The sequence below is a fragment of the Oncorhynchus gorbuscha genome, linkage group LG01, assembly GCF_021184085.1.
Source record: "Oncorhynchus gorbuscha isolate QuinsamMale2020 ecotype Even-year linkage group LG01, OgorEven_v1.0, whole genome shotgun sequence".
NCBI classification, from domain to species: Eukaryota; Metazoa; Chordata; class Actinopteri; order Salmoniformes; family Salmonidae; genus Oncorhynchus; species Oncorhynchus gorbuscha.
Genome location: NC_060173.1, coordinates 23,961,020 through 24,013,203, shown reverse-complemented (window position 1 = coordinate 24,013,203; position 52,184 = coordinate 23,961,020). Strand labels below are relative to the sequence as shown.

At 43.6% G+C, this 52,184-nt stretch overlaps 2 protein-coding genes and 1 pseudogene across 2 annotated transcripts in view; 1 reads left to right on the top strand and 2 right to left on the bottom strand.

Moving 5' to 3' along the window:
* LOC124035073 (ubiquitin-conjugating enzyme E2 N) overlaps positions 1-2,969 on the bottom strand; it is an 11,196-nt gene extending 8,227 nt beyond the window's left edge. The window contains exon 1 of the mRNA XM_046348491.1: positions 2,814-2,969. Coding sequence (XP_046204447.1) covers positions 2,814-2,843 — 30 coding nt within the window. The 5' untranslated portion in view covers positions 2,844-2,969. The remainder of the gene's footprint in view (positions 1-2,813) is intronic.
* A 7,555-nt stretch (positions 2,970-10,524) lies between these two features.
* On the top strand, positions 10,525-15,032 carry LOC124002013 (complement C1q tumor necrosis factor-related protein 4-like). The gene is made up of 2 exons (XM_046309262.1): positions 10,525-10,659; positions 13,099-15,032. The coding sequence occupies exons 1-2, from the start codon at positions 10,629-10,631 to the stop codon at positions 14,190-14,192; spliced, it is 1,125 nt and encodes a 374-aa protein (XP_046165218.1). The 5' UTR covers positions 10,525-10,628; the 3' UTR covers positions 14,193-15,032.
* Positions 15,033-25,967: 10,935 nt separating this feature from the next.
* LOC124035065 lies at positions 25,968-51,525 on the bottom strand (annotated as a pseudogene).
* Between the last annotated feature and the right edge of the window lie 659 nt (positions 51,526-52,184).

Genomic DNA, 52,184 nt, shown 5'->3' with positions numbered 1-52,184 from the left:
GGTGACACAGTCACATTTATTATTATTATTATTAAGCACCAATACAGAAGAGAACTGACTGAAACAGGGAATGACGACCTGTATTTGTCCCCCCCCCAAATGCTTATTTGGGTTTTCCATTACAAAACCAGGCTCCAAAAAATTGTTCTGTGGCGTGTCCTAAGGAATATGACCCAGGTGACAACTAGGGTTAACTTTCCCATCAACCACTGCAGCACCAAGAGTACGTCATCAGACTATAGGCTGACTAGCTCATCGTGGCAGCCAAGTGTCCCAGACTCAGGGCTGTGACCTGTAGAAACTCACACCCATCTCAATGTGATGGAGCAAAAGGAATCTGATACATCCTTATGGTATGCATGAGGCTGACTGGGTTACACACCTGAGCCAGAGAGGTGTACAACAAGGAGCCACTGAAGGAATACTGCAGGTGCAGCAATAACAATGGACTTTTACAGGTCTAGGCCTATTCCCCTTCACCTGCCTATATCTATTTTTCCAACAGCCTAAATGGAAGCCTAAAACACCAATACCAATCTTTAGAAATGTTAATTTAATGAATTTATACTTAATATAAGTGCATAATCCTAACAAGAACTCTTCAGACAATGAATAGCCTCTCTCTACGATGATGATGCTACAGGTCAGGCTGAATGACATCCCAGGTCAACAGAGCAATGCAGCTTAATAAATCAACTGTGTTACCCTAGATCTATACTACAGGCAGCTTTGACAGACAGACAACTGATAGGCAACTATCCCCCCCCCCCCCTCCTATCAGCAGCCACTGTTCCTGCTGCTGTTTTTTATTTCCCCAAATGCAACTCGGAGCGAGATTCCTGAAATGTTTCAGATAACCCATAGACAAAAACACACAGTCCAAACACAGACAAGTGAGTGGCTCCAGGACCAGTCGCACACTCATAGGGGCTCAGGGGGCCAAGCTCACTGGGAACAGTTCCCAGAACTTCTCCTTTTCCCACCACATCCAACCAATGTAACCATCATGTGTGTTCCCTCCCTCACTCACACACCCCCCGCCACCACTGCGCGATTGTCCTTCTCTCTGTTAGCACAACAGCACTGATTCAATGACAACTTGCAATGGCACAGGACATGAACTTGGGAAAGGGAAGAACAGCTCAACATTCCCTGTGTGGGGGGACATTGTTTTTGTGGGAGGGGATCAAGATTGAAATATTGAAAAGAACCGTAGGATATAGGCCAACTAGTAGCAACTTTTAGCCTGCAAATTTGACTAAGAAAGTCTGTTTCATGGCTACTTTGAAGAATCTGAAATATATTTTGATTAGTTTAACACCTTTTTGGTTACTACATGATTACATATGTGTTATTTCATAGTTTTGATGTCACTCATTATTCTACAATGTAGGAAATAGTAAAAAATAAAGAAAAACCCTGGAATGAGTAAGGTGTCCAAACTTTCGACTGGTACGGCAGGTAGCCTAGTGGTTAGAGCATTGGGTCAGTAATCGAAAGGTTGCTATATCGAATCCCCAAGCTAACAAGGTATAAATCTGTTGTTCTGCCCCCGAATAAGGCAGTTAACCCACTGTTCGTAGGCAGTCATTGTAAATAAGAACTTGTTCTTAACTGACTTGCCTAGTTAAATAAAGGTAAAATTTAAATAAATAAAACACTGTGTGTATGTATATATATTTCAAATAATTTACCAACATAAGATTTTTAGGCCATATCACCCAGCAATAGTGTAGATGGGTGACGGAAACAAAAATGTATTTAATCCATTTTAAATTCAGACTGTAACAACAAAATGTGCAATAAGTAATACTTTCTGAAGGCACTGTACTAGTATACTGGTGTATGTAGGCCTCATCACTTTCTTTAGCGTATTTTTATTTATGTTTTACCTTTATTTAACTAGGCAAGTCAGTTAAGAACAAATTATTATTTTCAATGACGGCCTAGGAACAGACAAAATACAAAATGTATGTCTGCATAGTCGATGTCTGAAATATAGTTATAATCCTTGTGTAGCTAGCTAAACAAAAACATTTGTTGAATCTTGGACTATTGCCCTGACTGCTATCAAATGGGTGTCATGACTACCTAGCTTTCTAATCAGAGAAATTGTTGACTGGTAAGTGGAATCGAACTATCCATTTCAATTAAGCTCAGTTAAACTGGAATCCTGCTTATGCCCTGGCACCCAAGTATGTACGCAGTTACCCGCGTCTCCTGCCCACTGCCTATAACTTCTTATGCTAGTTAGCTAACACAGGCCTTGCGGAAAATATCTGCCACAATGGTCATGTTTTTATTAGTAAATAGCCTGCTAAATTGACCCTTTAATAAAGGTTAAAGTACATTCTTTATTCATGGGCAATTTAGCCCAAAATAAACATTTTAGCCGTTTATATTGTGGCACAATTAAGAGAATAGGCTGTTTAATTGATTGTTTATTCCTTCCAACACATTTACGGTTAGCTAGCCTATTTGGAATAGGTGGCTGGCTAACGTTTTAGCTAGCTAGTTATAGTGATTGCTAACGCTTTTTTGTCTATATGCTACATTCACGGTGTATAGTGTATTGACGAATAAACAAACACCACATTTATCCGCCATTTTTAACAAGCGTGGACGTATTTAACCCACCCATAGATACTTATTCGGTTATGGAACAGGGACGAAACGGAAGTAGTTAACTTTGCAGCTAGTGCAAATGCAATCTAACTCATTTGCTAACAGTACAGAGCCTTTTCAGCATTAGCTCGTTTTATGAATCTGTCACACACAAAAACAATATTCAGTCAAAATCACTGAATAATTACCTTAATAATCCTGCGGGGCAGTCCTGCCATCTTGTCTTTATTTCGGGGTTTAGCTGTAACCACAGATAGAACAATGAGATAGATATATTACCGGATGTATACATGTGAAGCATCCGCTTGGCGTTTCCACTCACTTCCACATATGGCAGTGAGAGGAAGTCCAGTGGGAGAAGTTGAAGGAGATGGATTTTGGCCGATGAAACAATTGATCTCAATACAGTTTTCTGTTCTTAAAACTAAATTATGTTATGAACAGAGTGAACTACATTTAGTAGATTTTACTGTTTGCCAAAGTTGTTTTTAAATCGCGTTGAAGGACTGCAAAGGAAAATGTAGGTGTTGCACACGCGCACTTCACATAGTATACGTTCCCTAACGGAAACACGCAAACCTTTACGAGAACGCGCCAATATGATCTCACTAGCTTGTCCTTGGCTCTGCCCACCACCCAGCCTGTTCTGCCAAATATGACTCATTGTTCCGATTGGAAAGGCGGTGGTCTATCTTGGGTTAGCTATAAAAAATCTTTGCTGTAGCTCTCTTGCTTCTCTTCTTTCGTTTGCATTGACAGCGAAAGGCGCGCACACACATTCTTCTGGTGTTCTGCAGTTCTGCATCATGAGACCATCATTAAGATTATGGAAAATCTAGTTTTATTATGGTTAATGGGTATGATAAGTGACAGTGATTGATTGGACAGATCCCAATCTCATTCACATCCTTGTACTATATTTAGTACAATCAGAATGATTTTTCCCCCACAAAAGGGCTATATTACCGATTGTAAACACGTTTGTACACAACATTTGAGAGAAATACGCTTTTTGTGCGAATGGAACATTTCTGGGATCTTTTATTTCAGCTCATGAAACATGGGACCAACACTTTACATGTTGTGTTTATATATGTTTTCAATTTACTTACAAGTATCTAGACAAGCCACATTGAAATGTTAAGATTGTCATTATCTATTACACTTCCAGTGTCATAGTTGACAATGGAATATTTCAGAATTAAATTGTTTAAAAGCATAGTATTGTTATATGACCTATCCTAAGCCCCAATATGCCCAATACAGTGCATTCGGAAAGTATTCAGACCCCTTGACTTTTTCCACATTTTGTTACGTTAATGCCTTATTCTAAAATTGATTAAATAGTTGTTTCCCTCATCAATTTACACACAATACACCATAATGACAAAGCAATAACAGGTTTATAGAATTTTAGAAAATGTATTAAAAAATAAATAAAGCATTTACATAAATATTCAGATCCTTTACTTAGTACTTTGTTGAAGCACCTCTGGTAGTGATTACATCCTCAAGTCTACTTGGGTATGACACTACCCTGATTTTGGGGAGTTTCTCCAATTCTTCTCTGCAGATCCTCTCAAGCTCTGTCAGATTTGATTGGAAGCGTCGCTGCACGGCTATTTTCAGGTCTCTCCAGAGATGTTTGATCAGGTTCAAGTCCGGGCTCTGGCTGGGCCACTCAAGGTCATTCAGAGACTTGTCCCGAAGCCACTCCTGTGTTGTCTTGGCTGTGTACTTTGGGTCATTGTCCTGCTGCAGATGAACCTTTACTCCGGTCTGAGGTGTGTGTAGATTTATGAGGAAAATTGCTTATTTAACCCTCCTGTTGTGTTCCGGTCAAATTGGACCAATTTACAAGTTCTCTCTGAAAAATGTAGTTAATTAAATCCGATTGTAATAAGGTTCCATGCCTTTGTCCACACAGGGCATCTGAACACACAAAATACATTTTGATGATTTATTACATTTGGCGTGTTTTAACTTTTGTACACCTGTTGTGTTCCTGGTATACAGTGACTTGCGAAAGTATTCGGCCCCCTTGAACTTTGCGACCTTTTGCCACATTTCAGGCTTCAAACATAAAGATATAAAACTGTATTTTTTGTGAAGAATCAACAACAAGTGGGACACAATCATGAAGTGGAACGACATTTATTGGATATTTCAAACTTTTTTAACAAATCAAAAACTGAAAAATTGGGCGTGCAAAATACCTAACTAATCACACAGAATTACATATACACAGAATTAATCATACCTTGATTACAAATTACGTCATAAAGGAAAACGTCCCTAGCGGGCGGAACAGATATGACAGCTGCTTACACAAAAGAAAAGGGCTGGGTTTGAGTGAAAGAGCGGGAAGACTGAGGACCAAAGGAAGAAGCTGTGCTATCGTAAATACAGTATTTTATGCACTCTAAATTACCGCCCATTTGGAAAAGGAAAATGCAATAAATATTTACTCTGAGCTGCGCTTCGGTAGGTTGGTGGTAGATGGAAGGTCGTGTTGCCAAACCGAGTCCTTTGTCCTTTGAAGAATGTCTCTGGTGGTCAATTGGATACGTAGTAACGTGTGATAGACGGGATACTCTGTCTGTTCCTTCCTAATCCTAGTTTGCAGTTGCTGTTGCTAAGTCAAAGGCTAGGAGGTATCACTTCTGTAGTGAATAAGAGTTCAAAGTTCATACCATTCACAACCAAAGCTCACGCTGATGTTGGCTTCGTTCTGTAGTTATTATCTGAACCATTCTGACATCGGACCGTCGTCCTCACGTCCTCGGAACAGGAGGATGGCAAGGGCTTATATAGTGGAGGAAGAAAAGGGATGTGTTTCATAGTTTACAACCTGTCTCTTCACGTGGGCGGGCCACTGAGTCGGGCCTAATTCACTCATGAAAACCAGATTCTCACATTTTAGAAGCTAAAATCACATTTCATCCCATCACAAATAATTTCATATTCAAACATTTAAATTGAACAACAATTCCATGTGAATCCGATAACTCTGATGTGTAGACTTTACACTGTAGAGATTGTCATCTTATCATTGAAGAGAATGTCTCAGATGACAACCGAACTGACATCATATTCATTAAGTATGTTCAAGTATGTTCAATTGGTCGAATTACCAGAATATAGTTCATTTCCCCCCACCTTCTGATGTTCCCAGAATCTCTATGTTAACCAAGGGGTTTTCAAATGTAACATCAGTAGGGTAGAGAGAGGAAAAAGGGGGGAGAGGTATTTATGACTGTCATAAACCTACCCCCAGGCCAACGTCATGACAGTTGCCTCTGCGGCAGAGGATAAGTTCATTAGAGCTACCAGCCTCAGAAATTGCAGCCCAAATAAATGCTTCACAGAGTTCAAGTAACAGACACATCTCAACATCAACTGTTCAGAGGACACTGCGTGAATAAGGCCTTTGTGGACAAATTGCTGCAAAGAAACCACTACTAAAGGACACCAATAAGAAGAAGTGACTTGCTTGGGCCAAGAAACATAAGCAATGGACATTAGGCCAGTGTAAATCTGAAATTTGGTCTGATGAGTCCAAATTTGAGATTTCTGGTTCCAACCGCCATGTCTTTGTGAGACGCAGAGTAGGTGAACGGATTATCTCTGCATGTGTGGTTACCATGGTGAAGCATGGACGAGGAGGTGTGATGGTTTTAGGGTGCTTTGCTGGTGACATTGTCAGTGATTTATTTAGAATTCAAGGCACACTGAACCAGCATGGCTACCACAGCATTCTACAGCGATACACCATCTGTTTTGCGCTTGGTGGGACTATAATTTGTTTTTCAACAGGACAATGGCCCAACACCTCCAGGCTGTGTAAACGCTATTTGACTAAGAAGGAGAATGATGGTGTTGGATCAGATAACCTGGCCTCCACAATCACCCGACCTCAACCCAGTTGAGATGTTTTGGGATGAGTTGAACCGCAAAGGGAAGGAAAGCAGCCAACAAGTGCTCAGCATATGTGGGAACTCCTTCAAGACTGTTGGAAAAGCATGCCTCATGAAGCTGGTTGAGAGAATGTCAAGAGTGTGCAAAGGTGTCATCAAGGCAAAGGGTAGTTATTTTGAACAATATAAAATATATTTGAATTTGTTTGACACTTTTTTGGTTACTACATTATTTGCATATGTGTTATTTCATAGTTTTGTCTTCACTACTTTTCTACTGTCACGTTTACTCCACTTCCCCTCTCCCGCACTCAACGCCCCAGTTGTCTCATCATTACACACACCTGCCACCATCGTTATGCACACCTGCGCGTCATGACACTCACCTGGACTCCATCCCCTTCCTGATTACCTCTCCTATATCTGTCACTTTTTTCCCCATGCATTATTGTTTTTGGTTATGTGTTTCATGTCTATACCTTACTCGTGTTTGTTATATTGTTAAATGTTCCATTTATACGTAACACAGCCCAGTTAAGCTGCAATCCCGTTAACGGGATGATATGACAACAGCCAGTGAAAGTGCAGAAATCTCATAATTAAAATTCCTCAAACCCCCGATTTAGATGGGAAAAAGATCTGGGTATTGATCTTGATGAGGATCTATGGAGTGACCTATGCAGGGAGGGTGTTACATCCACATTGAAATCCAGATACAGACTGATCCAGTTTAATTTCCTCCATCAGCTCTATATCACCACATCTAGACTGCACAAGTTCAACCCAGATATCTCCTCCCTATGTTTTAGATGTGGCTCAGATGAAGGAACATTCCTCCATTCCACTTGGCAGTGTTCAAAACTACACGGTTTCTGGCAGGGGGTATGCGATACCATATCCTCAATTCACGGGGTTGCATTCCCTTTAGACCCGGAGGTCTGTCTACTGGGTAACTTTACTAACACCAATCTTAGGCAAAGCCATACTATAAAGCTAACAGAAATATTGCTTGCGATTGCCAAGAAATGTATTGCCTTGAAATGGAAATTGGATTCCTCCCTGTATCCCTTTGGAGAAAATCACTTACTGCTTGAGGAATTTGGCAACCTTTTATTGACTATATGGAGAATCTCCCCCCCACATCTCATTGATTGAATCTATATATAATCCTCACATAATGTTTCACACGTAATGTATAATATGTAGCCTACGGCAGGTGATCCAATGTCTCGTTATTATTATTTTTCTTATTGAATGTTTGTTTATATAATTATTATTATAATTATTTTTTGTTATGCTCGTCTGTTACTGTCACTTTTTCCTATCGTTGTCTAATATCTTTTCACTTTTGTTTTGAATGTTCTTAATTGGAAAATGCAAAAATAAAATATTAAAAAAAAAAAATTCCTCAAACATACATGTATCTTATACCGTTTTAAATGTAGTTTTGTTGTTAATCTCACCACAGTGTCCGATTTCAAATAGGCTTTACGGCGAAAGCAGCAGAAACGATTATGTTAGGTCACCACCAAGCCACAGAAAAACACAGTGTTCCCGAGCCAAAGAGAGGAGTCACAAAAAGCACAAAGAGATAAAAGGAATCACTAACCTTTGATGATCTTCATCAAATGACACTCATAGAACTTCATGTTACACAATACATATATGTTTTGTTTGATAAAGTTCATAAATTACATTCACTAGTTCCAAAATCATCCAGTGATTTTGCATAGCCACATCGATTCAACAGAAATACTCATCATAAATGTAGATGATAATACAAGTTATACACATGGAATTATAGATGTATCTGTCCTTAATGCAACCGCTGTGTCAGATTTCAAAATAACTTGACGGAAAAAGCAAACCATGTAATAATCTGAGACGGCGCTCACAACAATCAAGTCAAGATAGCCGCCATGTTGTAGTCAACATAAACCATAAATGACATGCTAAATAGTCCCTTACCTTTGATGATCTTCATCAGAATGCACTCCTAGGAATCCCAGGTCCACAATAAAAGCTTGATTTGTTCGATAATGTCCGTTATTTATGTCCAATTAGCTACTTTTGTTAGCGCGTTTGGTATACATATCTAAACGCTCGTTCTGGTCAGCATTACCTCGGACAAAAACTTCAAAAAGTTATATTACAGGTCGAAGAAACATTTCAAACTAAGTACAGAATCAATCATTGGAATGTTGTTATCATTAATCTTCAATAAAGTTACAACCGGAGTATTCCTTTGTGTCTTGAGGAGCCATGGAACGCAGGTCGCTATCGTGTGAAATGCGCGTGACCAAGAAATGGCTGACTGCCAGACACCTGATTCATTCTGCTGTCATTCAGTCCCACAACACAGTAGAAGCCTCGTTCAAATGTCTATAGAAGGTTGACATCTAGTGGAAGCCCTAGGAAGTGCAACCTCATTAATATCTCAAGGGGATTTCAATGGGAACTGTGTTGAATACATACCAACCTCAGATTTCTCACTTCTGGTTTCGATTTCTCCAAAGGTTTTTGCCTGCCATATGAGTTCTGTTATACTCAGAGACATCATTCAAACCGTTTTAGAAACGTCAGAGTGTTTTCTATCCAATACTAATAATAATATGCATATATTAGCAACTGAGACTGAGGAGCAGGTCGTTTACTTTATGTTTACTCCAAGCTACTCAATACTGCCCCCCAGCCATAAGAAGTTTAAATAAAGGTTCAATTAAATAAAACGTATTAAACTCACCAACTGCGCTTGCTTTCCGACTCCCAGCGTACACGTTACAGAATAACGCCTCACCAAAGGGAAGCAACAGGGATATTTTGTATTATTTTGGTTACGTCGGGTCCGATTGCCGCTGCCGAAGCAACCGGGGATGCCTCAGCTGGCTCATCAGGCTTCCATGCCTCAACTGGCTGGATAGGTTCTCAAACCTCGGTTGTCTCGGCAGACTCCCCATGCCTCAGCCGACTCGTCAGGCTACCATTCCTCAGCCGGCTCGTCAGGCTCCCATGCACTTGCTTTTTGACTCCCAACGTACACGTTACATCTACAATGTAGAAAATAGTACAAATAAAGAAAAACCATTGAATGAGTAGGTGTGTCCAAACTTTTGACTGGTACTGTATATTGGTCCAGACAATTATTAAGATCTGAGAAAGAGAGTAAGAGAGAAAGAGAGCTGTAAAATGACTGTCTCCATTGAATATGCTTATACTGCATATGCTATAGGTGTGTGTGGATTTCTTTAGATATTGTTTTCATGTGTATATATATTGGTCTGGACAATCTACATAGCAAACATTTTTAAGATCTGACAATTTGAACATATATTCACATGAAATTATAAAAAAACAGTAACCCAATGTGTCCAAAGACTAAATATAGTACAATATCAAAACAAAAACTCCCATGGTAGACAAGTGCTTTGGCCGATTGAAAACATTTGTCCATCAGTGAGCTCAGAGAACATGTGTGCCAACATAAATTATACATTTCCATTTTGGACATGAATGAGATAAAGTCATTGATGCTTGTTAAAACATCTGTGATTAATTTTGTTTCATGTTAGTCCTACTGTTGTTGTGAAATAGACATAGTAGGCTTTGGCTCCATCACACAGGCACCCTGTCCCTTTTGGATAAATTTCAAAGTCATTTCTTGCTGAGGGGCCAATTGAACGGACTATATGCTTTTATTTTTTATTTACAAAAGGTAGGCCTATGACCACTTTATTGTGCTCTACAATTTAAAACCAGCATCATGGCTGTTTTTAAGGATTATAAACTCAACACAATGTGGACTAGATGTTCTGGTCCCGTATGAGACTAAACAAACCAATGTATTTCCTTCCTTCAATGATAAACTACCAGACCAGGATGCAGGGGTCAGCAGTGTAAAATGGCACCCATGGAGCTCCACCTCTTGACTCATCCCAATGGACATATACCATTGCTCAATGGGTTGACGGTGAGGCTTGGGGGGTAGACATTAGCTAAGCAGCACTGTGGTAGGGACTTTGGGGAAAGGCTGACGAGAGAGAAGGTAACCAGCTGACTACAGACATACAGACGTGGCTGACTACAGACATGCACACTCTGTACCAGCACACGAGAACAGGTAGGACCCACACTTGTATTGTTTGTATTTCTCTGTCATTAGCCATCATGTCAATTACATAGACTGTATATATAAAGGTTCCAATACAGAAGTTGTGATTTTGTGAGATGGCTTGAGAGATGTAAGAGCTATGGGATTGTTGCTGCTATATTTCTGTAAGAATCATAACTAAATCTGACCTCATTAAAATAATTTGTAAGAGTTTACAGTTTGATTGAATTGTAATGATATTTGATTTCGACACTGATTTCTTTGTAATTGCCATATCTTAAAATATGTTCTGGGGCGAAATGTTTCCACATCACTAAATAGAAGAACAAAGTTTGTCTTTTGAATATTCTCTTGAAGTAAAAATAAATATCTATATTTTCAGTTCGAGTTTTGGCAGTTGATAAAAATGGCCTCGCTTGTCAACTGTTCTGTTCAACTTATTGAAACACACAGATTTCAGTGCCAATGTATATACTATATATACAAAAGTATGTGGACATCCCTTGAAATGAGTACATTTGACTATTTCAGCCACACCGGTTGCTGACAGGTGTATAAAATCGAGCATGCAGTCATGCAATCTCCATAGACAAACATTGGCAATAGAATGGCCTTACTGAAGAGCTCAGTGACTTTCAACGTGGCACCATCATAGGATGACAACTTTCCAACAAGTCAGTTTGTCAAATTTCTGCCCTCCCAGAGCTGCCCTGGGCAACTGTAAGTGCTGTTATTGTGGAAACGTGTTGAAGCAACAATGGTTCAGCCACGAAGTGGTAGGCCACACAACCTCACAGAATGGGACTGTCGAGTGCTGAAGCATGTAGGGCTGTTGCAACACTCACTACCGAGTTCCAAACTGCCTCTGGAAGCAACGTCAGCACAAGAACTGTTCGTTGGGGGCTTCATGAAATGGGTTTCCATGGCCGGGCAGCCGCACAGAAGCCTAAGATCACAATGCACAATGCTAACCATTGGCTGGAGTGGTGTAAAGCTCACTGCCATTGAACTCTGAAGCAGTCAAAAAGCGTTCTCTGGAGTGATGAATCCCACTTCACCATCTGGCAGTCCAACGGACAAATCTGGGTTTAGCGGATGCCAGGAGAATGCGACCTGCACCAATGCATAGTGCCAACTGTAAAGTTTGGTGAAGGAGGAATAATTGTCTGGGCTGTTTTTCATGATTCGGTCTTAGTTAGGCCCCTTAGGTCCAGTGAAGGGAATTCTTAACGCACACAATGACATTCTAGGTGATTTTGTGCTTCCGACTTTGTGGCAACAGTTCGGGGGAGGCCCGTTCCTGTTTCAGTATGCCAATGCCAGTGCACAAAGCAAGGTCCATACAGCCCTGACCTCAACCCCATAGAACACCTTTGTGATGAATTGGAATGCCGACTGCGAGCCAGGCCTAATCACCCAACATCAGTGCTAGACCTCACTAATGTTCTTGTGGCTGAATGGAAGCAAGTCCCCACAGCAATGTTCCAACATCTAGTGGAAAGCCTTCCCAGAAGAGGGGAGGCTGTTATAGCAGCAAAGAGGGGGCCAACTACATATAAATGCCCATGATTTTGGAATGAGATGTTCGACAAGCAGGTGACCACATACTTTTGGTAATGAATCTAATCAAGATTCAAAAATATATAAATGTATAACATAATGTTAAAATATTGAGGCTTGTTGTCCTGAAAACAACCTCATTCCCACATTTGACCCACAATATATCCTTCCCATGGTATCACTGTGATCTTTTGTCCGCCAATTGTCCACCATGTCAAAAGGCTTTATACAACAAAAAAATGGTCCCTAACCCACACTACCCTTGGTGCCCTGCCCCACGTTGTTCCCCATCCCAAATTTTCCATTGTCCAGACACACAGGAACAGATGAACCAGGGTCTAATCTAGTCCGTTTTCTCAGTGCACAGAGAGAACAGACAATACCAGCTGAATTAGAGGAGCTGTTGCTTCCACAGGGCATCTGATTTGATGAGCAGGATCTATCCTGACAGGGCTCAACCAGACTTCCTAACCCACTCATATAGTATTTCAGCCGGCCCATCACACATTGACACATCGCACTCTTAGCTTGTAATCTTGCCTTTTTTAACAGAATAATAATAAATAAAATAAAAAAAGGTTTACATTGTGAAATGCTGTGCAGGAATGAAACTATTTTGCCCAATTTGACTGTATAAGGTACAACATTTTACAATCCACAAATTTATCTTTTCAAAAACTTGAAAGTATGGAGTTAATAAGGTAGACTGCCAAAGAAGAAAACTGTGGCTTGATGTTTCCAAGCAATAACAAAAAAGCTACATTGTTACAATGAAACTGGTTGAAGCTGGTTGAAGCAAAATTAGAATAGAATAGCCAGTATAACTGTTGTAAATTGTTTTTGAAGGAAAAGGAAGTATTTTTACTCATTGTTGTTTATCTCTCCAAGTTGAACGGACATCATGGAGCAGTCCTTGGCACCTGGCTTGTTTACTGGGCATACTCAGCTTCCTGGGGTCGGTCACACCCCTCCATGTGGCTCCTGTGACGATGGGCCTCCGCTCCTCCTTCTCGGCCACACGGACCAATAGCATCCTAGGAGGCACCCAGAAGGCTGTGACCTTCAACAGGCTCCTGGTCAACGCAGGAAGTGACTTCAACCCAGATACCGGCCACTTCCGCTGCAGAATCCCTGGGGCTTATTACTTCTCTTTCACAGTGGGGAAATATCCCGAGAAGATGCTATCTGTCATACTGGTGAAGAATGGGCAGGAGGTGCAGGCTATGGCCTACGATGACTACAAAAGGAAAGGGCGGAAGGTCCAGAGTCAAAGTGTCATGATCAGCCTGAGGACCATGGACACAGTGTGGCTGATGCTGCAGGACAGTCCTCAGCATGCTCTCTACAGTACCGCTGGGCCTTACATTACATTCACCGGTTACCTGGTGTACCCTGACATCCCCGCACCTGGCTATCTCAACAACCACCTATCCCTGCCAGGGCAGCTTTACCCCTACCCAAACCCCAACTGCCTTCCTCCTGGAGACCACAGGCATGGTTTGGGCGGTAGTGCTAAGGCCCCTGAAGAGCCTCGCTCTGCCTTTTCCGTGGCCAGGACATCCCCGGTCCTGGGGGAGAATGGTGGCGGGCACCAAGAGAAGGAGCCTCTGACCTTCGACGTGGAGTACGTCAACATCGGAGCACACTTCAACAAGACGTCGGGCCGCTTCACCTGCCGCTACCCTGGGGCTTACTACTTTGCCTTCACGGTGGGGAAGCATCCGCACAGGGCAGTGTCAGTCAAGCTGATGACGGGCCATGGCGAGGTGCAGGCCATGGTGTTCGACGAGGACATGTCCAGAAGGAGGGAGATGCAGAGCCAGAGTCTGCTGCTGCCACTGCGTAGAGGGGACACTGTGTGGCTCTACAGCCAGCAGGATGAGCGCTATGCCGTCTACAGCAACCAGGGACGCTACACCACCTTCTCAGGCTTCCTGGTCTACCCAGACGCTGAGCCCACCACCACAGCCAGCCAGGACTAGGACTAGGACAGAACTCAAGTCTGAGGGCTCTGAGTTCTTCAAAACACACTGGACCCTCCTTCAAATGTACATGGTGCTATGGTTACAAAACCAAAGTTGAGAAAGTGTGAATGCTTTATAGGCTTTGTGTAGAACCGCTGCAGTCACTTTCTGGGTGTGGATTGAACAACAGCAGCAGCTATCGCTGAAAAATGGGTCAAAGATGTACATATCTTATACACAGATACACATTTGTTTGTTCTTCTATTGATTAAATAGCCATTTTCTTTGAAGTATTATACCATTCCACAAGATGGTGTTGTGAGTCATTTTTTGTTGTTGATACATCGACAAGCTTATGACATTATCACACATAATCATGTAATGTTTCTTATTATAAGGACATTTTCTGTAAAACGATGGAAAATGTTATGTTTTGTATTTGGCTGCGTTAAACCAAAGTTATAGGCAATATGTTAGTATATGATGCTGGACCATCAGGATTCCTTGGATACCTCATGAATCTCATTGACTTGTTTTTTGTCATTCACCAAAGGCTGCGAGTTATAATAAGTAGAGCTTTCCTTTGTAATCTTTATATATACAGACTTTTGTAGTGACAGAATTATATATCCTTACTGAGCAGATGTTTATGCAAGTCTCAGAACGACTCATAAAACCCTTTAATGCTTTAACTTCTGTAGTGATTGCACTGAGTAGAGACTACTGTGTACATATTGTATAGTTTGCCTGACTGACTGTATGGAGTTAGATAACCTGAATGTGATGTAGTTATGAATGTTTGATGTATTCTGGATACATAGTGAAATAATATTGATTAAAGGTCAATTTACAAGATTATCAGGAACTCAACATTCTCTACCAGTGTTAGCGATTCTCAAGCCTTTCTCAAGTTTATCTGAGATTTCTTTCCTGAGCTCAAACAAAAACATCTTTCAGATTTGATGTAAGAATTCACATGAGTTATCGCTGTCCATTTTGTAAATAGCACATCTGCATGACATAAACAATTGTCAATACAGTAATTCAGAGATAAATGCAGTAAGTACCACAGTTAGTAGGTAGTTAACATAGCTTACTTCACATTCAGATATGTGTTCAAAAGAGCGTAACATTGCTGATCCTGAGTAGTTGACTTCATGTGCAGTTTGCTCAATTTGAACAGGCACTCCTTGAAGCCTCATAGACTCTAGCAAAGCACTTTCTAACTTTGCTTGACATACAACATGCAGGCAATGTATGTTCTGAATTCAACAAGCAGTATTTACTCTGTCCTCCTCATCTCAAGTGTGGACATGAGGCTGCAAAAATCTTCTGCCACTGGAGTCTATCTTTGGCTGCAGCTTGCACCCTATCCTATGAGGGGCCCAATGCTTCCAGCTCAGCCACCATTATCCATCACCAACTAGCAGTGGATTCTCCAATATCAGACACTCATTTAAACCTCACACAGTCACTGCTACTGAGCCATGCAACCGGATTCTGAATGCACAGAAACCTGACCCTGTTTGTACAGAAACCTGACCCTGTTTGTCTCTTCTATGAGCATAATCTGTGAAGCGTTGAGAGTTCGAGGATAAAGACACACAACTACATATCAAGGTTGATATTGCTATGATATGATTTATACAATGATTTTGATGACTTTTCAAAGTCAACAAGATGATCCGAAAAAAGATTGACTTACTTATTACATTTACCTGCTTCTCATCGACTGAATCCTGCTGAGTGTTTCACAAGTCTTCTCATTGTCTTGGATTCGGTGTCCACAAATGCCACAAAATGAATCCGAGGGTAGATAAAAATAATAATAAAATAAAACAAATTGTACAACAATGTAATAGCTGTTTTAGAATGGAAAAATGGGACATACTGTACTGGGAATGGGATTAAACGTTCATGCTATTAAAGCTAGAATCCTTTGAAACCAATTTGTAAGTCGCTCTGGATAAGAGTGTCTGCTAAATGACTTAAATGTAAATGTAAATGAAACAACAGAAATTGTATCACTCTCAAATTCATAGACAGAGCTATGGATGCAAACACTGACCATCCATGATATCCAAATTATATTTTTAACCATGTTTTGTTTACATTTACTTTGTTTACAAACATAAAACAAGCTTGTATTTTGGGCTCTGATGGGGTACGACAGTTGAACTAAACTCATGAGGCATTTATAAGTTATTTTCCTCAAGAATCAGTCATTTATATGTCCAAAAATGGATGTAGCAACCAAGGATTTCAGATTTAAATCAGTGTTAAATTAAAATTAAATCACAGTGTACAATGGAGAGTATTTTGCATTTGAATTGGACGAAAACTAAAGACAGATTTAAAACAAAATCACCTGTGATACACAATGACAAAGAACTATTGTATATAAAAAGAAAGAGTCATTGGGATTATTTTTGATAATACATGTGAGTATTTACTCACATATTTGGGTCAAATTGTTAGATTCATGACACAGGTATACAGAAGGGACGATAACAGGAAGCAGATAACAGGAAGCAGATACCAGGAAGCAGGTGCCAGGATGTCACGTTCTGTCCATCGTTCGTACGTGTTTTCCTTGTTTTAGTTTTGGTCAGGACGTGAGCTGGGTGGGCATTCTATGTTGTGTGTCTGGTTTGTCTATTTCTATGTTTGGCTTGATATGGTTCTCAATCAGAGGCAGGTGTTAGTCATTGTCTCTGATTGGGAACCATATTTAGGTAGCCTGTTTTGTGTTGGGTTTTGTGGGTGATTGTTCCTGTCTCTGTGTTTGCACCAGATAGGACTGTTTAGGTTTTCACTTTACTTGTTTTGTATAGTCTGTTCATGTCTTTATAAAAACATGAATAACCACCACGCTGCATTTTGGTCCGCCTCTCTTTCACCAGAATAAAACCCTTACAGAATCACCCACCACAACAGGACCAAGCGGTGTGGTAACGGGCAACAGCAAAAGCAACAGCAGGAGAAGGAACAGAGGCAGCAGCAGCAGGAATTCGGGACATGGGAGCAGAATCTGGACTACACAACTTGGGAGGAGATAGACAGGTGGGCGGTCGACCCATGGAGAGTGCCGGAGCCCGCCTGGGATTCGATGGAGCAGTGTGTGGAAGGTTACAGGAGAACGAGGTTGGCGACGCAAGCACGGCGGCGCGGACAGAAGCCCGAGAGTCAGCCCCAAAATTGGGGGAAGGGGGGGGCACAGGGAGAGTGTGGCAGAGTCAGGAGTCAGACCTGAGCCAACTCCCCCTGTTTACCGTAAGGAGCCATGGATGGAATTGGAGCTGTCGGCGAAGCTGAGTGCTGAGTCTGAGAGTGTTGAGGATGTATTGGACAGAGTAGAGAGAAAGCTGTTGGTTTGGCATAGTATGCACGGCATTCGCCCTGAGGAGCGTGTTAGCTGTCCGATCTCACCCGTGTCAGTTCCTCGTACTCAGCCTGAAACGTGTGTTGGAGTTCCGGGGGATTTGATGCCGGCTATACACACCAGGTCTCCAGTACACCTTCACAACCCGGTGTGTCCTGTTCCTTGCACTCACCCGGAGGTGCGTGGCCTGGTACCACCAGTGCCGGCTCCCCACACCAGGCGCTTTCTCCGTCCCATCAACACATGTGCTCCCACCTGTCCGGCACTGCCTGAGTCTCCCGCCTGTCCGGCGCTGCCAGAGCTCCCGCTCCTCAGTCCAGAGGCGCCAGAGCTTCTCTGTCCAGCGCGGCCAGAGCCTTCCTCCTCTCCAGCGCAGCCGGAGTCTCCCGCCTGTCCGGCGCTGCCAGAGCTCCTGCTCCTCAGTCCAGAGGCGCCAGAGCTTCTCTGTCCAGCGCGGCCAGAGCCTTCCTCCTCTCCAGCGCAGCCGGAGTCTCCCGCCTGACCGGCGCTGCCAGAGCTCCCGCCCCTCATTCCAGAGGCGCCAGAGTTCCTCAGTCCAGCACTGCCAGAGCCTTCCTCTCCAGCGCCGCCAGTCTGCCCAGCGCCGCCAGTGCCGCCAGTCTGCCCAACGCCGCCAGTACCGCCAGTCTGCCCAGCGCTGCCAGTGCCGCCAGTCTGCCCAGCGCCGCCAGTCTGCCCAGCGCCGCCAGTCTGTCAGGATCAGTTAGATCCGCCAGTCAGCCAGGATCCGCCAGTCAGCCAGGATCCGCCAGTCAGCCAGGATCCGCCAGAACTGCCAGTCAGCCAGGATCCGCCAGTCTGCCAGGATCCGCCAGTCAGCCAGGATCTGCCAGAACTGCCAGTCGGCCAGGATCTGCCAGTCAGCCAGGATCCACCAGAACTGCCAATCGGCCAGGATCCGCCAGTCGGCCAGGATCCGCCAGTCGGCCAGGATCTGCTAGTCGGCCAGGATCCGCCAGTCGGCCAGGATCCGCCAGTCGGCCAGGATCCGCCAGTCGGCCAGGATCAGTTAGATCCGCCATTCAGCCAGGATCCGCCAGTCTGCCAGGATCCACCGGTCAGCCAGGATCCGCCAGAACTGCCAGTCGGCCAGGATCTGCCAGGATCCGCCATTTACATTTACATTTAAGTCATTTAGCAGACGCTCTTATCCAGAGCGACTTACAAATTGGTGCATTCACCTTATGACATCCAGTGGAACAGTCACTTTACAATAGTGCATCTAAAACTTAAGGGGGGGGGTGAGAGGGATACTTATCCTATCCTAGGTATTCCTTAAAGAGGTGGGGTTTCAGGTGTCTCCGGAAGGTGGTGATTGACTCCGCTGTCCTGGCGTCGTGAGGGCGTTTGTTCCACCATTGGGGGGCCAGGGCAGCGAACAGTTTTGACTGGGCTGAGCGGGAGCTGTACTTCCTCAGTGGTAGGGAGGCGAGCAGGCCAGAGGTGGATGAACGCAGTGCCCTTGTTTGGGTGTAGGGCCTGATCAGAGCCTGGAGGTACTGAGGTGCCATTCCCCTCACAGCTCCGTAGGCAAGCACCATGGTCTTGTAGCGGATGCGAGCTTCAACTGGAAGCCAGTGGAGAGAACGGAGGAGCGGGGTGACGTGAGAGAACTTGGGAAGGTTGAACACCAGACGGGCTGCGGCGTTCTGGATGAGTTGAAGGGGTTTAATGGCACAGGCGGGGAGCCCAGCCAACAGCGAGTTGCAGTAATCCAGATGGGAGATGACAAGTGCCTGGATTAGGACCTGCGCCGCTTCCTGTGTGAGGCAGGGTCGTACTCTGCGGATGTTGTAGAGCATGAACCTACAGGAACGGGCCACCGCCTTGATGTTGGTTGAGAACGACAGGGTGTTGTCCAGGATCACGCCAAGGTTCTTGGCGCTCTGGGAGGAGGACACAATGGAGTTGTCAACCGTGATGGCGAGATCATGGAACGGGCAGTCCTTCCCCGGGAGGAAGAGCAGCTCCGTCTTGCCGAGGTTCAGCTTGAGGTGGTGATCCGTCATCCACACTGATATGTCTGCCAGACATACAGAGATGCGATTCGCCACCTGGTCATCAGAAGGGGGAAAAGAGAAGATTAATTGTGTGTCGTCTGCATAGCAATGATAAGAGAGACCATGTGAGGTTATGACAGAGCCAAGTGACTTGGTGTATAGCGAGAATAGGAGAGGGCCAAGAACAGAGCCCTGGGGGACACCAGTGGTGAGAGCGCGTGGTGAGGAGACAGATTCTCGCCACGCCACCTGGTAGGAGCGACCTGTCAGGTAGGACGCAATCCAAGCGTGGGCCGCGCCGGAGATGCCCAACTCGGAGAGGGTGGAGAGGAGGATCTGATGGTTCACAGTATCGAAGGCAGCCGATAGATCTAGAAGGATGAGAGCAGAGGAGAGAGAGTTAGCTTTAGCAGTGCGGAGCGCCTCCGTGATACAGAGGAGAGCAGTCTCAGTTGAATGACTAGTCTTGAAACCTGACTGATTTGGATCAAGAAGGTCATTCAGAGAGAGATAGCGGGAGAGCTGGCCAAGGACGGCACGTTCAAGAGTTTTGGAGAGAAAAGAAAGAAGGGATACTGGTCTGTAATTGTTGACATTGGAGGGATCGAGTGTAGGTTTTTTCAGAAGGGGTGCAACTCTCGCTCTCTTGAAGACGGAAGGGACGTAGCCAGCGGTCAGGGATGAGTTGATGAGCGAGGTGAGGTAAGGGAGAAGGTCTCCGGAAATGGTCTGGAGAAGAGAGGAGGGGATAGGGTCAAGCGGGCAGGTTGTTGGGCGGCCGGCCGTCACAAGACGCGAGATTTCATCTGGAGAGAGAGGGAGAAAGAGGTCAGAGCACAGGGTAGGGCAGTGTGAGCAGAACCAGCGGTGTCGTTTGACTTAGCAAACGAGGATCGGATGTCGTCGACCTTCTTTTCAAAATGGTTGACGAAGTCATCTGCAGAGAGGGAGGAGGGGGGGGGATTCAGGAGGGAGGAGAAGGTGGCAAAGAGCTTCCTAGGGTTAGAGGCAGATGCTTGGAATTTAGCGGGGTAGAAAGTGGCTTTAGCAGCAGAGACAGAGGAGGAAAATTTAGAGAGGAGGGAGTGAAAGGATGCCAGGTCCGCAGGGAGGCGAGTTTTCCTCCATTTCCGCTCGGCTGCCCGGAGCCCTGTTCTGTGAGCTCGCAATGAGTCATCAAGCCACGGAGCGGGAGGGGAGGACCGAGCCGGCCTGGAGGATAGGGGACATAGAGAGTCAAGGGATGCAGAGAGGGAGGAGAGGAGGGTTGAGGAGGCAGAATCAGGAGATAGGTGGGAGAAGGTTTGAGCGGAGGGAAGAGATGATAGGATGGAAGAGGAGAGAGTAGCGGGGGAGAGAGAGCGAAGGTTGGGACGGCGCGATACCATCCGAGTAGGGGCAGTGTGGGAGGTGTTGGATGAGAGCGAGAGTGAAAAGGATACAAGGCAGTGGTCGGAGACTTGGAGGGGAGTTGCAATGAGGTTAGTGGAAGAACAGCATCTAGTAAAGATGAGGTCGAGCGTATTGCCTGCCTTGTGAGTAGGGGGAAGGTGAGAGGGTGAGGTCAAAAGAGGAGAGGAGTGGAAAGAAGGAGGCAGAGAGGAAAGAGTCAAAGGTAGACGTGGGGAGGTTAAAGTCGCCCAGAACTGTGAGAGGTGAGCCGTCCTCAGGAAAGGAGCTTATCAAGGCATCAAGCTCATTGATGAACTTTCCGAGGGAACCTGGAGGGCGATAAATGATAAGGATGTTAAGCTTGAAAGGGCTAGTAACTGTGACAGCATGGAATTCAAAGGAGGCGATAGACAGATGGGTAAGGGGAGAAAGAGAGAATGACCACTTGGGAGAGATGAGGATCCCGGTGCCACCACCCCGCTGACCAGACGCTCTCGGAGTGTGCGAGAACACGTGGGCGGACGAAGAGAGAGCAGTAGGAGTAGCAGTGTTGTCTGTGGTGATCCATGTTTCCGTCAGTGCCAAGAAGTCGAGGGACTGGAGGGAGGCATAGGCTGAGATGAACTCTGCCTTGTTGACCGCAGATTGGCAGTTCCAGAGGCTACCGGAGACCTGGAACTCCACGTGGGTCGTGCGCGCTGGGACCACCAGAGTAGGGTGGCCGCGGCCACGCGGTGTGGAGCGTTTGTATGGTCTGTGCAGAGAGGAGAGAACAGGGATAAACAGACACATAGTTGACAGGCTACAGAAGAGGCTACGCTAATGCAAAGGAGATTGGAATGACAAGTGGACTACACGTCTCGAATGTTCAGAAAGTTAAGCTACGTAGCAAGAATCTTATTGACTAAAATGATTAAAATGATACAGTACTGCTGAAGTAGGCCAGCTGGCAGTGGGTGCGTTGTTGACACTACACTAATCAAGTCGTTCCATTGAGTGTAATAGTTTCTGCAGTGTTGCTATTCGGGGGCTAGCTGGCTAGCTAGCAGTGTTGTTTACGTTACGTTGCGTTAAAAGAACGACAATAGCTGGCTAGCGAACCTAGAAAATCGCTCTAGACTACACAATTATCTTTGATACAAAGACGGCTATGTAGCTAGCTATGTAGCTAGCTACGATCAAACAAATCAAACCGTTGTACTGTAATGAAATTAAGTGAAAATGTGATACTACCTGTGAATGCGACCGGGATGTTGAGTCCTATACAGAAGACGTTGGCTAGCGTTGGCTAGCTAGCAGAGTCACCTACGTTAAGGACGTTAAGGACGACAAATAGCTGGCTAGCTAACCTCGGTAAATTAAGATAATCACTCTAAGACTACACACTCTAAACCTAAACAACACAATTATCTTGGATACGATGATACGAAGACAGCAAAGACAGCTATGTAGCTAGCTAACACTACACTAATCAAGTCGTTCAGTTGAGTGTAATAGTTTCTCCAGTGCAGCTAATCAGTGGACGTTAGCTAGCTGGCTAGTGAAGACTACGTTAGGACGGCGAAATACGATAATTACGCAATTATCTTTGATACAAAGACGGCTATGTAGCTAGCTGAGAAGAAATTGCTAAGATTAGACAAATCAAACCGTTGTGCTATAATGAAATATAATTAAAAAGTTATACTACCCGCGGGAGTGAAGTGCAGATGCGACCACTCGCTCCAACCGGAACCGGATTCCAGTCTGCCAGGATCTGCCAGAACTGCCAGTCGGCCAGAACTGCCAGTCGGCCAGGATCTGCCAGTCGGCCAGGATCTGCCAGTCGGCCAGGATCTGCCAGTCGGCCAGGATCTGCCAGTCAGCCAGGATCCACCAGAACTGCCAGTCGGCCAGGATCTGCCAGTCGGCCAGGATCTGCCAGTCGGCCAGGATCCGCCAGTCGGCCAGGATCCGCCAGTCTGCCAGGATCCGCCAGTCTGCCAGGATCCGCCAGAACTGCCAGTGTGCCAGGATCTGCCAGTCGGCCAGGATCCGCCAGTCTGCCAGGATCCGCCAGTCTGCCAGGATCTGCCAGAACTGCCAGTGTGCCAGGATCCGCCAGTCGGCCAGGATCCGCCAGTCGGCCAGGATCCACCAGTCTGCCAGGATCCGCCAGTCTGCCAGGATCCACCAGTCTGCCAGGATCCGCCAGTCTGCCAGGATTCGCCAGTCAGACAGGATCTGCCAGAACTGCCAGTCAGCCAGGATCCGCCAGGATCCGCCAGTCTGCCAGGATCCGCCAGTCAGCCAGGATCCGCCAGGATCCGCCAGTCTGCCAGGATCCGCCAGTCAGTCAGGATCCGCCAGGATCTACCAGTCGGCCAGGATCTACCAGTCAGCCAGGATCTGCCAGTCAGCCAGTATCTGCCAGTCGGCCAGGATCCGCCAGTCTGCCAGGATCCGCCAGAACTGCCAGTAGACCAGGATCTGCCAGTCAGACAGGATCTGCCAGTCAGCCAGGATCAGTTAGATCCGCAAATCAGCCAGGATCCGCCAGTCTGCCAGGATCCGCCAGAACTGCCAGTCGGCCAGGATCTGCCAGTCAGACAGGATCTGCCAGTCAGCCAGGATCAGTTAGATCCGCAAATCAGCCAGGATCCGCCAGTCTGCCAGGATCCACCAGTCAGCCAGGGTCCGCCAGAAGTGCCAGTCAGCCAGGATCTGCCAGATCCGCTAGTCAGCCAGGATCCGCCAGTCATCCAGGATCTGCCAGTCAGCCAGGATCTGCCGGAACCACCAGCCAGCCAGGATCTGGTAGATCCATCAACCTGCCTGAGCTTCCTCTCACTCTTGAGCTTCCTCTCACTCTTGAGCTTCCTCTCACTCTTGAGCTTCCTCTCACTCTTGAGCTTCCTCTCGGTCCCGAGCTTCCTCTCGGTCCCAAGCTTCCCCTCAGTCCCGAGCTTCCCCTCAGTCCTGAGCTACCTCAGTCCAGGGGGCCCGTTGTTAGGTTTCCTAGGCCAAGGTTAGCGGCGAGGGTCGCCACTCAAGGGACACTAAGGAGGTGGACTAAGACAATTATGGAGTGGGGTCCACGTCCAGCGCCAGAGCCGCCACCACGGACAGATGCCCACCCAGACCCTCCCCTATAGGTTTAGGTTGTACGTTCGGAGTCCACACCTTGGGAGGGGGGGGGGGGGTTCTGTCACGTTCTGTCCATCGTTCGTATGTGTTTTCCTTGTTTTAGTGTTGGTCAGGACGTGAGCTGGGTGGGCATTCTATGTTGTGTTTCTGGTTTGTCTATTTCTATGTTTGGCTTGATATGGTTCTCAATCAGAGGCAGGTGTTAGTCATTGTCTCTGATTGGGAACCATATTTAGGTAACCTGTTTTGTGTTGGGTTTTGTGGGTGATTGTTCCTGTCTCTGTGTTTGCACCAGATAGGACTGTTTAGGTTTTCACTTTTCTTGTTTTGTATAGTCAGTTCATGTATAGTCGTCTTTATTAAAAACATGAATAACCACCATGCTGCATTTTGGTCCGCCTCTCTTTCACCAGAAGAAAACCCTTACACAGGAAGCAGATACCAGGAAGCAGATACCAGGAAGCAGGTGCCATTTGCATGTCAGTCTGATTGTAAACAATTATAATCATTCCTTAATCTTTCTTAATATAAACGGTATCCTTAACGTAAGAATATGTCATATGTGTGCTATCAGAACAATGAACGATCTGAGCAATGGCATTGTTCATGAATGGTTTCTCTTTAATGTATTGTATCTGAACATAAGGGGATATGATATCATGCTATCGACAAGCAATCATATTGGGAAAGTCTGAAATATGACCCCATAGGTTCCACATGAGGTTAAAATCCTAATTTGAATTATATTTACCACCACAATAGTAACTATGTTATGGGAATATTCCAATCTAGATATGTTGTGAGAAATATTTCAGCAAGTGTAAACATCTGTGGTTCATAACTAGGTTATGAGGTGAGCTTAGTTTGACTCCCCAAACTGAAATATTATGGGGCGGTTTCCAAATTAAGCCTGGACTTAAAAGCAATATCAATGAATATTCTCCACTCAGCGTGCTTATGGGAAACCTGTCCAATGATTATAAACACAATTAAAGGACAATAACATGACGACGGTAAACAAAGTCTATCAGTCAAAATATGTTTAATGAGTGATTAAAACATGAATTGTCAATGCTAGGGATGTTGTCACATTGCTTTCTCCAAAATCTAGCAAATGTGACAAAATAAGTCCATTATCCCGTTGGGAGATCTTTTCTTTAAATAATATCTCCAAGTTTCTTTGGCAACAGGTGGTCACATTCAAGTAGCCCATCACAAAAGCTCACAGAACACCTGAGCATAGCCTACACAACATTCCTTCACAACATCTCAAAGCAGTGTTAAGTCCAAAGTCAGAACATCGGAAATTGTAAAAGGGTCAGCTTCTGAAAAGGCTGCAGCATCTGAAATGGTTAAAGGAGTCACTAAGTTGAAATGTTTTGTTTTTCCTCTCCTCTCCCTCACCCACCCACCCGTCCGTCCATCCATACATACACCCACCCATCCATCCATCCATCCATCCATCCATCCGTCCATCCATCCATCTGTCTGTCCATCATCCATCCATCCATCCACCCATCCATCCATCCATCCATCCATCCATCCATCCATCCATCCGTCATCCGTCCATCCATCCGTCTGTCCATCATCCATCCACCCATCCATCCACCCATCCATCCATCCATCCATCCATCCATCCACCCGTCCATCCATCCACCCATCCATCCATTCATCCATCCATCCACCCATCCATCCATCCATCCATCCACCCATCCATCCATACATACATCCACCCATCCACCCACCCACCCATCCGTCCATCCATCCACCCATCCATCCGTCCATCCGTCCGTCCATCCATCCATCCATCCATCCATCCATCCATCCACCCATCCATCCATCCATCCCCATCCGTCCATCCATCCATCCATCCGTCCATCCATCCATCCATCCATCCATCCATCCATCCATCCATCCATCCATCCATCCATCCATCCATCCATCCATCCATCCATCCATGCAGCCTCTGTGTACCATTTACTGTACGTCCCAGATCTCGCAGAGGAGGGGTGTGAACTTGTGGTCGCTCATGCACCAGGAGGTGAGCATTTCAGCATGGTGGTGGTTGAGTGTATGAAAGCAGTCTATGGAGAAGGAGAAACTGTATTTCATGGTTCGGTTTACAAACTTCAAATAACTTTAGCCATCGCTAGCTAAGAAGGAGTGATAGGGGGCATTTGACACATTTAAAAAAAAGACCAATCACCTTTCAGTAATGTCAAACCAAATAATCAAGTTGATTTTTAACTTTTTAACTTGTGCCACATGCCCAGGTGGCAGCTCACCTGGTGACAGGATGGTAATGGCGGTGAGGAGGGCGTGTTCTTCCTGCATCATCTGGAGTTCCCCATGCTTTTATAGAAGGTGAACATGGGTGTAATAAACTACTCTGATATGCCTGGAAAACATGTGGAGGTGCATGATCAATATACAACCACTGGATGGCAGTGTTGTCCATAGATGCAGTATAGATCACAGTGGAATCGGTTCAAACATTGTTCAATATATATATATACTGATATCTAGTATAATTCCCATAACGTCCCACTGTAATGAACCAAAATATGTGATATAAAATTAGGGGTAGTATACCATTTGAGGATACCATTGGAATTTTCCCAGATTTCCATTTAAAAAATCCTGAGAGCAGGACAACCCCCACCTCCACCACTACCACCAAAACCATTTTAGAAATCCACCCAATCCAGTCAGTCAAATCACAGAGCCATAATCCTTCAGAAATGCCAGGAGCGCACAAAGAGGGAGAGAGGGGCACAATAGAGCTCTGGATGTTTAGATAAAGAACAATAGCCTCTTTAGACATCTCTCTCTTTTCCCTCAGACTGGCCTTTAGCTTGAATGTCTCTCAACTAATCCATTCACTCAGGACCTGCACCAAGGGATGTAATGACGCAGACATAGCAGCCATCTCTTCCACTCTATATTCAACTGTCCAACCAGGGGTATCAAAGTGACAGCTCAGATATGACTGCATATTACAGCAATACAGTAGGCTTTAGATATCAAGGCAGCCAGACTGCTGCACTCTTTCAAAAATATATGAAAGTGAGTTTCATAAATAAAGATGCGAAAATAAATTTAGTTAGCGATTACTATGAAGATTTCCTAACAACAACAAAAGGTCCAATCATCGATTCACAAATACAGGCTTCTCTATTAAAAGTAATTATTGTAATATCCCAGTTAGCAAACTGGTTTCAGTGAGAAACTGGTTTCAATGATGCCATTTCAACCAGCTTTGCCCACTGGAGTAATGTGTTGTCTTGTGTACTGTACACACAAATCAGAATATCAAAGCCAGATCCTCTCGTTTGATGTGTTATGACCAGCACAATTAATTGGATGTTTAGTGAATTATTCATGTCACCTTACACCACACTGCCATCCGATACCCAACACTACCAGCATTTATGGACGATAAATCATGTGCATAGTTCTAACTGATCCAGTCTAGCTAGTACCTGAAGACAGCCCTCTTTTACCACCCTACCTGGCACATTGCCCATACACGCTCACAATGGAATGAAATGCTATCCGGTAGGCAGGGGTCCGTTTACACAGGTAACCCACACCTGGCCAAGGATCAACAGGTCAGTACACTGCCAGGCTACCAGTCTTCTCGTCAACTAGATCGTCAGATAAAGCAGTCCTATCCATTATTCACACCAGACCTGTGTGTGTGTGTGTGTGTGTGTGTGTGTGTGTGTGTGTGTGTGTGTGTGTGTGTGTGTGTGTGTGTGTGTGTGTGTGTGTGTGTGTGTGTGTGTGTGTGTGTGTGTGTGTGTGTGTGTGTGTGTGGTGGATGAAAGGCCAGATGCCTATCAATGTCATGAATGTTTCATGCCAACCATGAATTGTGGTAAAAGTTTGTTTGACATGTTAAGGTGATGTTCATGTTGATGAATGAGCTGAAGATGGTTTCGAGGATCATGATACTGATGATAATGATGATAACCTCCATTTAGTTCTAATAGTAGTAGTAGACTTGTGGATGGATATTGAAGTATTGTTGTAGCATTTTCACTTGTATGCACCAGTTTCCCAGTATGAACACCCCACTCTTGCGTATCCTGTCCTCCAACACCTCTGTGTGTCCATGGGGTACCTTCCTGGTAAACACCTGTGCTGAGCGCAGGAACATGGCCTCCACTGCCGAGCCCTTCAACAGTGCGATCTGATCCTCATGGTCCAGGGCTGAGAAACCTGCACACATGCACCCACCCACACACAAATGCACACAGACACACACACACAGTCAGGGGAGGCTATTGCAGGGAGGAAGGTAAGAATGGACCTCCTCTATGGTTTGTGAGAAATAAAAAATAATGAAATGTAAAAAATCCTCTTTGTAAATAAAACTATGCTAAATAAACTCACTCAGTTGATCCTCAACAACAGAAAGAGAATAGTTAAGGAAGACCTTCCCATTTCAATGTAATATAACAGAGGTGTTTTGGTGATGAGTTACATTGCCTGAGACCTTCCGTGTCTTGCTAAGATTATTGAGTCCTTGTTAAATGTCCAACTTTGTTATTTTTTTACCTGAGAAATGTATTTTGAATGTAAACTAATCAGGGTTTAGGCCTGGGCACAGCACTATTACAGGAACCACTGACAACGCTGGGACAACGCTTGTGCGCTGCCATATGGGACTCCCAATCACGGCCGGAATCGAACAAAGGACTGTAGTGACGCCTCTTGCACTGAGATGCAGTGCCTTAGACCGCTGCGCCACTTCAGGGTTGTTAAAGATCTTGTTAACACTTTAGAAACTAAAATGAAATGCTGCTTTGTTTGTGGACCTGTCAAAAGCTTTTGATACTGTTGATCATGCTATTTTATTGAATAAGTTGTCCTCGATAGGCCTGAGTTCTGACTCCTGTTCATGGTTTCATGATTATCTTAGTGAAAGAACTCAAGCCATCATGATTGATGGGGTTAAGTCTGAATTTCTTGATGTAAGTAAAGGTGTACCACAGGGGTTGATTTTGGGACCTGTTCTCTTCACTATTTATATAAACACCATTGGTCTATCTGTTAAAAATGGTAAACTTCATCTAACTGCGGCTGATACTATTTTGTACGCTATTGCCCCGGCTGTTGATCTGGCTGTGTCAAAACTACAGTCAGATTTTATAGCTATGCAGCAATCCCTTGCTGATTGAAAACTTCATACGGACAAAAGGAACTACATGTTGTTTCTAAACTCCCGTAAGAATGTTTCAGATGAATTACATCAGATGGTTCTCCAATTGAACGTGTTCCCGCATATGAATACTTAGGCATTTGGATTGATATGAATTTGAGCTTTAAAAAACATATAGATGAGCTCGTTAAGATGCTATCATTTAAAGTTGGCTTTTTATACAGAAATAGATTGTGCCTTTCTCTAAACAGTAGGAAGCAGATTATTCAGTCAATCTTTTTATCTGTTCTTGGTGATGATGATATTATTTGTCAAAGTGCAGCTGCTGCTAGTCTTAAACTCTTGGATGCTATCTACCATAGTGACCTTTATTTTGTTACAGTTGACAGTTTTGATACTCATCACTGCATCCTGTGTCAGAAGGTTGGCTGGACTTCGCTAAAGACCTGTAGTAGATCTCTGTATTACTCCCTTTTCATTTACAAGGCCCTACTTCATAAACTTCTGTCTTATCTAACTTTGCTGTTGAAGTATAGACACCTGAGTTGCCTAACCCGTTCACAGGATTGGTTAACTCTTCAGGTTCCCAGGGTCTCCACCTAGCTAGGTAAATCAGTTCACAAGATTGGTTAACTCTTCAGGTTCCCAGGGTCTCCACCTAGCTAGGTAAACCCGTTCACAGGATTGGTTAACTCTTCAGGTTCCCAGGGTCTCCACCTAGCTAGGTAAACCCGTTCACAGGATTGGTTAACTCTTCAGGTTCCCAGGGTCTCCACCGAGCTAGGTAAACCGTTCACAAGATTGGTTAACTCTTCAGGTTCCCAGGGTCTCCACCTAGCTAGGTAAACCGTTCACAGGATTGGTTAACTCTTCAGGTTCCCAGGGTCTCCACCTAGCTAGGTAAACCCGTTCACAGGATTGGTTAACTCTTCAGGTTCCCAGAGTCTCCACCTAGCTAGGTAAACCGTTCACAAGATTGGTTAACTCTTCAGGTTCCCAGGGTCTCCACCTAGCTAGGTAAACCGTTCACAAGATTGGTTAACTCTTCAGGTTCCCAGGGTCTCCACCTAGCTAGGTAAACCGTTCACAAGATTGGTTAACTCTTCAGGTTCCCAGGGTCTCCACCGAGCTAGGTAAACCGTTCACAAGATTGGTTAACTCTTCAGGTTCCCAGGGTCTCCACCTAGCTAGGTAAACCGTTCACAAGATTGGTTAACTCTTCAGGTTCCCAGGGTCTCCACCTAGCTAGGTAAACCGTTCACAAGATTGGTTAACTCTTCAGGTTCCCAGGGTCTCCACCTAGCTAGGTAAACCGTTCACAAGATTGGTTAACTCTTCAGGTTCCCAGGGTCTCCACCTAGCTAGGTAAACCGTTCACAGGAATGGTTAACTCTTCAGGTTCCCAGGGTCTCCACCTAGCTAGGTAAAACTGTTCACAGGATTGGTTAACTCTTCTGGTTCCCAGGGTCTCCACCTAGCTAGGTAAACCGTTCACAGGATTGGTTAACTCTTCAGGTTCCCAGGGTCTCCACCTAGCTAGGTAAAACCGTTCACAGGATTGGTTAATTCTTCAGGTTCCCAGGGTCTCCACCTAGCTAGGTAAACCGTTCACAGGAATGGTTAACTCTTCAGGTTCCCAGGGTCTCCACCTAGCTAGGTAAATCCATTCACAAGATTGGTTAACTCTTCTGGTTCCCAGGGTCTCCACCGAGCTAGGTAAACCCGTTCACAGGATTGGTTAACTCTTCAGGTTCCCAGGGTCTCCACCTAGCTAGGTAAACCGTTCACAAGATTGGTTAACTCTTCAGGTTCCCAGGGTCTCCACCTAGCTAGGTAAACCGTTCACAAGATTGGTTAACTCTTCAGGTTCCCAGGGTCTCCACCTAGCTAGGTAAACCGTTCACAAGATTGGTTAACTCTTCAGGTTCCCAGGGTCTCCACCTAGCTAGGTAAACCGTTCACAAGATTGGTTAACTCTTCAGGTTCCCAGGGTCTCCACCTAGCTAGGTAAACCGTTCACAAGATTGGTTAACTCTTCAGGTTCCCAGGGTCTCCACCTAGCTAGGTAAACCCGTTCACAGGATTGGTTAACTCTTCAGGTTCCCAGAGTCTCCACCTAGCTAGGTAAAACGTTCACAGGATTGGTTAACTCTTCTGGTTCCCAGGGTCTCCACCGAGCTAGGTAAACCCGTTCACAGGATTGGTTAACTCTTCAGGTTCCCAGGGTCTCCACCTAGCTAGGTAAACCGTTCACAAGATTGGTTAACTCTTCAGGTTCCCAGGGTCTCCACCTAGCTAGGTAAACCGTTCACAAGATTGGTTAACTCTTCAGGTTCCCAGGGTCTCCACCTAGCTAGGTAAACCGTTCACAAGATTGGTTAACTCTTCAGGTTCCCAGGGTCTCCACCTAGCTAGGTAAACCGTTCACAGGAATGGTTAACTCTTCAGGTTCCCAGGGTCTCCACCTAGCTAGGTAAAACTGTTCACAGGATTGGTTAACTCTTCTGGTTCCCAGGGTCTCCACCTAGCTAGGTAAACCGTTCACAGGATTGGTTAACTCTTCAGGTTCCCAGGGTCTCCACCTAGCTAGGTAAAACCGTTCACAGGATTGGTTAACTCTTCAGGTTCCCAGGGTCTCCACCTAGCTAGGTAAACCGTTCACAGGATTGGTTAATTCTTCAGGTTTCCAGGGTCTCCACCTAGCTAGGTAAACCGTTCACAGGAATGGTTAACTCTTCAGGTTCCCAGGGTCTCCACCTAGCTAGGTAAATCCATTCACAAGATTGGTTAACTCTTCTGGTTCCCAGGGTCTCCACCTAGCTAGGTAAACCGTTCACAGGATTGGTTAACTCTTCAGGTTCCCAGGGTCTCCACCTAGCTAGGTAAACCGTTCACAAGATTGGTTAACTCTTCAGGTTCCCAGGGTCTCCACCTAGCTAGGTAAACCATTCACAAGATTGGTTAACTCTTCAGGTTCCCAGGGTCTCCACCTAGCTAGGTAAACCGTTCACAAGATTGGTTAACTCTTCAGGTTCCCAGGGTCTCCACCTAGCTAGGTAAACCGTTCACAAGATTGGTTAACTCTTCAGGTTCCCAGGGTCTCCACCTTGCTAGGTAAACCGTTCACAAGATTGGTTAACTCTTCTGGTTCCCAGGGTCTCCACCTAGCTAGGTAAACCGTTCACAGGATTGGTTAACTCTTCAGGTTCCCAGGGTCTCCACCTAGCTAGGTAAAACCGTTCACAGGATTGGTTAACTCTTCTGGTTCCCAGGGTCTCCACCTAGCTAGGTAAACCGTTCACAGGATTGGTTAACTCTTCTGGTTCCCAGGGTCTCCACCTAGCTAGGTAAAACCGTTCACAGGATTGGTTAACTCTTCAGGTTCCCAGGGTCTCCACCTAGCTAGGTAAACCGTTCACAGGATTGGTTAACTCTTCAGGTTCCCAGGGTCTCCACCTAGCTAGGTAAACCGTTCACAGGATTGGTTAACTCTTCAGGTTCCCAGGGTCTCCACCGAGCTAGGTAACTCTGCTTTTATTTAATGCACCGTATTGATGCATTCTAAATACATTTCAACTTAATGTTGTGATGCCGTTCAGGCAGTTCAAAGTATTGAGTATTGATTTGGGACTTATTTGTGGAGGAATGTAACTGTTTTTCGGGGTGATTTGTGATGTTTTATTTCTGCTTTCCATGACTGTGTTTTGGTATTTTAATGTGTATATGTATATATATTTTATATATATGTATATTTTGTTTAAAATGTGTATTTTTGTGTTGTATGTTTTTGGTAAACTCCACCAGCACTTGAACATGACTGGTGGCCATCTCGGTCAAAAGAAGGAAGTTCTCTTCTGCATTGAACTGCTCTTGTAGCTGGAGAAACAACAAGGGCACACAAATGGGAGATGATTACAGAATGTGTGTGGAGTGACACTGCAGGCTGATAAGGAGTTTTATGTCACTTCATCTACGACTTGAGGGACAAAAACTGTCGGACCTCTACTTGGATAGAGAGCATGTGGTGTAAGTCATATCTATTCTGGGATATGTTACTGTCACACCTTGGTCATTGTATTTTGTGTTTTTGTTATATGTTTGGGTAGGCCAGGGTGTGACATGGGTTTATATGTTGTGTTTCATATTGGGGTTTGTATTAATTGGGATTGTGTATGTTTAGGGGTGTGTATAGTTAGGCTTGGCTGCCTGAGGCGATTCTCAATTGGAGTCAGGTGATTCTTGTTGTCTCGGATTGGGAACCGTATTTAGGTAGCCTGAGTGCGCTTTGTATTTTGTGGGTGTTTGTACCTGTCTCTGTGTAGTAGTCACCAGATAGGCTGTAATTAGTTTCACGTTTCGTTTGTTGTTTTCTTATATCAGTTATTTCATGTACCGTATTCCTTCATTAAAGTCATGAGTAACCTACACGCTGCATTTCGGTCTGACTCTCTTCATTCAACAGACTAACGAGGTTACAGTTACAAGGGTATCTTACTGTCTTCCATGAACTATGAATATGTCTGAGTTGTAAAAGCATACACTATGTCTTGGTGAAAAACAACGTTGTTTCCACATCATTTCACTGATATTACGTTGAATCAACATGGAATAGACATTGGATTGACATCTGTGCCCAGCGGGACAGAATTTGCTATAATTGTAGGACATATCACGTACCAGTTTTTTGGCCATGTCTTGAGGAATTCAATGTTTCTGATAAGCTTTTACAATGAAGCTCAAGAGAGCCTGCTGCTCTTGACTGAGTTCAAGATTCTCCTGAAATAAAACCATTAGCTCTCCGTTTTGAATCTCTTCGGTGTAACACTAGGGCTATTTATGGGTCATACTTTGTAAAGTGGCAGTCTTAGCTGTGTGTAATACAATCCCTTGGTGGCAAGGACTTTAGACATGTTTAAATATTCATGGTTTACTTAAACACGGGGCTTTTGAGGATCACAGACAACTGCAGCTGAGGCACCTTTTTTCCCCCTCATGTTCATGTAATTCCCATATGCAGTCATCAGTGTAGGGCATTTATATTTAGATAACGAGAAGTAGACAATCAAAGAAAAAAATTCATAATAACTTATTTTTTCTTACAAAGAAAGGTATTTCAGGAAAAAGTTAGTTTTGCTGAGTCTATAAACATCTAAAATAATTTTGTTGATAGTATTTAGATTTCTCAATTGGGAATCACTGACATATCTCCCATTTTGAAGAGCCAAAAAACATTCTAAAGAGTAACAGGGGGAGAGTTTACCTTTGACAGTTTGGTGGTGGAGGTGACCTGTTTGGTGTCTCCGTTGTCTCCCCCCTCTGTCTAGTCCCCGGTGGACTGTCCTGGTGAGACCTTGGGGTATTTCCTCAGCCTTTTAGATTTACACTGGATCTCTGTCAGCAGACCTGTGGGCGTTGATGATGGGTTCAAACACAAAGTGCTGAAAGAGAATTTCACCCTTACTTCTTCAATAATTATTATCTTTGTGAATGCTCTGTAGCCACTGTAGTTTGATATTTTATTCAAGTGGCTCCATAGTATAGCTATGGGTTTGAGAAGGTTACTGAGAACGTTTTGAACAATGATTTTCACCTAAGGTAAGCGGTTAGCACAGATGTAAAGTTCAGATAATTGGGGAATTATTTTCGATGACAGGGGATTTCTCCTTTATAACAAATTATATCAGTGTGATATTATTATAAATGATACAACCCCTGTATTTAATGTAGGGAGTATGTCAATGTTACTCCTTTCAGCAAAGTTCTGACAAACCAGGGAAAAATCTATGATCAGTGTTTCCTTTGAATGAAGACCTTCAGAATTGTCTCTTTTAACATTGAGACCAAAGGAGATCAGGCCATGACAGCCATCCAGGCCTGCCTAACAAAAAGCTTTGGGAGTCATCGGAGGGAGCACTGTAGCGCCAACAGATAGGGCTGTTGAATGCCTGCTACCTGCAATATTCATCCCAACTTCCTACAACATTTATGAGCAACATGAGCCCAACTCCTTCCTCCTGCTCTCCTAACTCCCCCCACCTCTCTCTCCCTCCCTCTCTCCCTTCCTCTCTCTCTCTCTCTCCCTCCCTCCCTCCCTCCCTCCCTCCCTCCCTCCCTCCTCCCTCTCCCTCCCTCCCTCCCTCCCTCCCATCTTTCAACCTTTCAACCCGGGCGCCGAAGACGTGGATATCAATTAAGGCAGCCCCCGCACCTCTTTGATTCAGAGGGGTTGGGTTAAATGTGGAAGACACATTTCAGTTGAAGACATTCAGTTGTACAACTGACTAGGTTTCCCCCTTCCCTTTCCCTTTCCACAGTCTTTCCTTTAAGAGCAACAATGGTGAGACCTTTCAATTGTGAGAGGTATGACACACTTTCCCTTGGTGGAATTCAAAGCAGTCGTGTCAGAATCCACAAAGACAGCTCTCTGCTTGATCTGAGACTGCCTCCAGTGCATTGAAAGAAACTCTTATGAAGAGATAGTCTGGGGGTCAGGCTCACAGCTAGACACGTCCATCAGAGCAAGACACATGTCAATCGCAGCTAGACATGTCAATCAGAATCAAATACTGAGAGTGAGATTACTCTGTTTTAATCATGTTGATCCTAAACTGATAAAAAGTAAATGGATATATTAATGGTAAAATGCAATAATATTGATGAAATCCAAGATAATTAAAAATAATTAAAAATAATTAGTAGACTGCAAATTGACCGCAAGTAGCCCAAAGAGATATAATATTTGACTAAAACATAACAATTTCAAACCTTAAATTTGCATATACGATCACATATATCTCTCTATATTCTCTATAGGATCAGTGTCCCACCCGTGGGACAGTTGAGCTAACGTGCGCTAATGTGACATATATCTCTCTATCTCTTAATTATGCGTGGGAATACTTTGGAACAGGTTTCCAAAATTATAATCACTTGGAGCTGATTTGCTGGTGTTTTCACAGTCTTTTATGTCCAACCCAATTATTAGTATTTTTTTATTTGAAAAAAAAATTTGTCCAGAAAACTTGGGGGTCCAATAAATTTGGCCCGCGGTCTGCCAGTTGGGGAACCATGCTCTAGCGGGAAAGAGCAGGTGCACTTATTCTTAAAGGAGGTGCCCTTAGATATGTCCATGCTTCAGTTGAATTAAAACAAAGGGTTTGAATATGAATTTTTGTACGCGCAGGTAATACCGTATAGTATGTGCATCAAGTTACGAGTACCATGAGTTAATAAAATCTACAATATAGTCTCTCAAGTAATAAATGCAGATAGTAGTATATCAAAGTGATGGTGTTATCACCAAATTCATTTCCTGATGTTAGCAAGATATTCTGTTGCACTTAAGAAATAGCAATATGGTACACTCTTAAATCGTTTTCTATCTACAACTTCAAAGAGTTATTCGGCTGTCCCCATAGGAGAACCCTTTGAAGAGCACTTTTTGGTTCCAGGTAGAAGCCTGTTGGGTTCCATATCAAACCCTTTCCACAGAGGGTTCTACATAGAACCCCAAAAGGGTTCTACCTGGATCCAAAAAGGGTTATCCTATGGGGACATCCGAAGAACCCTTCTGTAACCTTTTTTTCTAAGAGTGTAGGATATCCATGCATCTGCAACTCAGTGGCATGTATTCACAGATGCCAAGGGAAGCCCGGCTTTTAAATAATAATTTAACTTCCGTCTCTCTCTCTCTGTCTCTGTGTTTTCATAATTTCCCGTCAATTTGCAAGTAGCTGAATTCCACCGGAGAAATAATCTGAGCGAGGGAAACAGTGCCCCTCTGTTTCAGTATGTGTAGCCCATGTATCTGATGCTGTCTGCACCAAAACAGTATGATATGTTGCAGCTGGAGCATTTGATTGATTGATGCCAGCAAGCATTTGCTCTCACTTGATAATTTTTTATAAAATAATTAGCCAATCAGCGTTGAGCTCACTCACTACCGAGTTCCAAACTGCCTCTGGAAGCAATGTCAGCACAAGAACTGCTCATCGGGAGCTTCATGAAATAGGTTTCCATGGCCGAGCAGCCACACACAAGCCAAAGATCACCATGCACAATGCCAAGCGTCGGCCGGTGTGGTGTAAAGGTCGCAACAGTTGGACTCCGGAGTAGTGGAAATCGTTCTCTGGAGTGATTAATCACGCTTCACCATCTGGCAGTCCGACGGATGGATCTGGGTTTGGCGTATGCAATGAGAACGCTATCTGCACCAATGCATAGTGCCAACTGTAAAGTTTGGTGGAGGAGGAATAATGGGCTGGGGCTGTTTTTTATGGTTCGGGCTAGGCCCCTTTGTTCCAGTGAAGGGAAATCTTAACGCTACAGCATACAATGACATTCTAGACGATTCTGTGCTTCCAACTTTGTGGCAACAGTTTGGGGAATGCCCTTTCCTGTTTTAGCATGACAATGCCCTTGTGCACAAAGCAAGGTCCATACAGAAATGGTTTGTCAAGATCAGTGTGGAAGAACTTGACTGGCCTGCACAGAGCCCTGACCTCAACCCCATCGAACACCTTGGGTTGAATTGGAACACCGACTGCGAGCCAGGCCTAATCACCCAACATCAGTGCTAGACCTCACTAATGCTCTTGTGGCTCAATGGAAGCAAGTCCCCACAGCAATGTTCCAACATCTAGTCGAAAGACTTCCCAGAAGACGGGAGGCTGTTATAGCAGCAAAGAGGGTGCCAACTACATATAAATGCCCATGATTTTGGAATGAGATGTTCGACAAGCAGGTGACCACATACTTTTGGTCATGTAGTGTAGCTAGCTAACTGAGCTGGTTCATTGTTGCCCATTTGAGGATCTTAGGTGAGCAAGAATTTTAGCTAGGTAGCCTATGACAACAAAAACTAAAAGCATACTGTATGACAGAGTCATAGACCGTTTTGCCAACATGAAAGAGAGGAGGGTGGCATTGGTGTTCATCTAGTCTATAAGTGTTTTACTTGCACGCCCACGCACACAGAAATCAGTACCATTGACAGCCACATGATATTTAGCAGCATTGATTGGACTAAATAGTTTTTGGTATCTTTTAAGTTTGTTTTCAGTGTATTAATCTAAGCATATATAGCCTTGTTGATTTGATGATATTTAAATGTCTGTCACGCCTACCCCCGCTCCCCTTCTCCAGCGCTCAAAGTCGCCAGTCTACTAACCACCGATCCTGGCAACCATCATTACGCACATCTGCTTCCCATCATTACGCACACCTGGACTTCATTAACTTCCTTTTATTTAGCCCTCAGTAGCCTGAGTCATCAGGCAGTATTGGTTTGTTTTCATTCACAGTCTGTATACTTCTCATGTTTTGTTCTTCATTATTATACACACCTTCTGCACCTGCTTCCTGACTCCCAGCATTTACATGACAATGTCTAAGAAGAAAATGTGCTGAAATAGGCAGTGCTCCTGTTCTCTTTGTGCTGACTTGCGGTAACTCCTTGTTTCTAAATCAGTAGTTGTTTAATAAACTGTCGAAAAACATGAACTTGCATGAAATATTTGCTTTGTGGACTTCACCAGACAGATGTTGCTCTCCGGTTCTGTGATGAAACAAACGTATGTGTAGTTTAATTTATTCTGCCACTGTCACGCCCTGACATTAGAGAGCCTTTTTATGTCTCTATTTGGTTTGGTCAGGGTGTGATTTGGGAGGGCATTCTATGTTCTTTATTTCTAGGTTTTGTGTTTCTATGTTTTGGTCGGGTATGGTTCTCAATCAGGGACAGCTGTCTATCGTTGTCTCTGATTGGGAATCATACTTAGGCAGCCTGTTTTGCCACCTTAGGTTGTTAGATGTTGTTTTTTTGTTGGCTCTGAGTAGCCTACGGAACGTGACATTCGTTGTTCTTTTGTTGTTTTGTTTGGTGTTTGGATTTAATAAAGAATCATGAACACATACCACGCTGCAAGCTTGGTCCACTTCTTCCGACGAGCGTTACAGCCATTGTGTGACTTGTCTTTTTGTTGTCATATATCATGGTGGCGTATGAATGAATGGGTTATAGAGCAAACAACGCAATTATCACAACAGGTTGTAATATGGATTTTTTTTACTGGCTTGGCTTCCTCAGTGATTTTACCCACACTCTGCTACTGCTGCATCTACATGGATTCTGGAGTAAAGACCATCAAGCGTGAATAAGCATGTCATTGACTTTCTTGTCAAATGTACTGTACCTTTTTCATTAATGGATGGTTTATGGTTTGTTTTGACTATTAGTCCCTTTCCATATTCATTATACCAGTACTTCACAGTCTGTCCATTAAGAGTGGCATCATGGGTACAGCATCAAGGAGAACAGCTGTTGGCGGGGGCTGATACTCACACTCTGCCAGCATGCCCATCTCTTTGCACTTCCGGAGACGACTCTCCTGGCACTTCCTCCGCATGTACATGTCCATCTCACAGGTCCCTCCATTCTTGCACTTGTACACAGCTTTCTTGGTCATGCTCCGTCTGAAGAAGCCTGAAGGCAGTGATCAACACAATTACCCATAGTGACCTCAGTCTATGTTCATATGATGAAATACTATTGATATTATGTACTGTAAAGGTGGAGTGTCCTTGAAACTGATTAGCTCTATAGAAATATTGGAATAAACCTGATAGACTTGCCCTACAAATACTATGACACGATACAGGTACACGGTCACCCATAAAGTACACCTTTAATGAAATGATGGCATTGGATTTTTGGTTGATCTATACAATCTGCCCTTTGCCTTGACATATGCCCAAGTGGTGCTTCAAACCATTAACATTAACCCATTTCAACAGTGTAACTCATAGTTCTAACAGGTAATTAGACATTCAAGCGCAGGGTGATGAGTACAATGAAATGCATTAACATTGCTTAGCTCTGGTTCCCTCTGCCATTATACATATGAAAGCTGACAGGGATCCCTATCCGGAGGGTGAACCAACGAGGGACAATCTAACCTCAAACCTACACTCAGACATGAGGCAGGACATCCCAGTGACCACAACATTGGCATTGTCCACCCCAACAGGGTGGAATTACACTTGCACCCATTCACCTGGTGTTTTACACGAAATAGAATAAAACAATGTTGTCATAAAACAGTTAAAGATAGATTGTTAGTTGTGGTTTGTCACTTTGGGTGTGACTGAGCTCGTAATTTATACATGGTGCTGTAAAGTAATGCTCACTCTTGGCACTGTGTGAAGTCCAAAAACAATACATACATTTTTCCTTGTCATGAGGAAATATAATATTGATCACCTTCTGAGTGTTTGTCATACCAGTGGAGCAGTGGTGAAAGTAGAAACAAACAGTGGTGAAAGGAATGAGACCTCTGTTAAACAAAACACCATGTCTGTAATCTAGTCTAACCACATTACATTTTAGAGAATAGGCTATAGTTTTACCACCCATTTTCAAGCCCATTCGCTGATTTTCCATAACTCTGACATTTGATAGAAAGTGGTGTAATAACTGGCAGGTTTCTTGACATTTTGTTTGAATTATTATGATGGGCTCATGTTTCCCGGTAAGGCATACCCCCACTATTTATTTTGCCGGGACACCAGTACCAGACCGTATCGCCTTACTTGACCCTGCAGTGGAGTAATCTTCAAAAGAACTGAAGTTTAACAGAACATCATCACCACTAGGTCACCTAATGTCATCTATTTTCATTCTTGTCCTCTACGAACGCAACGCCAGTCGAAAACAACATTCTTATCAACTACAAGTTCTTTTCAATAACACATTTCCTATGAGTCACTTGTGGGATCAACGTCTCTCCCTCCTCACAATTGAATTTCCCCTGTGGAACATCATTACTAAACCAACAAGCCGGAAGGCTTAATGAGCCAAATTAGGACTGGAAATGCAATTTAGTGCTTCAAGTGTTCAGCTGTTAACACAACTTTATTTCACACATGTGCATGTAGAATCACCTCACCAGAAGTGACAGCCTTTTAGAAGATGTGAGCCGATCCATAGAGGGCTTTCTGAAATGTTGAAGATGCTGTTCTTTGGTGCTATCTTTGCAGTCAATAGCACTTCAATGTCTACAGCTATGATCTAGCTGTAAGAACCACTGTTCTTACAAAAAAATAATGGTGCTGGATAGCTGGATAGCTGCAGTTTTACAGGCTCCTGACCAATTTTGTGTTTTTTTTGCACTTAATGTTTCTGCCATCATTTCCTATGACCGAAAAGAGCTTCTCGACATCAGAACAGCCTTCACTAACCTCGATTTGGAGGAAGATTTCTACTTCAACGAGTCGGCAGCGCAGGACATACTGCTCATCCCGGACCAGGTCCTAATCCCCGAGACTTGGAAGAGAAAAAGATGGCGCAAACAAAAACATGCTCATTGAGTGAACGCACTCCTAATGAACACACTCCTAGTGAACACACTCCTAATGAACACACTCCTAGTGAACACACTCCTAATGAACACACTCCTAGTGAACACACTCCTAATGAACACACTCCTAGTGAACACACTTCTAGTGAATGCAGTCCTAATGAACACACTCCTAGAGAACGTACTCCTAGTGGATGCACTCCTAGTGAACACACTCCTAGTGGACGCAGTCCTAGTGAACACACTCCTAGTGGACGCACTCCTAATGAACACACTCCTAGAGAACGCACTCCTAGTGGACGCACTCCTAGTGAACACACTCCTAGTGGACGCACTCCTAGTGAACACACTCCTAGTGGACGCACTCGTAGTGAACACACTCCTAGTGGACAAACTCCTAGTGAACACACTCCTAGTGGACGCACTCCTAGTGAACACACTCCTAGTGAACACACTCCTAGTGAACACACTCCTACCATCATGTCATCTGTGCAACTAGAGGCTAAAAACTCTAGATCACCTTCACTCCACACACAAAAATGCATAAAAACCTCTCCCTCGCCCTCCATTTGGCAAATCTGACCATAACTCTATACCCCTGATTCCTGCTTACAAGCAAAAACTCAAACAGGAAGTACCAGTGACGAGCCCAAGACAGAAGTGGTCAGATGAAGCGGATGCTAAGCTACATGACTGTTGAGCTAGTACAAACTGGAATATGTTTCAGATTCATCCGATGGCATTGAGGAGTTTACCACATCAGTCACTGGCTTCATTAATAAGTACATTGACAACGTCTTCCCCACAGTGATTGTACGTACATATCCCAACCAGAAGCAATGGATTGCAGGCAACATCCACACTGAGCTAAATGCTAGAGCTGACACTTTCAAAGAGCGGGACACTAATCTGGACACTTATAAGAAATCCCGCTACACCCTCAGACGAACCATAAAACAGGCAAAGCGTGACTACAGGACTAAGATCGAATCCTATTACGCCTGCATCTGACGCTCGTTGAATGTGGCAGGGTTTACAAACTTTCACAGATTGCAAAGGAAAACCCAGCCTCGAGCTGCCCAGTGACACAAGCCTACCAGACAAGCTAAATGCCTTCTATGCTCACTTCAAGGCAAGCAACACTGAACCATGCAGGATAACACTAGCTTTTCCAGATGACGGTGTGATCATGCTCTCCGTAGCTGATGTGAGTAAGACCTTTAAACAGGTTAACATTCACAAGACGGATTACCAGGACACATACTCAGAGCATGCGGTGACCAGCTGGCAAATGTCTTCACTGACATTTTCAATCACTACCTGATCCAGTCTGTAATTTCTACATGTTTCAAGCAGACCACCATAGTCCCTGTGCCCAAGAACGCCAAGGTAACCTATCTAAATGACAATCCCCGTAGCACTAACATATTTAGTTATGAAATGCTTTGAAAGGCTGGTCATGGCTCACATCAACACCATAATCCTAAAGACCCTGGACCCTCCAATTCGCATACCACCCCAACAGATCCACAGATAATGCAATCTCTATTGCACTCCACACTGCCCTCTCCCACTTGGACAAAAATAACACCTACACTACCGTTCAAAAGTTTGAGGTCACTCAGAAATGTCATTGTTTTTTAAAAAGAAAAGCACATTTTTTGTCCATTAAAATAACATCAAATTGATTTGAAATACAGTATAGTTAATGTTAATGTTGTAAATGACTATTGTAGCTGGAAATGTCAGATTTTTTATGGAATATCGACCTAAGTGCTCATTATCAGCAACCATCACTCCCGTGTTCCAATGACACGTTGTGTTAGCTAATCCAAGTTTATCATTTTAAAGGGCTAATTGGTCATTAGAAAACCCTTTTGCAATTACGCTAGCACAGCTGAAAACTATTGTTCTGATTAAAGAAGCAATAAAACTGATCTTCTTTGACTAGTTGAGTATCTGGAGCATCAGCATTTGAGAATTTGATTACAGGCTCAAAACGGCCAGAAACAAAGAACTTTCTTGTGAAACTCGTCAGTCTATTCTTGTTCTGAGAAATGAAGGCAATTCCATGCGAGAAATTGCCAAGAAACTGAAGATCTCGGACAGCTATTCCCTTCACAGAATAGTGCGAACTGGCTCTCACCAGAATAGAAAGAGGAGTGGGAGGCCTCGGTGCACAACTGAGCAAGAGGATAAGTACATTAGAGTGTCTAGCTTAAGAAACAGACGCCTCACAAGTCCTCAACTGGCAGCTTCATTAAATAGTACAGGAGGGGACTAAGCACACACCCCTGAGGGGCCCTCGTGTTGAGGCCAAGGATTCCATGATCCAGTTACAGAGGGAGGTGTTCAGTCACAAGGTCCTTAGCTTAGTGGTGAACTTGGAGGGCACTATGGTATTTAAAGCTGAGCTGTTATCAGGTATGAAGGTAAGAAGGCAGACCACGTCGAGTAAACAATAGTTTAATATTTCAAGGTGTCAGAGGAAAGCCCTAAAACTTGTCAAAGACTCCAGCCACCCAAGTCAAAGACTGTTGTGTCTCCTATCGCACTGCAAGTGGTACCAATTCATCAAGTATGAAACCAACAGGACCCTGACCATCTTCTACCCCCAAGCCATAAGACTGCTAGTTACATAGTTAAGCAAATAGCTACCCAGACTCTCTGCAATTTGTTTTTATTCATCGCATACTCTACTGATACTGTTTATTATCTGTCCCGTTGCCTAGTCACTTTATTCCTAGTTGTATGTACAGTACCAGTCAAATGTTTGGACACACCTATACATTGAAGGGTTTTTCTTTATTTGGACTATTTTCTACATTGTAGAATAATAGTGAAGACATGTTCTAAAGCGTGTACTGTAACAATATTTGTCGTTTGGTTGTTATTTTTTGACATCATTAAAAATGTTATAAAGGAAATACTGTAACTTCAAAAGTATGCACACTATATCTGTGAAGTGTCCATCCTCTATGTTTTGTATGAAATATGAAACATGATGAAAGTGGTTTTGTTAAGAGAGGGGTGTGATCTTAGAAAATATAAGAGGAAATTGTTTCTATAACTTTGTACAAGTAAGGAGTCACCGCCCCCTTGAACCCCCCTCAGAGAATGTGTCAGCCTCACGAACCAACCCTTTACAAGAACTGTATAAAATGATGGGTTAAGAATGAACACATCAGACCAGAGAGACGTGTAGCTGCATCTCACGTCCAAAGTGGTTTGAACTCAATCTCAACACAAGGTAGAGACGTTAACGTCACCTTCCGGACAATCACTGGTACGGCTGATTAGCTGTCCAAAGTAAAGTATCTCGAAAAGCTCATTTAATTGGGACTATTCCACTACTCTTTTCTAATTACCGTAGTGCGCTACTCTCATCACCCCACTGAGAACCATCGACACACCATCGATCTTCAAAGAATCATCTTTCAGAGAGAGTGGAAGTAGAGTGAGCTCTGTATTTCTGTTCAGTACTACATGACGGGTCGCCGGATGCCAACGAGTCGCCGATGCTTCTACACCTGCATTGCTTGCTGTTTGGGGGTTTAGGCTGAATTTCTGAACAGCACTTTGTGACATCAGCTGATGTAAGAAGGGCTTTATAAATACATTTGATTGATTGATTAATTTATGCTGGGCGACGGCAGAGGAGAGCAACAGTAGAAAACGGGTGGGGACCACATTTGGACAATCAGTGCCTTAGAAGCGCACCGCAAAAAAGGCCCAACACCCTTTCCAAGAAGTCATGGCTCTGACAGAAATTCATGAAGAACCAAGACATTTACACAAATACATTCATGATTTCTTACTCCAAACGGGTGGCGGTTCATGTGCAAAGTATATGATTACTGTGAGAGTAGTTTCTAAATGTATCAAGTTATTATGTCTCTGTCTCTCTCTGCCCCCCTTCCCTCTCCATCTCTTTTGTAACAAGCCGCCATATTGTGTCAGTCAACTAGGGACCTGTTTCAAATGTATTAAGTATGTATGTTTATCCTGTGTTACCATTTAGTTAGCTAGTAAATAAATAATTAAACCAATTTGTGTAGTACTGAATCAGAAGTAAGGCTGGGGTTTTTGCAGATGCAGGAGGTTACAACTGTTCAGAATGATGATATGATACAAGGTTATGATTAATACATTGACTGTTTATGGAGATAATAGGTAAAGACCTTTAGAGTTTAATTTGGGAGATGGTAACTCTTTAAAGAACTGCTCTCGTGGTGCCCCAATTCATAATGAGTTAATTGTAACATGATTAACTTAATCGGGTAACAATTCGACATAGTTAGTTGAATAGATAAAAAAAACAGTCATCAGATTAATGAAAGTTAAGTCACAACACAGCCAACAAGTGCTCAGCATATGTGGGAACTCCTTCAAGACTGTTGGAAAAGCATTCCTCGTGAAGCTGGTTGACAGAATGCCAAAGCTGTCATCAAGGCAAAGGATGGCTACTTTGAAGAAAATAAAATATAAAATGTATTTTCATTTGTTTAACGCAATTTTACGCAAGTTTACATACACTTAGGTTGGAGTCATTCGTTTTTCAACCACTCCACAAATTTCCTGTTAATAAACTATAGTTTTCACAAGTCAGTTGTTACATCTACTTCGTGCATGACACAAGTCATTTTTACAACAATTGTTTACAGATAGATTATTTCACTTATAATTCACTGTATCACAATTCCAGTGGGTCAGAAGATAACACACACTAAGTTGACTGTGCCTTTAAACAGCTTGGAAATTCCAGAAAACAATGTCATGTCTTTAGAAGCTTCTGATAGGCTGATTGACATCATTTGAGTAAATTGGAGGTGTACCTGTGGATGTATTTCAAGGCCTACCTTCAAACTCAGTTCCTCTTTGCTTGACATCATGGGAAAATCAAAATAAATTAGCCAACACCTCAGAATTTTTTTTTTTTGTAGAACTCCACAAGTCTGGTTCATCCTTGGGAGCAATTTCCAAATGCCTGAAGGTACCATGTTCATCTGTACAAACAATAGTACACAAGTATAAACACCATGGGACCACGCAGCCGTCATACCGCTCAGGAAGGAGACACATTCTGTCTCCTAGAGATGAACATACTTTGGTGAGAAAAGTGCAAATCAATCCCAGAACAGCAGCAAAGGACCTTTTGAGGATGCTGGAGGAAACAGGTACAAAAGTATCTATATCCACAGTAAAAATCCAATATCGACATAACATGGAAGGTCACTCAACAAGGAAGAGGCTTCTGCTCCAAAACCATCATAAAAAGCCAGACTACGGTTTGCAAATGAACATTGTGAAAAAAATCGTACTTTTTGGAGAAATGCCTTCTGGTTTGATGAAACAAAAATAGAACTGTTTGGCCATATTTACCATTGTTATGTTTGGAGGAAAAAGGGGGAGGCTTGCAAATTGAAGAACACCATCCCAACCGTGAAGCACAGGGGTGGCAGCATCATGTTGTGGGGGTGCTTTGTTGAAGGAGGGACTGGTGCACTTCACAACATAGATGGCGTCATGAGGCAGGAAAATTATGTGGATATATTGAAGCAACATCTCAAGACAATTGTCAGGAAGTTAAAGCTGGGTCACAAATGTGTCTTCCAAATAGACCCCAAGCATACTTCCAAAATCGTGGCAAAATGGCTTAAGGACAACAAAGTCAAGGTATTGGAGTGGCCATCACAAAGCCCTGACCTCAATCCCATAGAACATTTGTGAGCAGAACTGAAAAAGCGTGTGCGAGCAAGGAGGCCTACAAACCTGACTCAGTTACACCAGCTCTGTCAGGAGGAATGTGTCAAAATTCACCCAATTTATTGTGGGAAGCTTGTGGAAGGCTACCCAAAACATTGGACCCAAGTTCAACAATGTAATGGCAATGCTACCAAATACTAACTGAGTGTATGTAAACTTCTGACCAACTGGGAATGTGATGAAAGAAATAAAAGCTGAAATACATCATTCTCTTTACAATTATTCTGACGTTTCACATTCTTAAAATAAAGTGGTGAACCTAACTGGACAAGGAATTTTTAAGACAGGGAATTTTTACTAGGATTAAATGTCAGGAATGATGAAAAACAGTGTCACGCCCTGGTCGAGGTATTTTGTGTTTATCTTCATTTATTTGGTCAGGCCAGGGTGTGGCATGGGGTTTTTGTATGTGGTGTGTTGGTATTGGGATTGTAGCTTAGTGGGGTGTTCTAGTTAAGTCTATGGCTGTCTGAAGTGGTTCTCAATCAGAGGCAGGTGTTTATCCTTGTCTCTGATTGGGAAGCATATTTAGGCAGCCATATGCTTTGTGTGTTTCGTGGGTGATTGTCCTTAGTGTCTGTGTTAGTTTACACAAGTATAGGCTGTTCGGTTTTCGTTACGTTCTTTGTTTTGTAGTATTTGTATTGATTCGTGGTTTACGTTTGTTTATTAAACATGGATCGCAATCGACACGCTGCATTTTGGTCCGACTCTCCTTCACCACAAGAGAACCGTTACAAACTGAGTTTAAATGCATTTGGCTGAGGTGTATGTGAACTTCCGACTTCAACTGTACATGATTCCATATGTGTTATTTCATAGTTTGGATGTCTTCACTGTTATTCTACAACGTAGATATAATTCAATAACTTCAAATTCCTACACATCGATTCGGTACTGGTACCCAGTGTACATAGCAAAATTAACATTACTCATTGTGTATTTAATATTACGCTTATTTGTTTGTGCTATTACTTTTCTATTTCTGTATTTTCTGTCTTTCTGCATTGTTGGGAAGTTCCCGTAAGTAATCATTTCACTGTTAGTCTACATCTGTTTACAAAGCGTGTGACAATTTTTGTATCATGTTTTGATACCTTTACACCCCTCACAGGTGAGAGCATTATAGTGATACCCGGATGCCTTGTCACCACACACAGCTCCTCCCCTTTGACACTGCCTGTGTGGAATGTGTGCCGGATCCTATTGCACACCGCAGGCACTATGGTGGATGCCTCTTCCATTTCAGCATTATAAGTGCCCTCTAGGGGTCCTTTCCTCAGTTCATACATCCCTGTGGGTGAGTACCACTCATCTGCATTGTACTGGGGGTAGTAGTTCTGACTGGAGTAGTATGGTGGGGAGGGCTCCACCGAGAGGTATTGCATGCTGGGATAGCTGGTGAAGGGTAAGACTTCCTGGTTTTGGAGCAGAGGGCTCCCTTGTTCTGACAGAATATCTGGATGGAGACAAGAGGCATAACCACTGGGCTACCTGCCAGCCCTTTACTTACTGCATATACAGTGGGGAGAACAAGTATTTGATACACTGCCTATTTTGCAGGTCTGTAATTTTGTATCATAGGTACACTTCAACTGTGAGAGACGGAATCTAAAACAAAAATCCAGAAAATCACATTGTATGATTTTTAAGTCATTCATTTGCATTTTATTGCATGACATAAGTATTTGATCACCTACCAACCAGTAAGAATTCCGGCTTTCACAGACCTGTTAATTTGTCTTTAAGAAGCCCTCCTGTTCTCCACTCATTACCTGTATTAACAGCACCTGTTTGAACTTGATACCTGTATAAAAGACACCTGTCCACACACTCAATCAGACTCCAACCTCTCCACAATGGCCAAGACCAGAGAGGGTGTAAGGACATCAGGGATCAAATTGTAGACCTGCACAAGGCTGGGATGGGCAACAGGACAATAGGTAAGCAGCTTGGTGAGAAGACAACTGTTGGCGCAATTATTTTAAAAAATGGAAGAAGGTCAAGATGACGTCAGTCACCCTCAGTCTGGGGCTCCATGCAAGATCTCACCTCGTGGGGCATCAATGATCATGAGTAAGGTGAGGGATCAGCCCAGAACTACATGGCAGGACCTGGTCAATGACCTGTAGAGAGTTGGGACAAAGTCTCAAAGAAAACCGCTTGTAACACACTACGCCGTCATGGATTAAAATCCTGCAGCGCACGTAAGGTTCCCCTGCATGTCCAGGCCCGTCTGAAGTTTGCCAATGACCATCTGGATGATCCAGAGGAGGAATGGAAGGTCATGTGGTCTGATGAGACAAAAATAGAGCTTTTTGGTCTAAACTCCACTTGCCGTGTTTGGAGGAAGAAGAAGGATGAGTACAACCCCAAGAACACCATCCTAACTGTGAAGCATGGAGGTGGAAACATCATTCTTTGGGGATGCTTTTCTGTAAAGGGGACAGGACAACTGCACCGTATTGAGGGGAGGATGGATGGGGCCATGTATACCGAGATCTTGGCCAACAACCTCCTTCCCTCAGTAAGAGCATTGAAGATGGGTCGTGGCTGGGTCTTCCAGCATGACAACGACCCGAAACACACAGCCAGGGCAACTAAGGAGTGGCTCCGTAAGAAGCATCTTAAGGTCCTGGAGTGGCCTAGCCAGTCTCCAGACCTGAACCCAATAGAAAATCTTTGGAGGGAGCTGAAAATCCATATTGCTCAGCGACAGCCCCGAAACCTATAGGATCTGGAGAAGGTCTGTATGGAGGAGTGGGCCAAAATCCCTGCTGTGTGTGCCAGGTTTGCACAGTGTGTGCAAACCTGGTCAAGAACTTCAGGAAACGTATGATCTCTGTAATTGGAAACAAAGGTTTCTGTAACAAAATATTAAGTTCTGTTTTTCTGATGTATCAAATACCTATGTCATGCAATAAAATGCAAATTAATTACTTAAAAATCATACAATGTGATTTTCTGGATTTTTGTTTTAGCTTCCGTCTCTCACAGTTGAAGTGTGATGATCAAAATTACAGACCTCTACATGCTTTGTAAATAGGAAAACCTGCAAATTCTGCAGTGTAACAAATACTTGTTCTCCCCACTGTATCTATACTTATATTTCTATATATATTATACATATTTCAGAAATGCTTTATCATCAGGTTTATCTACTGTCATAAAATATACAGTAATAATTATATTCCTATTTTGTAAGCGTGAACCCTTGGTTAGACGTCAGCTAGCATGTGAACCATTTTGATACCTTAATTTCACTTTTATTCATTAAAATACATTAAGGTAAAAATACATACTGGGCAACAACAAAAAACGGCTGGAATGTAGCCGTACAGCTTTATAGTGTTGAGTTAATCTAAACTCATCTGATAACACACACAACCCAAACTGACGCAACACAATCGACAGGCGTGAGATACTGACCTCCTTAAGGTTTGATCTGGACCATGGCCATCTCAGGGTCTCTCAGAGCATCCACAATAAAAACCATTCTCTCTCCATCTCTCTCTGTCTCTCTCCCTTTCTTTCTCTGACCAACTGAAAAGTAATCCCCCTCTGCGGCTCTACTCTTACCGTTACTTCTTCTACTTCAGCATAACTCCCCCTATTGTCTTTGGAAAAGGAAATTCTCAATTAAAATGCTGGTTCAATAGTCCTAAAACAGAACAGTTTTGTGCTTGCTTGAGGACTGACTCAGGAATGACAAAGTGGAGCAAAGGTTTTCATGGTTACTTATTAACTTGACATTCACATTTCTGCCTATCAATAACGTAGTTGTTTTGGTAATGTGTAAAGTCACTTTCACATCTGGCCTGTGATTGGTTGCAACTGACTGAGAGGTAATGTGTGTCAACTCGATTGCCTGATCCTAGATCTGCATGTGCCAACTCCCATATCATTGGCATGCCATATGCATATACTGTTAAAAAAATATATGGTACACTGCATATTATGTATTGCATGACAAAAATAGTCTGAGTTGGATGAAGCACATACAGTACTGATCTGGGACCAGGCTAGTCATTGGAGGTTGCTTACCAAAGAAGTGTGAGCTCTCAGACAGTGGGAATCCATCGTTGGGAGGGATCTGTAGTAGTCCCACCACATTTACGTTGTGGCCCACCCACTCATTCATTCACAAATCTGGTTGGACCTCAGCTCAGAACCTCAGCTCAGCTCAGAGTAAAGATGGTGTGATTGGCCAAGACACAAGGAGGGAATTAAGAAAGTTCTTTCCTGTCCAATCCTGTAAGAAAACTAAGATACACCCAGACATAATGTTCGTGTTCGTTTTGACATTTCGTTAAGCTGCTTGGTGTTAAATACCTCATGGACAACTCTTTAGCCTTCAGAAAGTATTCACAACCCTTGACTTTTTTCACGATTTGTTGTGTTACATACTGAATTTAAAATGGATTAAAATTAGATTTTTTTTTCACTCTCCTACATACAATACCCCATAATGTTTTTATGTTAATTACAAATGAAAACTTGAAATGTCTTCAGTCAATAAGTATTCAACCCCTTGGTTATGGCAAGCCTAAATGAGTTTAAGAGTAAAAATGTAAGTAACATACTAAGTTGCTTGGACTCTCTCTGTGTGTAATAATGGTGTTTAACATGATTTTTGAATGACCACTTCATCTCTGTACCCCACACATACAATTATCTGTAAGGTCCTTCAGTCGAGCAGTGATTTTCAAACACAGATTCAACCACAAAGACCAGGGATGTTTTCCAATGCAGAAGGGCACCCATTCAAATCAAATCCAATTTTATTGGTCACATACACAT

Coding starts and splice junctions, on each gene's coding strand:
- LOC124002013 (XM_046309262.1), top strand. CDS start 10,629: ATGCACACTCTGTACCAGCACACGAGAACAG. Junction 10,660..13,098: donor GTACCAGCACACGAGAACAG/GTAGGACCCACA, acceptor TATCTCTCCAAG/TTGAACGGACATCATGGAGC.